The sequence below is a fragment of the Protomyctophum parallelum genome (genome assembly GCF_964188405.1).
Source record: "Protomyctophum parallelum genome assembly, chromosome: 5".
Lineage (NCBI taxonomy): Eukaryota > Metazoa > Chordata > Actinopteri > Myctophiformes > Myctophidae > Protomyctophum > Protomyctophum parallelum.
Window position 1 is genome coordinate 52,683,295 of NC_139702.1, and position 72,089 is coordinate 52,755,383.

The window sequence follows — 72,089 nt, forward strand, 5'->3', positions numbered from 1 at the left end:
GTGGTCAGGTAGATGCAGGCAGTGTGAGGGGAGGGAGGGGTGTAGGCGTGTGACGTCAGACTGGCCTCACGGCCGTGGGAGGGATTACATATTAGCACTGAGCAGCTGAGTGCTGCACACAGATGACACAGGCTCACTGTAGAATGTGATCAGAGAACGGCAGACTCTGCCTCCTCTCAGCAGCCAAGACGCACCTCTGCACCTAGAGGAGAGGGGCGAGGGATTTACCCTTATGGACGGAGGAGGGATGGAGGACACCACGGAGGTGTGGAGCTCCTTCGTGTCAGACGATGAGGACGAGGAAGAGGAGAAGAGCAGCTCCAGCCTTGGGGAAGAGGTGGAGGTGGCACATAAGAGGAGGCACTACGGCAACAGCAACAATAATAACAACGTCCACAACGGAAATCTGTGCGGGGAAGTGACGCAAGGTGAGGGAAGCAAAGGGACAGTTAGTGGAGGACAGATGCTCTTGAGTCAGTGGGTGCAGAGGAGAGAAACTGGTTCCATGCATGCAGGTCAGGAGTCAGTGATATGCAATCGGAATCATCTCGACCCGGTTTCTTTACACAATTGGGGAGTGTGTTATGGAAGATCGGCATGGATATGCATCGCTTGTTATGCGGCACACTGCAGTGAAACGCGTCAGGGTGACCGTGTGCTTGTCTTTGAATGTAGGATTGTTTTTTTTATCCGAGTGCGACCTTTAGTGCTTTATGATGCACTGCAGCATGCACTCACTGTATAATCCAGTGATGTCATGTACAGCACACACACACACACACACACACGCGCGGTTACTGACTGGGATGCTGCAGCTGCATCCATTGAGCACTGCAAGCCGGCCTGTATTAGTGTACGTCCTCTCTGCAGATCTTCCACGCTGTGTAGTCCCACTGAGCTGCAGTACCTGGACATAATGTCTAAATATAGTGAGCTGACATATCTTTGCCTAGTGCAATATGTGAAGGTCAATGGTTGTAAGTGTGTACCAGAAGCTAATCTGGTTGTAAGTGTGTCACACTGCAGCAGTAGCAGCATTTCAGTACAGCATGTCGTTGGTTGTCATTGAACGGTGTGTGGATTGGACGCAAGCAGCTCATCAGCTCTAATCTGTTCTGTGAAGGTTAAAGTCTTTACATTGGTGTGATTTGTTTTCCCCACCATGGTATTCCATCCTAAGTCTATTAATTATTAGAAAGATCTTATTTTTATTCTGTGCCATGACCATGATCTGAACATGAGCTGATATGATTTAACAGGTTAACCCATTCTGACCGGGCACCCATTTTGGTGTCGGCATCATGTTGTGCTTTAGCTATTGAAAAATAGCAGATCTACAAGCTCATATCGCGCCACCGAGTGGCGCGATACGAGCTTGTAGGTCTGCTATTTTTGAAAAAAAATCGAAGAACGACTGACATTTTTAGAATCTGATCTCAGGTCAGAATGGGTTAATCAGACCAGTGTGTGTCCAGTGGAAACCTCGTGTGAATCTGATCTCAGGTCAGAATGGGTTAAACAACCTCAAACATCCCCTCGGTCTCATCCTTGGTTTAAAGGGATGCGTGTCCCGACTCCCTAGTGGACATTTAACATGTTGCCCTAGTTTCAAGTCTAGACTTGAATGCTGCATGACCACCCCTTCCCCTAATACCGTGGAATAGATTAACCTTGCTAAAAGATGATTTTTCCAATTCATTTGGTTTGAAAGACACATTTTCACCTGTCGTTTTATTGAGTCCTGAGAAAGCATCCGTTTTATTCCTCCACACGTTTTGACTAACCCAATTCTGCGACCCTGGCATCCTTCCAGAGGACAGGGTACTCTATGACTGACCCTGGCATCCTTCCAGAGGACAGGGTACTCTATGCGGGAAAATTCTGTCCATTCATTCCCTTACACAACAGGATAAAGTATGCTTGGATTGGATGCTTTGTTTTCATCAGAGATAAAATTACAGCCCTACGTGTTGTACGAGGATCTGGCTCCGATGCTGGAATGTAATCTGAGAATGTATGGCACAGGCTGGAGGATGATGCATCGACTAGACATGATGGCACTAAGCTAGAAAGGTGTATTTTAAATCCGTATTTTAGGCATTTAGCTTGTTACACATAAATTCAGTAGATGTAATACTATTCAATCCATTAAGACCTGAGGCCGATTCTACAAATGTCTTCTAAATCAGTAGTTCTCAAACTTTTTCGTGTCAAGGACCCTCAAATTGTTCTAACAGAACATCTCCCAGCGGATTCCTCGTGACCACCGGCCGCAACTGGCGACTTGCGTCAGTGCAACCCCACTTGCAATTTCCCCAGAATTGCTTGAACCTTTCTAGTTGTACTTTAAAGCCTAATTTATTGTACTTGTTTGCACATCATGTGTCACACTGAAAATGGCAGATCTACAACATAACATGTTTCACTGCAATTAGTTTTGAGCTTGTAGATCTGCTATCTTCAGTGCTACATCACAACATGTTGCACTGCAACTAGTTCTGAGCTTGTAGATTAGCTATCTTCGGTGCAAGACACCAACTTGCAACTAAGTATAAATCAGTAGGCGTAAATCCATCCGGATAACAGCATCTGCTAAATGTCTGAATTGTAATGATATATACCCTGGTGCCAATTGACTAAAGTGTAATCCTGGGTGCTACTCCCTCTACTACCCTCTGCCAACTTGGGGAGAGAGACGGCGTCCACGGTGGGAATCGAACCCAGGACCTTCTAGCTGTGAAGTGACAGCGCTACTTATTGTGCCACTGTGCCCCTATTATTATTATCATCATTATATATATATATATATATATTTGTATTATTATTATTATTTTTAATGACATTCACATTCATTCATCTTTATAGACACATAGGAGGACATACGTATAAGGGAACATACCAGGCCTTTTGCATAAGCCTTTTAAGTGTCCCAGCCTTTTTTGCTTAATTTACATGTCAAATTATTTTATGCAAAAAATCGAAACGGTTTATATTATCAGTAAAGTTTTCTGTTGCGTCATAGGTAAAGGTTTCTTGACTGCTCATACTGTACATCAGGGGTGCCCACACTTTTTTGACTTGAGAGCTACTTTCAAAATGACCGGCTCAACAAGATCTACTGTATAGCCACCTAAAGAATTATTAAACCATTGCTGAAAATAGTTTAAATATGTACCCGAGGTGGCTGTGGAATAGCAGAGCTGGTGTTAAATAATTATAGACCATTGTACTTGGAATGGGAAATAGACCTACCGGCGGCGGTAGGTAGGGTTTTTTGTATTCAATTTGTAATGCTACCGACCTTTGTGCACAGCAACACTCTTGAAAACAAAAGATTGCATTGTGGGTTTGAGCTGAAAGGCCCTTTTTGATATCAATCAAGTCACCTTAATTCAAGTGGTACATGCCAAAAATATCTATATCTATTATTTATATTTCAATTAAATATTCTTTAGGGGCATGTCATGTGATCTACCTGCACTTCTACTGGTAGATCGCGATCTACCTTTTGGGCACCCCTGCTGTACATGCTCATTTGGCCTGGTCAATGCAATGCAATGTAGCAGTTAGTATTTGTTTGATCGATAATGCTTTAGAAACATCTTAAACAGGACATGTTCAATAAGTATAACCATATAAGATTACTATATAAAAGACGCTGACCAAAAAGTGAACTGCATTAGATGCAAATACCCAAACAAGCTGCATTGAACGGTTTGTTTATGCCACAATAATTTACTTATTTAGAATTTTAACAGTTTAATATCATTCATAGTGAACCGTATATATTTTCTTAAGTGTGTGTGCGCTAGGTAATGCTTATTACAGCTAAGTTGTTAACAGTTTGGAAGTGACAACTTACTGTATCCTTTTTAAGCATTAGGTAGCTGGGTTATGAGTATGACATTGTGGCTCTGTTCCTGCTGTATGTTTTGTGGGCAGATCATTTCTAGCAGTAATAAAGACAGGTTTACAATGTGCTTTGTGATGATGATTATACATTTATTTATTTAACTATAATCTATGAGCAAAATCTGTGATTTGAGTATGACACAACTTGTCACAGTGATGCTGTGATTTCAACTATTTTGGTTAATTAAATTATTCATCATTCATTCAAAAAATATCCTGGACAGCCTTCCATTAAAAAAAATTAAACCGCATTTTAAAACATGCATGCTTTTTTCATTGGTTAACTGAAATAATAACCAACATTGTAGGCAATGAAACATGTCAAATGATTGTTTCTTATAAACCTCATGGCTTTTGAATGATGTTGCAGCGGTGTCAGTATCCTAGCCTGGCTTCTTGGCCAGAGCCGCCAGACTCGTATCACACTGTCGTGGGTGCCGAAGGCAATTTTAGTTTTGCTACCGGCAGATTCGCGTCTGGCCACTGCGAGGCTATCGATAGGCTGCCTACATCCCATCCCATCTGTTTTACACAGAGCAGAACATCATTGTAGCACAGTCTCAGAGTATGCTGCATTTCAGTGGGAGTCTCTACGAGCTCTGGGTATCTACTGTATCTTCTCTCACTGAATCTATTTAATTAATTTGGCCACATCTAAAGCTGTACCTTAAATCACCATTTAAACCAAGTACACATTATATCATGGTACATCATTTATGCACAGTAGAGATATTTATTGTTCAGGCCCGAAGGCAGGCTCAGTCCATTAGGCTGATTAGAAACTGATACGGCCACTCGGTCATGGTGTTTTAGGCCAAATTCCAAGCACCTCAATATAATTACTTTACTCTAGAGTCTAGTCTATCTATTCTTGCTGCCAAAGTTAGATTGGAGAGGTGACTTAAGGGAATGGTATGATATACTTTTATGCAAGTGGTGGTGATTTGTGTATTTGTCTTTAGGGACGCCAGCCCCTCCAACATTGCGTCATGTGGTAGGCAAGTCTATGGACTTTAAATGTTTGTTTACAGCCTAATTAAAAATAACCGGTCGCCAGCCAAGTCTATGGACTTTAAAGTTTGTCTAGGGCAGTAAAAGATCACGTAAGACATCATCTGGCTGATATTAAAAGCCTACTCCGCTGCTCCCCTCACTTCACACGAGTGTGATTGTTTTGATTTATTTTAGGACTTTTTGGTTACTCCATTGTCTTTCACACTTTAAATATTTTCAAAAACAACAAAAACAAGCAATATTTAGTCGTAAATGACATTGCGTGTTTGTTTACATGGCTGTCATGTCAGATACAGCATAAAATCAAGTATCGCAGCAGGTGTCTTTGATTATATGGCAGTCTGTTCGAGCTCATTGGTCATTATCCAGAAATGACACACCGCTGAATTCAGTGATTGACTTAATAGACAGCATTAGCTTAAAGGGGCACATTTTCATTAATATACCTTAGAGCTGTTGAAATAATAAAAAAGTTCCCCCATTCTGTGTTTCTTAGAACTGGAGGTTCCACCATTAACATGGTATCACATCTTGATGATGTCATCATAGTAAAATGTTGAAAATGAGTGGTATTCCCCTTAAGGCCTAATGATCATCTTCTTCACCCCTGTCAGCTCTCATGGTACATAAACGAACCCATCATCAGGATGTAAACAAAGTTTCAGGTCAGATACTAATCTCCCTACACTACCTTTCAACGCTCTCAAACAAGATACAACAATAGCAGCAACCTAGTGTCCCTCTGCTGAGCTCAGGGGTCTTCTCAGATGTTTTATTTGCACAGACTCCTTTAACTGAGAGTGTACGAACTATTTGGTTCCATTTGAACACACTCAGAGTTACAGACATGGTCATTCAGGTCTTTATGTGTTTCTGGTAATATTATTGTCCACTCATTTGTTTTTGTGTCCGTGGCAAAACAAAAATGACAAAAATGTCTGCCACAAGCTAGCATGGCGATGAGGGGTCATCACCATGCTGGCTTGTGGTAGACATTTATTTCAAAATTAAATAGCTGAGCTATATTGGTAGATAGATAGGCAAATAGACAGAGAGAAGCTCTTAATTGAGTCTCATCTGGCATAATGGGGATCATGGTAAGAGGATCAGTATTGGCAGAACACATGGAGATGTTGTGGTCTGACCTGGCTGGGACACTTAAATGAGGCAGGTAATGAGTTCATTCACACAGTAAACAAATCCTGTTTTTGAAGTGGCTCTACTTTTGTTCTTAATAAAAAGCTCAGAGCAAATAACGTAGGCTATACAATGTCAGCTTAATAATTAATGCAGGCATCCTTTTTATTTCCATGTGGTAACTTTATTATATGCAATGTCAAGCTGTTAAAGACTACAAATGACAAATGGTAGCAGAGCCTGAAAATAAATATGAGCTGTTTTCAGATTTTCCCTTTTTAAAATGAATTGAATACATTGATATTTCTTTACTCCCTGCAGTGCTGTGCTCGGAGAGAGTGGGCCAGATCACTAAGACGTACCATGACATTAAGGCTGTCACCCACCTGCTGGAAGAGGTAAGCTCTAAATTCTAAATAGTTCTGAAACCTTTACATAATTCAAAACTATTCAAAACAGAAAAGGGCTCCCACTCCCAGGCAGATAGCTGCTCTTACTGATTATTGGTGGTGGTGACAATACTACCATACCATACCACCTTTATTTGTATAGCACATTTAAAAACAACAACGTTGTACCAAAGTGCTTTACAGTAAAACATTAAAAAACATAACTTCATTAAAAAACAACTAACAACATGCAGCACAGTGTCACATTAAACATCAGAAAACATCTCATCTCATCATCATCTCATCTCATCTCATCAAAACATCTGCTTGGAAATGCCAAGGAATATAGTAATTTGAGTCTGGATTTATAAACAAAGTAATACAATCATTCATTAAGAAGTTTGATTATTACACACACATGCGCACAGCCTCTCCCTGTGTCTGTACGTCTCTCTCTCTCTCACACACACACACGCACACACACACACGTCACGGACGCAATCACACACGCTAGCCGCGGGAGTCGTGGGACCGACACAAACGCGTGCACGCACACAATAGTTTTCCGTCCAATTTGCCGTGCCAGGGGAGGAGGTGGACTGCCGGTGGATGAGTCTGTGTATGCAGTCTTAGTTAGTCACACAACTTACATTGAAACGTTATTTTCTTTGTGCTCGACAAAGGTGAAGTAGTGAGAATATATCCATTTGGAGAAGCACAATGTGGGCTCCGCCGCCACCATGACAGTCTTGTTAGCAAACACATACACAGCGCGTGCAGCCACACACACTCGGTGTCTCCCTCCTCCTCCCTCTTCTTCCATTTCTCCTCCCTCTCTCCCAGAAGTCTGTCTCTTTAGCCGAGACTACATGAAAATAATTACGAACTAACGGAGTAATGCACCATGTAGTAACGGTAACTGAGTTGCTGGTATCGGCCAAGAATTTCCATATCGGTGCATCCCTACTAAATATGCATAACTGCCAAAAGTCATTTCTCAAAAAGCATGCCTTTTTTTAGAAGCAAAACTAATTTGTCACCCGATGCTGCATGTGGAAAAGGGGTTCTTCTTATAATTGTGACTCTACCCTTTTAGAAAGAACGTGACCTGGAGTTGGCAGCCCGTATTGGCCAGTCTCTACTGAAGCAGAACAGAGAGCTAACGGCCACTAATGAAGTGCTGGACGAACAGCTGGACATTGCCAAGGAAGAGGTAAAAACCTATCACATCATATACTGTAGAATATATATTTACCACTGAACTAACAATGACTTGTTACTTGGCTATCGTCTCTTCTGCTGTATGTTATTTGTATTTACTATTTATACACAGTGCTTGGAGGTGGTCTCTACTGTAATTCTATAGTGTTTCAGTGCGTCTGACAGTGATCTCACCCGTAATCACAACCTCATCAGGTTATCCTCTCAGGTATGACGGCTACAGTAATTGAGCTGGACTTTCATTCTGCAGATTGCCCAGCTTCGTCATGAGCTGTCCATGAGAGATGACCTGCTGCAGTTCTACACCAGCAGCGAGGAGGTGGAAGCATCCGAGTCCCGCTCACCGTGAGTGTACACCATCACATACACTTCTGTGTTTATTCCAACTAACAACAACACTACATGATTAGCCCATTCTGACCTGAGATCAGATTCATACGAGGCTTCCGCCGGACACACACTGGTCTGATTAACCCATTCTGACCTGAGATCAGATTCTAAAAATGTCAGTCGTTCTTCGATTTTTTTCAAAAATAGCAGACCTACAAGCTCGTATCGCGCCACTCGGTGGCGCGATACGAGCTTGTAGATCTGCTATTTTTCAATAGCTAAAGCACGACATGATGCCAACACCAAAATGGGTGCCCGGTCAGAATGGGTTAGGGCAGTGATGCAGATTCTGCAAGACATTCTCTCGAGGCAGATTCTGCGGAATCTGTCTTAAGTGATTACTCAGAAATATTACTATTACGGTACATACATCTCCGAAGGAGGTTGTATTTTCTCTTTCTGCATATTTCTAAAAAAGATCGCACGATAAAAAAAAATCACACCCGTGTGAACTGAGTGTTGCAACTCCCCTCTCCTCTCTCTCTCTCTCTCTCTCTCTCTCTCTCTCTCTCTCATTAGCAGCCAAAGTGCAGCACTATCTCTCTCTCTCTCTGTTTCTGACACAACAGCGCCCCTACTGGTACTAATTGTCATACTGGTGCTCACAGTCACATAGGTGCATGGGTGGGTGTGTTAACGTCACATAGGCGGGTGAACACAGACATTGCTGTTCCTTGGAGTTGTTGCACCACTCAAATATCGCCGTTAATCTATTCTTAAGAAAAAATATAAAGCACAAAAGGAAATATTACCAAACAACATCCAGAGGTGGTTCCAGAAGAGAGAGAGAGTCATTATGATCTGAGAGGGGTATGTATGTTTAATCAGCCGTTAGTGAAGCCAGTGCAAAATACCACTGTGTTTCAGTGAAAGGGGTTAGGCCTATCCTGTGGAACAAATGCAAAGACGAATTGAAACTATGTGAAACATGGAATAAGTTTAAAAAAATGTTTAAAACAGATAATAAATATATATATAGGATGGAATAGCTGGGTACAGTGTGTACGCATACGTTTTTGTGTGTATAAATGTATGTCCTCAAGGGTCAACCTTGACCCTTGACTGTCTTGTACAGTATATGCTTGACTATTTTTTTTTTTTTTTTTTTTTTTATACACAAAGAAGGGGTAGGACCCGATACGTTTTAACTAAACTTCTTCCTATACCTTTTTCCAACATAAACTATAAAGATATTAGATATCCCTTGTTTTATTTAATTTGTTTTATTATTATTTATGGTTCCTTGTAAACGCCCGGGGTCCGAAACGATTTAGCATATTAACAGCCCGGGCTACTATTTGGTAATATACGGTATCCATAATTAGAGCTCCTGGTCTAATGGGCCACCTGGCCTGAGAAACCCCTTCTCAAGGACTTACTCCTGGTCATTATTTAGGTAGCGCACACGTATTTTGAATGCCTTCGGCAGAGTTCAAATAAACCATTTTAATCTATATTAACTCCAGGATTGCAGTGAGATTAATCTAGATTTAAAAAAAATGATCTATGCCCACCACTAATATATGAATAGAAATAAGGGATGACCAACCCATGACTTTCTCTGTTGGTCCCCCTAGAATAAGACGGAACGAGTCGGCCAACTCTCTCAACTCTCTCACCAACCTTGTCCACTATGACTTCCTGCATCAGAAACTCAAAGGTCTGGAGGATGAGAACCGCAAGCTGCGCTGCGAGGTGAGATGCAGCCTGAAGTGTTTGATGCAAGCTGAAGGTTTCTATGAATAGCAGCGTTAATTAAGCTATATACTGTATACGTAGGCCATTGTATATATCCAGTAATATTGCTCAATCACTGTATGAATCAAATTGAATTACTCACTTTCTAGTATTTTTATTATAAATGCTATCTTGCAATCAAATGGATCTTGTCAAATGTTAAAGATTTTAATTAAATTGGAAATGGATCTTGTGAAATGTTAAAGATTTTAATTAAATTGGAATCGACTGAATTCAAATTAATAATAACACGTTGACATGAATACCTTTTCCAGGCCAGTGAGCTGGAGTCAGAGACCACCAGCTATGAGGAGCAGGAACAAGAACTGGTGATGGTGTGTGTGGAGGAGCTCAGTAAGTACCACATAATGAATTTCATGCCGTGTTTATGAGATGTCCAAAAATAAGTGCTCTTTTTAACCATTTAACCCCTATACTGTATACTTTGCTATAAGTGTTGAAAATTTTTGTCCAGTTCCTTTTATTTACAGTCAGATATCAACCTTTTGAAATTTAATTACGTGGCTTTATTTCCACATAATATTCCCATTCTGTGAGACTGCATAAAGGGCCTTTCAAATGTGAAGCGATATAACGCACCTATAGTTCATTTTCAATGAGACCTGCGTTTTTTCGCAGAGCTATCGAGGTGCGACAACGTGTGTATTTACGTGAGCGCAGTCCCGTGAATGTGTTGCGCGTGTGCTCGTTTCGTGCACACGCCCGCGACTCACCAGACCTGGACTCTGTTTATTTAATTTCTTACGCTTGCGTTGTCACGCCCCTCTTGAGCAGACCTGTAGCAGACCTCTCGTTGATCCAGGCAACGACGTGTGCGTTTCCTCGCTTCCCGTTTGAAAGGCCCTTTACACACACAACAGTTGGAGAAAATATATATTTTGGTACGAATTAATCACGGGGAAAAAACGCCCCCAGTGTGTAAGATCCTTTTACACTTAAAGACAGGAATCCATTTTTCGGGTAGTTGTTGCTATGTACAGTATATAGCAACATACATTTTTTGTAATTTTTTAATAAACATTTGAAGTTTTTTAGAAAACTTTGGTCAGGATTTACAAGGCCTTTTTAGAATTGGCCTCAGTCCTAATGAAATGGTTGAATGTAACATGACTGTGTGGCTGTGTGCTGCAGCCACGGTGAACAAGCAGGTGGTGGACCTGTCAGAGGAGCTGGCCAGGAAGGTGGAGGACTCTTACAGACAGCAGGAGGAGATCAGTTCACTGCTCGCTCAGATAGTTGACCTGCAAGCACGCTGCAAGGGGGTGAGGGAGACGCACGCACACAGAAACACACACAGAAACACATACACGCACACAGTACACACACACACACACACACACACGCACACTCGCTAATTAATGTGGACATTGATCCTTATAATAACATTTATGGGCATTTCACCTACCGACCGACCGTCCCAGGACCAACGGAGAACTGAAGTCAAGACACGCAACACACGGTACCCAATGCTTATTATAGCCACGGCACACCCTTTCTGTGTGGAGTTTGCATGTTCTCCCCGTGTGCCCTAGGGTAGGTACCCTCACAAAAACATGCAGTAATCCTGGTCACTAAACTGCCTCCCCCTGGCCAGCCGGGGCGCCTGATGGAGGGGAAAGGAACTGGGTGGAATAACGTGTTCCTTCCACGCGCTACGTCCAACCAGGGAAACTCCCCCCCTGTCAGGTGTAAAGGAGCAACTTGGACACTCAGGCATGAAGGAAGCATGAGTTCAAGTCCGTTGCTCTCCCCTTGTCCCCCATATATGGGGACTAGGTTGGTGGAGGGTGTGTAGAGCCCAGGATCACATTAGATGATTGACACAGGGGTTTAAAATGGGTTACAAAATCGTGGGATAAAACATATATTAAGAATAAATGTAAATATAATAGCCCCTGTACATCACCGTTCTACTCCCAATAAATCGCTTCTACTCATAAGAATAATAACTAAATTATACTCCAATGTTCAAACATTACGGTCGGGAATAACTGTATTCTTAATAATAAAAGCTTATAGTGATAGCTGCTGCAAGATATCGATAGATGATGCTAGTGATGTGATGCTCTCCAACTACCTCTAGGGTGCATCACCGCTTTACACACAGGTCAAATGCTGTCAGCTTAAATATAAAAAAATGTTTGTCACAGGTAAACACCACAATATATAGTACAGTATATTGTACTATACATATTACTATACAGTACATACTACATACACATATATACTATACCATACATATATATTCAGGTTTTCTTAGACTAAATACCCTAAATTCTACTTCACTTTCTGTAAAAACGTGCTTTATCTTATCCATGCATGCCCGGAGCTTCCATTAATGTACAGACATAACGTGCTCTTGAGCACACGCCTAAGTGCCCTCAAGGACGTTACTGTACATAAATCAAACACGCCCTTCCTGAACTCTTGCATAACAGAACCCATTAAATATTTATCCTTGTTTCTAAGCTGTTGCTTAGTTCCTTCCTCTCTACAAAGGCCCTTACAGCTGCAACGATAACACCAATCTGTCTTCCATTCTGTGCGTCTAGCTGGCCAATGAGAACGATGAGGTGAACCAACACCTGACTGGGACCAGGGAGTGTCAACTACAGCTCAAATCAGAGGTGAAGTCAGTTCCCAGATTACCATCTAAAAGTACACAAGTGTGATTTGCAGCCTTGTAATCCATGTCCAGAAAAAGACAAATCTAATGTAGTCACAAGTTCTTGTTAACGTTTCATTGGTGTAATATTTGTAAAACGCACATACACACTTTCACTTAATTTTACTCTGCAACAATATCAGATCTCCAAGCTCACAATGCACTGTGATGTGGCACATTGTGAGCTTGTAGATGTGCAATTTGTTCTACTTTTGTCTGACTCTGTAGTATGACAAAGTGCAAAAAAAAAAAAAAATATATATATATGAAAACTTGAAATATGGAGATTCAAGGTATCCACCCGACAGCAACAACATGTACTTCTATGATTCCTGTAATCTTTGCTGAGTGTCTTTGTTCATAATACAGTTTGACTGCTCTCTGTCTCCCTCTACCTGCAGCTAAAAGACTTGCAGGACAAGTACTCTCAGTGTGGGGACATGCTACGTGAGGCCAGAGAGGACATAAAGAACCTGAGGAATAAAAGCCTGCCTAACAGTACAGTGCAGCGCTACAGTGCTCTAGCTGCAGTGTTCCCCATGGACTCCCTGGCAGCAGAGATTGAAGGCACCTTCCGCAAGGGACTGGACAGCCCCGCCCCCATCGAGTACAAGTCAGTGTGTTAACTTGAACACCATTGTATATAAAAAAGGATACATACTATGTAAGGGATAATATCCTGTCGGTCAATTATTTACCGACATTGACCACCTAGCCAGATATTATCCCGCTTATTACATGGCTACCTAACATGAATTCATAAATTGCCCAAAACACTGTCGGAAAACAAGGAAGTGAGTTGATGAAATGGAATCCATTTCCGGGTACTGCTTTGTCTATTTCTCGCTCAGACGTTTTCAAAAACATTTTTGAGAGCAATGTAAATGACTGTGTGTGTGTGTGTGTGTGTGTGTGTGTGTGTGTGTGTGTGTGTGTGTGTGTGTGTGTGTGTGTGTGTGTGTGTGTGTGTGTGTGTGTGTGTGTGTGTGTGTGTGTGTGTGTGTGTGTGTGTGTGTGTGTGTGTGTGTGTGTGTGTGTGTGTGTGTGTGTGTGTGTGTGTACATGGCTGTCATGTTGGAAACAGCAGTAAATCAAGTGGGGCGCAGCTGGTGCTCAGAGTGTTTGATTAGGCAGCGGTCTGTTATAGAGCGGAGCGTCTTTTTAAGAGATAACTCACCGCTGAATTCAGCGATTGACCAATCAGAATGAAGCATTCAACCAAGAAATGATATAGAATATATTCTATCTACTGTAGCTATCATATTTAACGGAAAACATATTACATATATTAAAACGAATATGACATTATAATATCACCATAAGGCCATTTGTTGTTTTTAACTGTATAACTAATAACAATGGGCAGCCCTCGTCCATCGGTATGCAACTCACTTTGTTATATTTAACACCAAACATATAGATAAATAAAAACGACATAATAACACATCTTGCTTTAACCCTTTGGATACTATGATGCGAGAGCTTTGAGGAATATTGTGGATTTTCTTTTGTCCAACTTCAACATGTAACATTGAACTCATTAGACAGTATTGCTCACTTAATATGTACACTGTTCTTTGAGGTGTGAAAATGTGGTTGGGTTGCATCGTACAATCTGACCATCAAAGGTTGATGTCGTCATAGACTCATTTGCGGTCCCGTCCCTCCTGACAGGAACCACCCGTGGCGCGTGTTCGAGACAGTCAAGGTGGCGAACAGGCTGCGCTCTCATTGCCACTCTCCGGCGCTGCCGGGGTCCAGTCCAGTGTCGACTCGTTCCAGTCGAAACAGCACCCCCCGCACCAGCTTGTACGGTTCGGATAACGCCAGCATTAACCTGGAGGACCGCCTCTACTCCCAACAGAGCCACAGAGAAGACTGCAATGAGTAAGTCTGCACATGCACAGACCCAGTCTCAACTTTCTAGGTTAAAATCCTGTCCCATATCTTTCTTGTAAGACGCCTCTCCCTCTATCCGGGATTGTTATTAAAAAAATAAAGTAATGAAGAGATCACGAGGCAAGAAGTAAACATACTGTACTTTTTTGAAAAACAATCAAAAAAAGTACAGTATGTTAATGTTTACCTCTTGTTTAAAGATTTGTTTTAGGCTTTTCTGCCTTTATTGATAGTATCAAGTGAATACTGACAGGAAAGAGGGAGAGAGTAGGGGAGAGACACGCAAAAAGGTCGTCATGAACGGGACTCGAACGTGCAAAAGCCTGGACCACTTGGCCAAGTGATCTCTTCATTATTAACTTGTCCTTGTCTTCATCTCTTTCTCACTTTTCTCTCTCAGTATTAGCGGTCCGAAGCGTCTGGGTCAGCCCGGTACGCCGGGAGGTCGCGATCTGGAGGCCGCTCTGCAGTGCCTGTCGGCGCGGCAGGAGAAGCACTCCTCCGAGAGGCCCTTCTTCGACGTGGAGCGCGAGCGGAAGCTCTGGGCTCTGGCCAAGCACTGCGAGGACGAGGAGGGAGGGCAGAGAGATGGCAGCGGGGGCAGGGAGGGGGAGGGAGAAGGCTCCAGCGGTTTCCTGACGCCCGGTAACGACAGCGGGGGCTCGGCGGCCTCCTCGTCCACGGGAACCAACTACTCTGGAACCAACTACTCAAACGGCAGCAGCTCGTACGGCGGCTCCACGACCTCTCGCTCCTACCTGCCTGACCGTCTACAGATCGTCAAACCCTTGGAAGGTGAGCTACTGTACTTGTACGCTCAGGGATGTCACTGCTGGCAATACAGCTACTAGCAACAATGCATGAACAGTGTGGATATCAAAATAAGGTACAAAATAAGAAAATAATAGTTATAGGGATAAAAATTTGAAATATAACTGGAATAAGTTGTTTTATGTTATGTGACTGATTGATTTTGTGGATAGCATAAAGATAAAGAACATACTGTATTCTATGGTTACAAAATTAAATTACAAATCATTTGTGTGCAAAACATAAGCGAAAATGATGACACAGTTGAGGTTGTATAGGGACATGGTCAGTGAAGCAGCTCAGACCTTCTTCACTGGCAGATTTAAGAGACCATCTTTGGCATTTTGGAGATCTTACAAATACTTTATAGAATGATAGATGCAAGGATACCATTGGATCCAAAACGACTTATACCAAGGAATAAACAAATTCTTATAGATATGTCGCTACTCCAAGGAAAGCGCACAATTGCTCTGACATGGAAAAACACTCGAGCCAATGGCTGAGGGAAATGAGCAGCTGTTGTGCTATGGAAAGGATAGCTTATATTTTGAAGAAAAAAGTGAAATGCATGATGAAGTCTGGGGACCTTTCACCCAACTCTTAACGAATGTTGATGTGTTGGATATGCTTCGTAATGATAATGGAAATGCCTCATAAACTGTAGTGATCTCATGGACACTGATACATCTCACCTGTGAGGGCCTACAGTATACTCTCATTTATCTGCTTATATATTGTCTGCTAAATGTTTCGTTTATCGTCGTCGTTGTTGTCGTTTCTTTCCTCTTCACTTGGTCTGCTTTAATTGATCCTCTCCGCTCCTGTGAAAAATGTCAGCATTACCATGTTATGTATAGGCCTATGTATGAATAAAACTAACGGAAACCAATCGATATATTGTTTAACCCATTCTGACCGGACACCCATTTTGGTGTCAGCATCATGTTATGCTTTAGCTATTTAAAAATAGCAGATCTACAAGCTCGTATCGCGCCACTCGGTGGCGCGATACGAGCTTGTAGGTCTGCTATTTTTGAAAAACTTTTAGAATCTGATCTCAGGTCAGAATGGGTTAGTAATGAAACTGTCAGGATGTAATAGACATTTTTTGAATCTGATCTCAGGTCAGAATGGGTTGAAAAAAAGAAAGAAAAGAGAGATCACATCTCATCATCTGTCTCTCTGTAGGCTCAGTAACTCTGCACCAGTGGCAGAAGCTTGCTAAGCCCGACCTTGGGGGGATCCTGCAGCCCCGGCCAGGGGTCCTCACCAAAGACTTCAGGGAGTTGGAGACAGACGTGCAGCATGTCTACAGCCTCAATGACCTGGAGGAGGACGAACCTGACCTCGTGCAGCTCCCTGCAGCGCACAAACGCAGCATGGGTAAGACCTCCAGGAAATTGATTTTTTAATTGGGACACGCGCATAATGTATACATGCACGCACACATCCAACACCACACATGCACGCTCACGCACGCACACACACACGCACGCACACGCAGTACATACAGTACATGCATATACACAATGTTAACAGCTGTAACTAGTACACACCACTGGGAAAACCTCACCACCTGTGTCAATTTCCCCAGCATTACCATTTTACATTGTAATCCTCATTATCTCATCCGTCTTGTTTTTTATCATCGGTAGCTAAGTGTGTGCGTGTGACTGTGTGACTGTATGACTGTGTGTCTGTGTGTCCATCAGTCAGTCCATCTGGTCCCAACCTCCCCCAGACCTCTCACACACACACTGTCACCACCTGCCAAGTCCTCCAACCATCCATCCTCATCCCCTCTCTCTCCTCCAGGTAAGGACAAATAAACACACACACACACACACACACTGAGGATTTTATTTTGCAGAGATGATATTCTTCGTCATCTCGTTTTTATTGCATGTAGTTTGATGTACACAAGTGTGTGTCGATGTTACATACACTGTATGTATGTACAGTGCTGTATGTCTATGATTATAACCCTGAGCATTTGTTTTGCAATGTTATTTTCATATTTTCATATAGTACACTGCAGTATTGGCTGGGTAGTCCTCTCCTCTAGGTCGCTCTTCCGCTCTTCTTACCAGCCTCTCTTATCTCTTTGGTAGGAAGCGATGGTCGAAGCTCTTCCACCAGCTCTGACAGAAGCCTTCTAGGCCAAGTAAGAGCTGTGGATACTAGTCTTCTAAAGCAGGGGTTTTCAACTAGTATGAACCAGGGACCACCACCCTGACTGAGAATTAACCTGGGGACCACCACCCTGACTGAGAATCAACCTGGGGACCACCACCCTGACTGAGAATCAACCTGGGGACCACCACCCTGACTGAGAATTAACCTGGGGACCACCACCCTGACTGAGAATCAACCTGGGGACCACCACCCTGACTGAGAATCAACCTGGGGACCACCACCCTGACTGAGAATCAACCTGGAGACCACCACCCTGACTGAGAATTAACCTGGAGACCACCACCCTGACTGAGAATCAACCTGGGGACCACCACCCTGACTGAGAATCAACCTGGGGACCACCACCCTGACTGAGAATCAACCTGGAGACCACCACCCTGACTGAGAATCAACCTGGAGACCACCACCCTGACTGAGAATCAACCTGGGGACCACCACCCTGACTGAGAATCAACCTGGGGACCACCACCCTGACTGAGAATCAACCTGGGGACCACCACCCTGACTGAGAATTAACCTGGGGACCATTGTTGTGTTGGGAGGGGGGGATATGGTCATGGTGAGGAGGAAAGAAATTAACCTTCCATTTTAAACTCATGTTGCTGTTCATTGTAACTTATTCTATTAGTAAGCAGACACTTGCGATTGATTATGGGCACAGTTCCTTGTAATGGTGACTCAACCAGGCAATCCGGTACAGTTTCCCTTGAGATTCTAACTCACTTTTCTGTGGAAGTTCTTGACATCCGACTTCCCAGTAAATGACAACATCGATGCGTCATAATTTGTCACCTGATCATTTACTCCATTGTTTCTCAACTTTCTCTAACCCTAACCCAATACAATAAATTCCAATACGAATCTTCACTTTCCTACATTACTAAATGCATGGTCAGACCGTCAGGGACCACATGCAACACCTTCACGGACCACCAGTGGTCCACGGACCACCTGTTGAAAACCCATGTTCTAAAGGGTCGAGGCATGCAAGTAGATGTATTGAATTACAAAGTATGAGCTGTGGATACAAGTCTTCTAAAGGGTCGAGGCATGCAAGTAGATGTATTGAATGTCAGAAGCACCAATGTTGCAATGCTGAAAATGTGATTGGAGTGTTTGCATAAGGTCAGAGCCTTATGTTAAAAAGACTAAATCCCTCCGTGTGGATCCACCCTTACCTTCCTTTACTTAAACCACATCCCACCTAACGCTATCATCCACGCCACTCCAGTCTCTGCGACAGTACTAAACTTTTCTTTTGCCGGCCATTGTTGAGCTCATATACTGTACCTCCCTTCTTGGATTAGAAACATTAACACATCTTGTTCTAACATCTTTGCCTTTTCTAGGTATGCAGCATGACCAACGCCCCACTAACATGATGTTTATCCTCGCATGCAGCCACCATACTGAGACCATCGGTGAACTGAACTAACCACAATGACTTCATTCTTTGTGCTCATTTTCAACTCCCTTTAAGCAGTTCTTCATTCTTTTTATTGCCTTTCCTCATTCAGCAGCCTTCCCGCTGTCAGCCTATCAGCTTGTGGGAACACTGAGCATGTGACCGCCGCCTCTGGCTCCCAGCAGCACTTTGGTCTGCCCTTTGACCCCCATCCAGGACGGCCCACCTCCACCTCCACCACATCCTCACTGGGACTCCTGGAGCTTCTGCGGGAACAGGGCATCTCCGCTTCCACCTGCCACCAGCAGCAGCAGCAGCAGCCACTACACCCTTCCACCTTCCACCACACAAAGCTGGCCCACCCTATGGTGACGGGAAAAGGCATATGGTCGATGGAAGACCAAAAGAGGACAACGAGCGTTTTCAGCTTCAATCTGGTGGAGAAGCTACAGCGCCTGGGCCTCCACCAAGTGGTGGCCTGGGGGACAGTGGGCACCAGTGGGGGGGAGAGAGAGGTGGTCAGCACCCACCCACCCCCATGACACACAGCCCTCCCTCCCCAGTTTCCATGACTCACCGCAGTGACTTTGCGTCAAACCGTTAACCTAGCTAAGCTAGCAGCCATGTGTAATCCCCATTTTGAGCATTTACATTGAGAGGGTCCAAACCCTGTGGCATCGTCAAGGGAACGGAAGAGATCATACCTAGAGCCATACTTTTCATTTTGTGTGTGTGGTGATATGTGGTGTACAGTTCTTTTCTATGGAGTTGTTGTACACTAGATGGATTGCCATGGTTGTGTGCGACTGTGCGTGCGTGTGTGTGTGTGTGTGTGTGTGTGTGTGTGTGTGTGTGTGTGTGTGTGTGTAACCCCTCCATCTCAGGACTGTCACCTCACCCACAAGTACCAGAAAGTCAGCAAAACGTTATTATCTACTTTTTATAAGCGCAAAAGAAACATTGTGAGGCGTAAAAATGTTTTTTTACACTGTATAAATTGGAAAAGTGTTCCTCTGTAAGTTTGTAAAAAAAAAAAAAGAACTCAACTCTAATCCCAGTATCATTGCTTTGTGTGTAACAAAGTTGTAATTTGAAGCTAAATCTATTAGACTACTGTAGTTGTGCTAAATTATTGTCATTTTACACACCAAAACAACTGCTGATGCTGTCACACTGAAAACATGCTTTGAAATGCACTGAAATTCAACCTGTTTTCTGCTTATGAGCTGCTACAGTGAATGAAGTACATTGTACATACTACTTAGTACATACTGTAAATCTGTGTCCATTCACATTTTGAATTTAGCCAAGGCTCTTATTATAATGAGTGAGCCAGTAGCAAGTCTGTGTTTTTGCTTAAGGACACTTTTTATGTACACATATACTGTATTGCACATAATTTTATGGTCCCACCAAGCACTTACACATACACCTTGCCCAATGTGGCAGAGATCACACGACATTGAATACAGCAATACTGCCCTGCAAAGCCAAAGAACAGAAACCGTGTTACCATGAAACCAATAGTTAACCTGAGTAGAATGTCTAGCAACATCAATACTCTGTCCCACTAATAGTACACAGTAAAATCCAGTGTTATTTGAACTCTTTAGTGTATGCATTTAACCAAATGGACCTGGAAGGGTACGTAAATAAGGATTTTACTGTGCACAGTAATTTCGTCTCGAAAGTGGGCGCTAGATGCCATTTAGCAGCTTTTCTTTCTCAGACATTTAAAACCCTTGTCATGTTTGTCTGTTTGATATTTAAAACAAACGAGCACGTATGCTGCTGCTGTTTGACTTTGTAGGGCTGCATGATTTGACTGAGTAACCTTGAGGACACTGCACCCTGGAAGCCGTTGCACTACTACAGTACATGTCATGTATACCCAGTACAGTACATCTACTGTATAGGCTACTGTATTTTTCAGTCCTCGCAAACACGAACCTCACCAGAACAATTCAGGTAGTTATCTGGTACTTGCTGTATCAACAATATAGACTTGGATTTGCGATGGCAAACAATTATATACACACTTTTCCTCACTGAAATTAAATCACAATTGGGACGGGCATTCAAGGTCGATTCTCCCAGTTTATGAGTGGGATCGTCATGTAAATATGAGCAAATTGTTATTAAGAAATGAGAGGTCCTAATTATTTAAAACTGCATGCTTTGACACTAGGTGCTTTCTGGACAATCAACAGTAGGGCAAAAAAGGCATAGGATACTACGGAATAAAAAGGGAAAAGAGGTCATGAATGCGGATTCTTATGATTTGTATCGAGATGATAATCAACCAAACTGCTGTTTCTCAGATGACAAAATGGACTCCTGTGTGCTGAATAGTAGAGTCACAGTTGTATATTTGTGTGTGAATGTGTATATAAATTGTGTCTGTGAATTAAAACTGTACCATGCATCTCCATCCAGTACACATTTTTATATTTAACATACTGTAGTGAACTATTACGTGTGTGTGTGTGTGTGTGTGGGGGGGGGGGGGGGGTGCATGTGTGCGCGTGTGGAGCACACACCGTATCTATACATCGAAATGAGACTAGACTGTGTTGTTAAAATGTGCAATGTTTATTTGGCAGTAAAACAACAAGAGTTTGACAGACAGCATTCCATCTGAGATGTTGATCTCTTATCAGCTGTCACTCAGCGCTTCGCCGTCCAAAGTCCACCCAGCCCCTGTAGTCCTGATCAGCCATGCAGTCGGAGTTCATTATCTCTGCGAACACAACATGCCTACATAAACCAAACAGAAGAATTCAAAACACATTGAAAAGTGGCTCAAATGTCATTTTTATATCACAATGCACTGTTGACTTCATGTGGAATCTGTGTGACTGCATACCTGAAATGCCGTTCATAATCTGTTTGGTCATGACGTCGCGCTCGTCCTCCGATAGCTGTGCCAGCCGGTGTGCGACAGGTGAGCGGACCTGGCGCGCCTCGGCGGCCCCGGGCCCCTCCCGTCTGAACGGCTGCTGTCTGGAGAGGTGTTGTGGTGGCAAAGGCCTGCTTTCTTCAACGCCTCCATTTAAAGAGGACGATGCTGGAAGTGCCTCTCCGGATTGAAGCAGTGCAGCCACAAGCGCCAGAAGAAGAATTACTTTCATTGCCATTATCTGTATAAGAGGGAAAGTAAAATTATACTGTACCAATATGCCTTCAGTGTTAAAATTGTTGGCTGCTAATTATAATATTTTACAATTGAAAAAATGTGTAACCAAGCAAAGTAGCAAACAACTGAATTTTACAACCAAAACATGAATGTTCCACCAAAATGTTCTTAAATAACAAAAATAACAGACTTACTGTAGTGCCCTTTAGAAGGAAGTGTTCAATCTCTACAAGGTTGAGTCAGAGAAGTGAGATGGTTCTGGTGCATTTTGAGAGCATCGTCTCTTTTATACTTCCAACCTTGGCGTGAGTAATGCTTCCTAAAAGCAACAACTGATAACACTTTTCACTATACAGGCTTTGATTGATTTGGAAGTGTTTAGATGGAGAGGATGTGCGTAAAAGGAATGACGCAATACTCAATCTTTCCTCTGGATACATCAATATAGTCCTCACTCACCTGTAAATTTGTCATTTATTCTGCACTGCATGACAATGAAAAAGAGTCAATGCATTTACTGTAGAAATACAATAATGTTTTAGTGCCGTTTAGACATTGATTAGGTTTTCTTGTCAGCTTTCCAAACCCTTCTCTGTTTTAAGGAGACAGATGCTTCTCTATGGCTCATTGTGTCAGTAAGATTATAGGTTTGTAGGAACCATTCTTCCCTAATTTTCTTGAAAGTAGCACTATACCTAATCTGGGTAAAGGGTTGGAGAGCAAACTGCACCATAAACTAATTGTAGCATGAATATATATTGTCATTGTAGCCGTTATTTTCAGATTTGACTAAACAGTGGCACATGGTTAAAATACCAGAGGGCCCATGCAAGCAACTTCTTCATACCTTGAAGAAGGCAGTTGTCTGCCGAAACATTGGTTTCCTTTATTCTCTGCTTCCTATAATAAAAAATCAGCACTTTAGCTATTAGAGTGTGCGGCCACTTCTTTGTCTTTTTAAGACTAGACCTTTTAGATTATTCTGCCGTGGACTGGCACCACTACAAGTACTGGTGTGTGTAGTAGCATATCCTTCTGCACAGTGTGTGTGAAGAACACACATTTACAGTTCCATTAATCTGTACTCTGTTTAATGTGAATACGTTTCATTAGATATAGACATGTGGGGATTATAGGATGCATGCACGCGTGCGCGCGCACACACACACACACACACACACACACACACACACAGTACACACACACACACACACACACACACACACACACACACAAACCCTCACAGACAGACATGCTCGAAGTAGGGAAGAAAAAAAACCATTAGCGTGCATAACATAATCCTGTCTGTTCCTGAGAAAACATTTCTTAAGCTTCTCCAAAGAAAACACAAAGTGACTGAAAGGGCAGGAACATACTGTACGTGCTAACACTACCAGTGTGAAACTATGAGAACGCAAAAGTGAGTCACACACATCGCATAGAAATCCTAGCTTATGTTTTCACAGCCTGCTGGATGAGATCAATGTTTCTTTAAGTTCTTTTCTTTTGCATGTTACAACATGTTTGGCTGAATTTAGCTGCTAACCATCACTTTGAAAATAACTTATGGAAAGTCATGATGTTTGAGTACAGTACAGTAGCCTAGCATGCAAAGCTTAGAACATCTCACCTGTCTCGATTGTGTGTGTAGGCTATACACTAATGACAGACACACAGGGGAACAGATTAGGCTCCAGGTAAAACAGGCTGCATACTTTATATAATCTGTGTCGGACATCTGTCAATGATGTATCCAGAATTCCAGATATCTTTCAAACTGTATTTTGTGTGTGTGTGTGTGTGTGTGTGTGTGTGTGTGTGTGTGTGTGTGTGTGTGTGTGTGTGTGTGTGTGTGTGTGTGTGTGTGTGTGTGTGTGTGTGTGTGTGTGCGTCACGTGAGAGAGAGAGAGAGAGAGAGAGAGAGAGAGAGAGAGAGAGAGAGACATTATTTAAAGTGGCAACAAGTGGCAAGTGGTAGGAAGAAAGGAGAGATGCAGCCATGCAGGAGTGAGGTACATGTATGAGCGACATTCATAATCATACATGTGCTCTATCTCAAAAAATATATCTCATCTTTTACCTTTTATTTTGCAACACACTGTACAGTGTCCCCACTATCCCTCTTCCTTTTGAAACAACATAAATATTGTATAGGGATTTCATGTACAGTATGGTCACTAGTGTTAATTGCATTCAAGTCTATTTTTGATAACAGCCACAGGTAAATATGCTTAGTTGTAAATAAATAAATACAATAAAAACTGAAGAAAATGGCACACTCAACAACAGTAACCACCTATAGGCTAGTTGTGATAATAGCAGTATAGGCAAATTAATACATTTTAAACATTTTAAAAGCAACACTGAAACATAAAACAAAAACCAAGGACAAATGAAAATGAGAAGTGTAATAAGTGAAGTAGGCCTATACATACTAGATAATCTGATGCAAAACATTGAAATCTACATGAAATTGAATTTATAAATGACTGTGCAGGTTGATTTTTCCTCATGTGGGAGAAATATAGGTTACACATGTGATTGTGAATGTCCCTGACTGTGAAGGGTTGATTGATTTGGTAAAGCCAGCTAGTATTAAGTAATTATGTAGTTATACTTAACCTTTACTTAATACTTTAATCCTGTCAGATAGTTCTGAAGTCTTTCTAGTCACCGCGCGACGATAACTGACAAAGCAAAAATATGTTTGGTATGAAGATAATGGTTTCTCCGGAGTTTCTCCGGAGTCATACCAAACATATTTTTGGTGCGTGACGCTGACTGACGCGGCTGACGCCTTGCCCAACCGTTTTTTACTCTCTATAAAACGTCCGTTGACACACAGCTCGAGTAACCTGTCAACTCTCATCATATCGTCTCCAAGTGTTTACACTCTAGCACAGACACAGCCATGGTCGTCTTCTCCATCACTCGTAGCTACTACAGCGCTCGCAGCTGGAGCAGCAGCAGTTTACCCGGTGGAGGTGGAGGAGGTGCCATGATGTCCCGTGCGCCCGGCAGCGTCTACGGGGGCGCGGTGGGACACATGCCCATGTTCTCCAGGGATCCATTCAACGATGTCGCCCTGCTGTGTGGTGATGAGAAATCACACATGCAGAATCTCAACGACCGCCTGGCCTCGTACCTGGAGAAGGTAGGCTAACAACAATTCGTTTAAAAACTTTGTTTTGATTTAAGGCAATCAATCAATCAATCAATCAATCAATCAATCAATCAATCAATCAATCAATCAATCAATCAATCAAAGCTTCACACGTGTGATAGTAACTACTGTTGGAGTGCATACAATTTTATAACCTCCATGTTGGTCAATTGTAAACTTTTGAATCAGAATAACAAAAAGGCCGAAGTGATTTGTTTCAAATAGGCAGAATTGATAATCTTAATGGCTTAATCTTAAAGGTTATGAGATAGTGATAATAATATTTTGATGAATTGAGTACATGATGACACCAATGGAAACAAGCCAAAAGGCTTTTCTGCATTTCATCCTTTTATATTGTAGCCTACCCTCTGCCTGTCCTTACAAACTGTTAATAAAGTATTCAATCGATCAATAAACAAAGGTAACCTGTTGAAATGTATAGCACACCCAACCACCCCATGAGCCACTGTCTGTGGTTAATCACCCCATGAGCCACTGTCTGTGGTTAATCACCCCATGAGCCACTGTCTGTGGTTAATCGCTTGCCTTTGGGATTTAACTTGTCACTTTGGGATTTAACTTGTCACTCTGTCTTTGTGCACGCAGGTGCGCAATTTGGAGGCAGCCAATAGGAAACTGGAGCAGCAGATCAAAGACCACTATGAGAAGAAAGCACCCATCCAAGGCAAGGACATGACTGTCTTCTTCAGCACCATCTCAGATCTGCATGCACAGGTAGCCTATAGTCAGTCAGTCAGCCAGTCAGTCAGTCTGTCTGTCTGTCTGTGTGTCTGTCTGTCTGTCTGTCTGTCTGTCTGTCTGTCTGTCTGTCTGTCTGTCTGTCTGTCTGTCTGTCTGTCTGTCTGTCTGTCTGTCTGTCTGTCTGTCAGTCTGTCTGTCTGTCTGTCTGTCTGTCTGTCTGTCTGTCTGTCTGTTTGATCAATTAGATAGATTGATTTGTTATACAGTATTTTGAATAAAGGATAGGCCTACCAAAACATTTGTCATGTCACGTGGCATATGGAGAAAACAAATCACACCTGTGTGAAGTGAGGGGCGCTCTTATCATCGTACATCATCATATGTTGATTTGCTCAGACACATATGATGTAAATCCTCCATTCATTGTCAATGGGAATTTAACAAAAATACTTATTTTCTCATACGACGTAAATTCTCCATTCATTGTCAATGGGAATTTAACAAAAATACTGATTTACTCATACGACGTAAATTAATTTAATGTTTGTGTTAGGACAAAAATCGACACTAAAGCTGAATATAGGAGGGACTAACGCCCCTCAATAAAATAAAATGAAATCTTGTCATTCTGAACTTGCGATATAATGGTTAATCGCATATATCCTAGTCCGGGGCAAACATTCTGCAAAAGATACAACTCACAATGTGGCACAGCACGTTAAAGCACGTTACAGCACGCTGCGAGCTTGTAAATCACCTTTTTCAGACAAAGAGATGGCTGTATTTTTGTATTTTATAAAATTGTAACAGTTTGTAGAAAGAAAGTACAGGTCTATACAAAATCTGCTGAGGATAAAAGCAGCAAAAGCATTAAGTCTTCATTATCAGTACATCAGGGTCCTCCATTGTGTCCACCTGTGTGTGTGTGCGCGTGTGCGTGCGTGCGTGCGTGCGCGCGTGCGTGCGTGCGTGCGTGCGTGCGTGCGTGCGTGCGTGCATGCATGCATGCATGCATGCATGCGCGTGTGTGTGTGTGTGTTAATTGTTAAATGACCTGGTGGTGTATGATAACACACCAATGTTGTAGTTTACGCCTATACTGGGAAGTTGGTTGTCAAGAACTTCCACAGAAAAAGGGAGTTATAATTTCCAATGGAAAGTATACCGGATTGACTGGTCGAGTCACCATTATCAGGACATGTGCCCATAGAATCAATCGGGGCACGGTGGCACAGTCAGTATAGTGCTGGGACGCTGTGTCTGCTTGCTCATACATCAGTAAGTTGCAATGAATCATATACTGAGTCTAATATGGAATGTTAAGAGAGGGGCAAATTTGTAAACGCGAAAGGAATAGATCAGTGGTTCTCAATCAGTGGTTCTCAAAAATCACTAGCATAATTATTTCAGTTAAAGGACAACTTTAGTTTTTTTCAACCAAGGTTCATGTTTTAGGTTGTTATTAGTGAAAGTAAAAGATGAGTGTTAAAACATTTTCGTTTGCTGCTTTCTTTAGTTTTAGGGATTTTAGCCGTTTTTGACAGGGGGCATTCGAGCATGGGGCTAAATATGTATTATTTTACAAAACTTTATAGCGATTTATTATTTTATTATTTACTATAGTCCTAGACCGCAAGAAATTACATTTGGCCACAAAAGATCACAGGATCTACTGAATGTGAAGGTAGCCTACTATAGTAAATAATAAAAAAAAGGAATACATATTTAGCCCCATGCTCGAATGCCCCCGCCCCCTGTTTTTTTTTCATTTGCTGCTTTCTTTCGTTTTAGGGATTTTAGCAGTTTTTGACAAGGGGGCGGGGGCAATATTATGGCGATTTATTTCTTTATTATTTACTATAGTCCTAATAAACCCCAAGAAATTACATCTGGCCACAAAAGATCACAGGATCTATTGAATGTGACAAACTGACATATTGAGCCTATACACACAGTATAAGCCTTCCCCCAGTAGCTACCTTCACATTCAGTAGATCCTGTGATCTGCTGTGGCCAGATGTAATTTCCTGGGGTTTATTAGGACTATAGTAAATAATAAATAAATAAATCACCATCAAATTTGGTAAAAAAATACATATTTAGCCCCATGCTCGAATGCCCCCGCCCCCCTGTCAAAAACTGCTAAAATCCCCAAAACGAAAGAAAGTAGCAAATGAAAGAAATTTAACACTCACCTTTTAGTTTCTCTAATAACAACCTAAAACATGAACCTTGGTTGAAAAAAACTAAAGTTGTCCTTTAAGGGCTTGATTTAATTCACCTCAAATTAACTAATTAAATGAAGCTGTCAATATTTAATTTCAAGCTTTTTCCCCCACACCACGCCTACAGTGTCCCAGTCCCGCCTCCTTTCATGATGACGACAGGCCCATGAAATAAATTAGAAAATTTGCAAATAATTAGAAAGAAGAAAAAAGGGTATAGGGTAAAACACTTTTTTTTGTTGTTTTTCTTCTTTGCTAATTATTTGTTCGGCCCAAAATATTGTGTTCGTTGTCCGAGGCTTTAAAGGTCTTTAAATAAATACTTTTTGAAATGTCAATGGGAAAAATGCATGGGGAATTATTTCCTGGGCCTGTCCATCATCATGAAAGGGGGCGGGACTGTGACGCTACCCAACACAACAGTGGTCCCCAGGTTGATTCTTAGTCAGAGTGGTGGTCCCTCATTCATAATCAGTTGAAGCCCCCTGCTGTAGGAGGGACTAATAGACACCCCTGGGGGACTCAGTCAACAGATTATAGCCTGCTCCTCCAACATCCCACGTTGGGCAATGTGACAGGCTACATACAGTATAATGACATGACAGTAATCCACTGATGGATGCTCATATAATTACTGTGGCTTCAGACCCTACAGGCTTAACACCCAGACAGAGACCACGGGCATCTATAGATAATTATATGAATTCATCTCATTCCACGTATTCCGTATACGTGGAATGAGATGAATTCATATAATTATCTATAGATGCCCGTGGTCTCTGGGTGTTAAGCCTGTAGCGTATGAAGCCTATATGTACCTCCCCACTGAGCTTTGTTCTGGCTATTTGTCTAAAATACGCTAAAATTTGGTTATAACCCGGTCTTAAAGGCTTAGCCTAGACGTTGAAACAACGTCATTTCAACGTAGACCCTTAAAAAACAGAATGAACACAGGTCTCCACCAGGTTATCCACAGATCCGTGCAGTTAGAGGTAAAAACACTTTTCGGCCAGTTATAGCGCCACCTTGAGGCTGAGTTGAAATTGTTCATGTGGCATTTCGTCCTCGGCCTAGTGGGAATGTGGGTGCACAATTTCACGGAAATCACGCGATGTGTTCATGATTTGCAGCATTTTGTTTGAAACTGAGCACTCCTGTGAACTTTGGAAGCCAATCTTAACCAATCAGGATGGAGTCTGATAAATCTGAAAGACCTGTTTCGTTGAATGGCTCTAGAGAGACTGTGTACCAATCTCCTGGTGGCGCTATAACTGGAAAGTTTGGGGCAGAGGTTCATGGTTGGCATCCAGGGAGTGTGTGTGCAAAATATGGCATTGAAAAACTTGTTTTGCACAAAGCGGCCTCCTGGTGGCGCTATAACAGGCCGTTCTGGAAAGTTTGGGGCAGAGGTTCATGGTTGGCATCCAGGGAGTGTGTGTGCAAAATATGGCATCGACCGGGTTAACGGTGGCCGAGATTAGCTGTTCACGGACACACACACGGACACACACACGGACGGACGGAGTGCAAAACATACTCTCCCCACATGCCTTCGGCCTGGTGGAGACAATAATAATAATAATAATAATAATAATAAAACAACATTTGTGAATACAGTCTGCAATGTATTTATTTTTACATTTTGAAAAGCTGTTCATGTGGAGTATTTCTCTTCCCTTGCCCAGATCCTGAGGAGGGTTTGGGAGCAGCACTCCATCAGCCTGCAGGTGGACAATGCCAGACTGGCTGCTGGTGACTTCAAGAATAAGTAGGGGGATGTTTTTTGCTCCATACCGCAGTAATTATAGTATAGCGGTATGTTTTAATTGTTTTTTCACATTTTTCCATATGAGATAAATCATACGCATACAGAGGAAGCAGTCAGGAAGTCAGCACAGTAGGAAAAGACAGGTGGAAACTGAAAAGGGCGTCAAAAAGAACAATTGTGGATGTACGCTCATAATCAGAAAGGTTGTGTAGAAATGAGTATTAATGGAATGATCATTATGAGTCTTCTTTATTGGGATACTTTAGTGGAAAATTGTAAAATAAGATCACGAGTGTTTCTTGTCTGTATAATTTGTATTAATTTGTTGATGTCAAGAATACCTTAATTACTTTTTTATTCGTTTTAAATTCATGTTGATCAAACATGAATCTAAACAGGTTTAAAATTTTAATTTGTTCCAATCGGTCAATCCATTCGGTAAAAGGGGCGCATTTGTTTGCTTTTGTACGCATGCACGCACGCACACGCACACGCACAAGCGCACATACTGAGAGAAGCACTCACTCACAGCACAACAGCATGATTTTACTAGTGCTAACAGCAGTCCCTCTCTCTCTAATGTAGGTGTGAGATGGAGCTGAACATGCGTATGGCAGTGGAGGCAGACATTACCCACCTGCAGAGTGCCCGGGACAGTATGACTCTGACCAGCAGTGGCCTGGAGGCCCAGATCGAGGATCTCAAAGTGGAGCTGATTGATATCAAGAGAAACCATGAACAGGTGAATCAATCAATCTGTCTGTCTGTCTGTCTGTCTGTCTGTCTGTCTGTCTGTCTGTCTGTCTGTCTGTCTGTCTGTCTGCACCAATGCAAAATGTCCAGAACGGCCTGTTATAGCGCCACCAGGAGGCCGACTTTTGAAAAACATTTTTTTTTTTATATTACTTCTCCCAGATTCTGTTCAAAAATCCCGCAAATCGTTACACACTGTCTCTATAGTCATGTGTTCAAGATGGCTCTGTCCGATATTTCATATAATTCCATCCTATTTGGCATAACAAGTTTGCATGATTGGCCCTTTTGAAACCAAAAGCCTCAAATCATGAACGCAGCATGCAATTTATGTGAAATCTTTTACAGACTTTCCTACTAGGCTGAGGAATATATCCCACCCTTTTCACATTGGCCTGCTATAGCGCCACCAACAGGTGGATTTTTGGAACAACAATCGTGTAAGAACAAATGGCACCCTTTTCACATTGGCCTATTATACCGCCACAGGAGGCCACAACCTGACCTGGCCTGGTGGAGACCTGTGCCCAGAGGGGCACTTTTTCTAGTTAGTAATTATAATAATTTGCTTCAACAGTATCAGACTGGTCCATCTACGCAAGAACCCTTAAGTCCCAGTTCAACTCCTGCTTTGTCAAACAGTGTGGCGCCATCTCTTGGTGTGGGTGGTTTATTTCACCTATAAGACATGTATTGAATAAGCGTTCTAATCACTTGTGATTACTATGTCACTATGTGACCCCTAATAGAACTCTATGACATCAAAAGTACACTTCTCTTCCCTTGTTGCAGGAGATGCTTTCTCTGCAGTCAGAACACGGTTCTGTGAATGTGGAAGTGGAGTGTGCTGTGTCTGTTGACCTGGCCCAGGTACTCTCTGAGATGAGACAGAAGTATGATACCATAGTCCAGAAGAACCATAGGGAACTCGAGCAATGGTTTCAGACTCAGGTGAGATGATGCTGGGCATCAATAACGGACCAATGATTCTATGGTATCCATGTTTGTGTGTTTGCACTGTGTTTATGTGGAGGCATACTTGTGTCACTGTCTACTATGAGGAGCTGACGGCTGTACAAGACTAAATTAATTATGACGCTCTCACATGCATACATCCTCCTTTCACATTCATTCAGCTATTTTCGGTGTGTGACCCCCGCATGCAACTAAGTATAAATCCAGCTTCATAGGAGCATGTCCTTGAGGATTGTTCAGAATGGAGAGCCACTGCTTCAACACATTGGTCCACAGAGTCCTTAATATGCATCTCTACATGTCCTCTTGACCCAGTGAGCAGTGGTAATGTCTCTCTATGAAGAGCATGCATTAGGTGAATGATCTGAACAGTAACACAGTGGGTGTGGATGAAAGAAGGCAGCTATGCCATTTTTTTCTTCTGTATTCAGGGCCGTAGGAACCACGGGGGTCCCCGGGGACACGTCCCCGGCGGGCCGCGGAGCGGCCCACTCGGGGCCGCGAACCGTTTTGGGCCGCCGGCCACGGGGAATAAAAAAGCCTCAAATTGGGCAGGCACTTGGACCATGCGGCCGCCGCTGACTCGCTGTCAGTGTTGTGCGAGTGCGTGTGATTCTGCTATAGTGGAGATTTCAATGTATTTCTATGGGGGAACTTGGATAGGATTCAGGAAGTTGTTTATATGTTATGCCCAGTGCTGGTTAAAGCCGTGTATGTCTCGGGCAGGCTCATCAAAAAGGTAAGATTTGCACTAGGCTATTTCTGCTGTGCAGACCCGTTTTTACCCGAAAATAACGACTTTATAACCGCAAATACCCGATTTTTTTCCGCACGGGCGCTTCGCGCCCGTGCGAATCGCCCCACATGCACGGGCGCTTCGCGCCCGTGCATGTGGGCCGGTTCGGATTCGTCCCCCCCATCTGTGAAGTGCCGGATACGGCGCTGTCTGTATTGTTCTCCAGTCCTTATAAATTGTGCATTGAGAGCTACGAGAGTGTGCAGCGACTCTTGTTTTGTTTGAGTGTCTCGGCCATCTGCCACTGGTGTGCATTTTCTCCATGTGAACTTCTCTGTGTGTGTGTGTGTGTGTGTGTGTGTGTGCGTGTGTGTGTGTGTGTGTGTGTGTGTGTGTGTGTGTGTGCGTGTGTGTGTGTGTGTGTGTGTGTGTGTGTGTGTGCGTGTGTGTGTGTGTGTGTGTGTGTGTGTGTGTGTGTGTGTGTGTGTGTGTGTGTGTGTGTGTGTGTGCGTGCGGGAAAGGTGGTGGTGACACAGAGCAGCATCTCCACCTGCAGCACAGAGGTGAAGAGATCTCAGACGCAGCTCTCTGACATGAAGAAAAGCCACCAGAGTCTGCTGATAGAACGACAGGCCATGTTGTCCAAGGTACAGTACTTTACCCTGTGGAACCATTGTGGATGCTACCTGCAATACATACTGTAGCTCCAGCATCTAACTTGTATTATATTGTAGACTGGTTTCTATATGTACTGTATATGTCCCCTTTCAATCACGTTGCATCTACGGCGTATTATGCTTTTCCTCCACTTACACGGTCTCATCCACATTAAGGAAGGTAAAAACACAAAGACAATCAGAGTATACCAACTGTCTTTGTAATTATACATTGTCTAATATATCTCTGCTGTCTGGAAGACGACCTTTATATCGGCTAAATTATTATTGTAATCATCGGTATCGGCCAAGAATTTCCATATTGGTGCATCCCTATTCGATTCGATTCGATTCGATTCGATTCGATTCGATTCGATTCGATTCGATTCGATTCGATTCGATTCGATACACCTTATTTGTTAATCACCTATTACTACACCTTCTGCTACTCCACAACTATTTTCCCTTCTTGCACTACCCACCCTGCAGAAATCGTACTTGGAGCAGAGCTTGGAGGATGTGTGTGGTACTTACAGCTCTCAGCTCAGCCAGCTGCAGCTCTCCATCCACACCCTGGAGGCGGAGCTGCGTGAGCTGACCGTCAGCATCAAGCAGCAGGCCACAGACTACACCGTCCTCCTGGACATCAAGATGAGACTGGAGCAGGAGATCGCAGAGTACCGCAGACTGCTGGATGGAGAGGGGCATACCAAGTGAGAAACAGGGGGAAGGAAGGCACCTGCGGGTCCCTGCATGCGGTTTGAACTAAGTGATGTATTCACTTTTTTGTGTTTCGTATTGATGACACACTGCTGTTGCTTTGTGTGTTTCCACAGAGCTGTGGAGATACAAGTGCAGGTGGTGGTGGTAGAAGGTAAGCATTTGACACTGGGAGAAATTATTCAGTCATGTTATAGAATGACAAATAGATGAATCGAGTGTTTATGTAACTGGCCTGCATGCACCCATCCGTCCATCTGTACGTCTGTCTGACCAGTGTCCATCCATTTATCCATCCATAGTATACTGCACATACACTGACTCGTGACCTGTGTCGGTTGTCTGATTCTAACCCTCTCTCTTATTCATTCAGTTTGCACTATACTTTCCCGTAAGACAGAAATTCCTAACCCTAACCCTCTAAACAAGGATGTACTGTATGTTTGTCTTACTGTGTCTCCAGAGCATAAGCCCCACATTGAGCGGAGAGTGGTGACCATTGTGGAGAACATAGTGGATGGACAGGTTGTGTCCTCCACAGAGGACACGGAGGTGACACAGATTCAGTGAGCATGTATTCCAGTGATGACAGGAGTCATGGACTGCACCTTCTATCTAATCACCTGCAATACAACTTGGATCTATAAATCATGTAACTGTAAAATGCACCTTTGTAACCAATATTAAACCATATTTTATACTTTGGCTATTCTCGAGTTCTCGATTTCAACCACTTAAACCATATTTTATACTTTGGCTATTCAAAAATAGCAGACATGGGGGCACGGTGGAATAGTTGGTAGTGCTGTCGTCTCACAGCTAGAAGGGGACAGTCTGTGTGTGTGTTAGTGTGTACATGTGAGCGTGTAGTGAATGATTCTTCTTCTTTTTAGTCTGGTTGCCCAAACCAGACTCTAGTAACTGTGACACTTTATTATTAGTATTAGTGTGGTTGCCTAGGCAACCATACTATTGCTTTTCTACCCTTTTCTTTATTTTCTTACTAGATAAACTTTATTTTGTCGTGCATCTCCTCCCACAGTTTTTGTCGCACGCACTCGAGCCATTATGTCAAAACGACGGGAATCGTGTGCTTGTATTTTGCTAAGACATGTTGGATAGTTGGATAGTTTAATTGATATGAATTAATTAGTGCATTAAATTTCCCCATAGACATGAATGGGAAAATGCAAAAACTCACTTTCAAGTATTTTTTCCTCTGAGACCGTAATGGCTATACTTACAAGACTTGGAGGAGAGATTCATAATAATTACTAAAATTATTTACCTTGGAAGTATATCGTATAAGTATAAGTATATGGTGGCGCTATAACAGCCAACTTTACCTTTTGGGGTATAACTCTTGAACCATAGGTCGTAAAATCAAAAATATTTTTCCCCTGTTTTCCTTGGGTCATGACGCATCTCCTCATATAGGCCACGCCCATTTGCGTCTAGATAGATTTCCGCCATTTTGAATTTTGCTCAAAACACACTTTTGGATCCTCCACCTACATATTTTGTCCAAATCTCACAAAAATCGGTACACATCTCCGGACCTATCCGATTAAAACAGCACAGTCAGAATTTAGATCTTCTGTGTCGTTCGGCTTAATCAACGCAGAGCCAAAAGCAATTCCATTTTCGACAGGTGCAATGTAGGCAACCACACTTTGCAATTTCCCAGAATTGCCTCTTTCTATAGTTAAAAGTGTTGTTGGTGACAGTTATAATGGGTCACGTGGTGTTGCGTGCTACTAGTCTACGTCACTCATAGTAAAGTCAGCTGTTTGCGAGGCGGCATTTCCAATAGCTCCCAGCTACAGTCTCGCAGACGAGATGTGCTCCGTGAGCGGGCCGTGCTCCGTGAGCGGGCCGTGCTCCGTGAGGGCGGTGATCCGTGAGGGACCGGAAGTGCGTTTTCCCCCCCGCTTGCACGTGCACATGCGCACATGCACACATGCACGCATGCACACGCAACATCATGCGCGTGCACGACACGCACTTGCTGGTGCGCGCTTAAATGCCGGGTGTATAGTACCAGCTGTGCTTAATCATAATTACGTGCTCGGTTTGGAAAAGTTTGATGTAGTTTGTTGTAGGTAATAGTTTCATTGAAAGCTTATAAGTTGGTAAGTGTGCATATTTGAAGAAATGCAAATCTAACAATAATAAAATGATATGCAATAATAGGCTAGGGCTAGGCCTATATGGTCGAATATATATGATCAAGGCATTTAATGCAAAATAATGTAATAAGTTGCTATAACCCCGTACCCCTGTCCCACACAAGTGATATTTTTCCAGACCATAGACCACTGTTTACTATGAAAACCTGCATTTCCCGTCAGTCAGTCAGTAAGTGTGTCATGTCACGCCTCGTGTCATGCCTCCATATATGGTCACGCCTCATGACCTCACGCCGAGTCGTGACACGTCACGCCACCATATATGGCCGTTTCCATATATGATATAAGATCACGACACTGACCTCATCAAACCCTGGATAGCCATACATGGAAAAGACTGGATCATCACCTAGATCATATGGAGCTGAGCCGGCCAGTTACTCTACATCTGACCTCAAACCCTTAGATCTCCATATATGGAGCTGACCTGTTCTGACATTCCATGTTGATCCTCCCCACCCGTCCTTCCTCTTCGATGTTTCCCTTTTGACTGATACCTGTCCATTCAAACTCTAGACGGCCCAAAGTTATTAGTAGAGTTCTCAGGCCCAAAAATGAAGGCCCGGCCCTACCTGGGCCCTCATCAAACCCTGTACACTCAAGACACTGCCCCCACTGCCACCATTAGATCTCCATATATGGAGCTGACCTGTTCTGACATTCCATATGTTGATCTGACCTCATCAAACCCTGTACACTCAAGACACGCTGGCCAGTACAGAATTAATTCCATATGTTGATCTGACCCCCCCATGCCAAAGCACCAGCGCTCACCCAGCAGTCTGCCGTCACCCAGGCAGATGTGTGCACGTGACCTCACTTCTCGCCCTCAGGGCGTCTTACTGGTATAGTCTGATTGGCAAGATGGTCTACTGTTATTTATCTTTCTATTCCCACAACAATATAGTCTACAGAAAAATATGGCATATTTTGGACATCATTGATCATGACTAATACATTTTTAAGAAATGTAATGTAATGTATTTTTTTAATGTAATCGTTTGACAGCCCTAATACTATATATATATATATATATATATATATATACACACACACACACACACACACACACACATATATATATATATATATATATATATATATATATATGTAAAGGTGACTAATCAACGATTAAAATGATGTAAAACACAATACCAATTGGTATTATTAAAGTGGAGAAATAATGGACCAATATTTCAATCAATCAATCAAAGGTTGCTGGGGTCTGGGGACCCCCTGCAGTACCTACCTGTCAGTTGCTGGGGGTCCCATAGATAGAAATGCCACTAAATGGGGGTCCGCAATCTAATGCATGTCAAACTAGCCCTAACCATAACCTCACAAAAACTAGTAGTCCGTGTTGTTGGAAATTTACCAACGGGGTTCGAACACGCAAAGTTACGAAGTTAGGATTCATAGTCAGATGACTAGTCCACTAGACCACCAAGTTCCACGTCATATATTTTCTTTGTCGTGACACTTTACAGTTACGTTAATAAGTTGGAAGCATTAAGACCCATTTTAACCCTCAATGGCTTCCTTTCTGACAAAAAACGTTGACAAAAAAGAAAGAAAAAAAGATTCACGCGTACATATGTAGCTAACAATGAGAAGCGGACGGGACCCGGATGTAACGTAGGAGGACTACAATATGACTACAAGAATCCAAGAATCTCGCGCGTAAAAACTCGCGGGCGTGGCCTCACACCGGAAGGAAGTGACGCCACCCTCAAATACAGCGCAGACGCGATGAGGTGGGTTTGGTCAGTGTTTGTTTGAAAGTGCCACGTCACGCACCGTGTCCGTCGTCTGTCAGCAGGAGGTAAACAATTCAATGTTATTTAATATTTAACGCTGTTGTTGTTTTTGTTCAAACGTCTGTTATCACTTAGTTACTTGTTATGATGTTTATGTATATGATGTTTCTACAAAACTTTAAAATAACCCCAGTAGCTGAATGGTTACTGTCGTCGTTTTATAAACATCAGTGCCCGAGTTACCAAACAAACACAATTGTTTTTGCATCTAGTCGAGGTCCATTATTCATTCAGTATTTGAGCCACGGACCACCATTTTACATTTATAGACTCTCACAATGGTGGTCCGTGGACGGTGGATCAGATACCGAATGGACCTCGACTAGATGCAAAAACTATTTTGTTTGGTAAGAAGGAAACACACTCTCAGTCTCAGGGGAAGAGAACCCGGGAACTGATGTTTATAAACCGTCGACAGTACCGTTACTCAGCTACTGGGACACGGCTTTATGGAGTAGGAGTAGTATTTACATATATAAACATAACAAGTAACTTCATCAGTGACAACATGTTTGAGCCATGGACCACCATTTTACATTAATAGACTCTCACAATGGTGGTCAGTGGCTAGAGGTGAAAAGAGTATTGTTTGGTTGGTTGGTAAAAGGACAAACATTCTGTGAAATTGGCAGGAAGCAACAAACATTCTTTGAAATTGGCGGGAAACGATCCCGGGCACTCATGTTAACAAAGCTCAGTCACTAATATAACCCTATAACCACTCTGCTACAACAATAATACATATGAACATCATCAGCATTATATAATCAAAGGATCAAAAGTAGCAATCTTCTACATTCTCTAATTGTGTAGTTTTTTGGAAATGAAGCAGATGTTTAACAACTATTGAGAGTGTAAAGATCTACTATTTGGTTACCTAACTTAAATTGCTCTGTATTGTGACAGTAATCATTGCTATAGACTAGAGTGTGTTCAGTAACAGTGTTAAATAGCTCTATAGTGTGACAGTAATCATTGCTATAGTGTGTGTTCAGTAACAGTGTTAAATAGCTCTATAGTGTGACAGTAATCATTGCTATAGTGTGTGTTCAGTAACAGTCATAGGCGGAGCTTGAACCAGACGCCAGGGGGTGCGACAGCTTGGCGAGCGACCAGCGATTTTTTAAACCTTTATTTTATTATTTTAGCATTTTTACAATGCCCTAACCCCTAAAAAAAATAGTTATTTAGGTAGTACAGCAGCACACTACTACCTGCTGTACTAATGAAACCCTGTAGTGCTGTGTGTGTGCACACACACACACACACACACACAGCACGGGGTTTCATTTTTTTAGCTGCACGCCTGAAATGTGACCCGACATTACGGAGCCGTCATAACTCTGAGCAACAATTGGGATGTTTTTTAAACCACCGATCTCCAGTCCTGTGTTTATAGCGTCCACTATAGCAGCTGCACCACGAGATGCTGAGCAATCAATAAAACATAGAAAACGCTCCTTGATTTCAAGCTGCTCAACGTATCTTAAACAAATTGACAATTGTTTTCCGTTTTAGAGGACCTGGCCTCGTCTGCCATAATACTGAAGAAACCAGTATCCTGTAATGGGGACCGTACCCATGTTCCCTCAGCCCTATGTTCCCTCAGCCCTATGTTCCCTCAGGCCTATATTCCCTCAGCCCTATGTTCCCTCAGGCCTATGTTCCCTCAGCCCTATATGTTCCCTCAGCCCTATGTTCCCTCATTCCAAAACAGACAGGGGGGGGGGGGGGGGGGGGGGGGCTGTAAGGCATCAATTATACTATAATGCTACCCATACAGTAGTTCACCCTGCAGCAACAGAACACATTACAGATACCAAGTTACAGCAATGACACTACTGCATGGGGTCTAGTCTATCTACTTTGTTATAGCAAATGCTCCACAACAACACAGTGAAACAGTGAACAGTGAAACATTCCTTTTAAATCCTGACATGCATGGCCTTCATGAATCACTCATCATGTACTTAATTATCTGTTTTGAATCTCAGGTATGTTTCCATTGCATAGTTGTCTCATCAACCTAGAGTACACACCTTAATGAACTGACACCAACTATTTAAGCTACGTTGACAAACAAAACTAGTTTAGCCTGTAGAACTTCCTGTCTCCTCATGTCCCCAAGTAACACTGTCCTCTGAAAGGCCATCTGCAATAATTCACCATTCACCTTTGCAGCTAAGGGTCCCTTTCTCGGACTGCAACTGTACTTACTGTATAAGACCCATTTATTGAAATCCCAAACATGGAATATACTTGGACCATGCATTATGCCACATATAATGCCTGTCTCAGGACGGCCACCTGCCAGTATACAGTGGATAACTTCCCAGTCTTGCTGGGTAAGTTAGTTGGGTAACTATATATCTAACTACTTTAACCCTGACATCCTGATTTTGGGCATGTCATTATAGGCTAAGAAGAAAGGACAATTGCTGATCTACAAGGTCACAACATGCTGTAATGTGTTGTAGCTTTTCCCCAAAAATAAGTGACTTATTTTAAAATGTGTAGCGCAGTGGAATAGAGTAGACAATATATGACACGTCAAGAGTCTATTAGTACTGTAGGCTATACATTTGTGTTCTGGTAATATCATTGATCACTTGTTTTGCATGTCCGTGGCAAAAATAAAACATTAATGCAAATGTCGATCACATGCACAAGCTGGCATAGTGATGCCCCCGGGTGCAGATAGCTGCTGTACTATCATGGTTATTGGTGGTGAAGGCAATACTAATAATGTTAGTCTGGATATATCAAATCCTGTGTTGAGGATCACACAAGAATAGCATGCACTTTATGAACAAAATAACACCCAAACCAGACAATTAATTAAAAGGTTTCATAATTACAGTCTGCTTGAGGTGTAATGCAGCTTTAAACAAAATAGCAGACAGTGGCACTGGTACATATCTGAACTCATCTTCTCCTCCTACAGTGCGTGTCAACCACATTACCACATACCAATCGTTGCATAGAAGCAGCATTGTTTTGTTATGCGTACACACCCATGGTACTGTGCCAAGAGAACTCACAAATCAAGATAAACGCACGCACACGCAGTCAAGTTGTCTACTGATGTTAACCATCTCAAACCCTCACCCTAACCTAACCTCCCACGGGACAGCACACCTAAACCTAACCTAACCCTTAACGCACCCCTCACCAACCTTAATCCGGTCGTCTTAAGGCACCCCAACCTTATGTCTAACCAAAGGATGCCTCCCGAGCCACTTCCAATGTGATTGAACTATAGGCTCTGGGGCTGACAAATATTAGCCCCAATGTTGAGTAAATCAACAAAGGTGTTGCAGCACCAGGAGAGTGTGACCCAACTTAATGTGTTTTAAGTCTGTTTAATTATTTAATAATTTCGTTTCATAAAGGTTTACAATTAATACTTTGAATTAATTGCACTAGCAAAGTGTAACATGCAGTGAGGACGGAACGTTTGTTCTAGCCCAGGTTCTCTGGGGTCCCAATATAAGGAGCGCAGCTTCCGGTTCCCCTCAGTTACATTCTGGAAAGAAAAGCAACACTCATTGCTCCGTCTTTATCCCTGTTTATTCAGGTTAAGTTTTATTAATGAGGTACTCAGCAGCCCTGAGACCCGTAACAGAGGCTTGTCATGTCAGCTGTCAATCAATCAACTCAATGAAGGCTAATGGAAGACGATTTATTGGGCTGTAAAACAATATGCCCATTTTGACCTATTTTGTTTTTCTCGCAAATAATTGATGCTGCTGCTTTAGATTCTACCAGCAGAGGTCCACAGTAGAGCATACCCTGCTCTACGCAGGGTATGGCAGCATCCTGGGTCCTAAGGCCTTCAGGAGGCTGAAACCCTGTACTGGCATAAGCCAGCTGGATGGCCTCCTGCACAATACACCGGGAAAGCCATACTTAGTAGTAATATGGGTTTCCTTTAGCTCTGGTACCCCATGTCACAAATACCCATACCGTTCCTGAAGGGAGATGTCTTGGTCATGTACAGTCTGAATATTTCATATCTTTTGTCAGGTGTGCGCAGACAACAAGTCTGACTCAGCCTTTTTACACATTACCACATTTAACCAGACAAGGAAGGTAAAAAATATATATATACAAGGAACAAGGAACAAGGAACTGAAAAATTATACTCTGGCAAATCGAAACAATAAAGTTCCTTTAAGGACAGTTCTGTGAGTGCTGGTATTGTCTTGTTTAACAGGTTCTTCCCAGACCGTGCACCCGATAAAAGACATTAAGATGAATTGCAGTCGTGCCTGCTTCCTTGATGCGTGGTGAGACGAGAAAAAAAATGCGATGAGAAATAAAAGACGAGATGAGAGAAAAAAGACGAGACGAAACGAGAGAAAAAAAGACGAGATGGCAATTTCATTGGAAAAAAAATGCTGTCTGTATTACTCTTATTACACTATTACACTATTATACTTATTACACTATTACACTAATATACTTATTACACTATTACATTTATTACACTTGCACTTATCGGATTGAGGGAACATAGGGCAGAGGGAACATAGGGCTGAGGAACATAGGCATGACCCCCTGTAGGGATTCTGCAATATCTGCATAAACCAAGTTTGCACAGATATCAATTATTTTGTTCTGGAAATTTGGGGATGTTGAATTCAAATTATTTGACTGCATGCTTTCAAATCCAGTATCATATTTAGAGAAGAATCTCAAGAAAATTCCCCTGTGTTTCTGAATCTATCCCCTGCCTGTGTCCACGGAAAGGCAATCCAAGTTTAGAAAATAGCCTAATAATATCAACAACTTTGGACAGATACAACCTGTTCTTCTCTACAGTAGCTTTGTGACTTTCTGAAAGTTTAGCTGCAATAGAGCCTGAAGAGTGAAGATGCACTCTTTTTAAAGTGATCCCATTTAATCATGCAACTCTTATGGGCATCGGATATGGCATGTTTGTCCAGTTTCGAGCCCAGTCTACTCCCCAGCTAACATGTCCATCTTGGCCCAATTGGGTTTTGACATGGGCTATGTGCATGGGTTCCAAGTGGGCCGTGCACCCAGTTTTCACAAAGGGCCCACCCGTGTTAGCCCATATGGGCTTACGTGGGTTTCTAACTGGATCTTAGGTGGTATCCAAATGGGCCAGTGATTTTCTTTCTTTTTTCAAATCCTCGTTTTTCATAGTTTTTGACCATGGATTATAGCCGGTTTAGGGTTAGGTTCCACGGGCTAATAAAGTGTAAATTCGGGGGTCCTTGACAAGAAAAGGTTTGGGAACCACTGTTGTAGAGGGTCTATAGCAGGGGTGTCAAACTCATTTTGGGGCAAGGGCCACATTGCGCGAAAGGTGACTTGATGAGGGCGTTTTTTGGATTTTTTTTTTATCCTGGTTTTTCATCATTTTTGACCATGGGCTATAGCCCATACCGTACGGCATACTATAGCACGCCGTTTTTCACCATTTTTGAGGATTTGGAAGAAGAAAAAAAACGGTGGGTTATAGCCCATCGTTTTTTTAATTTTTGAAAAAAAAAGTATCCTCGTTTTTCATCATTTTTGACCATGCCCAGCTAACATGTCCACCTGGGCCCAATTGGGTTTTGACATGGGCTATGGGCTTGGGTTCCAAGTGGGCCGTGCGCCCAGTATTCACAAAGGGCCCACCCGTGTTAGCCCATATGGGCTTATGTGGGTTTCTAACTGGGTCTTAGGTGGTATCCAAATGGACAATTTTATTTCAGAACCATGTGTGCCACCTGTGTTTGCCTATATGGGTTTGAACTGGGATCTGATTGGGCCTTAAGTGGGTACCAGCTGGGCAAATTAACAGGCCACACTTGTGTCCGCCCTCATTGTCTTCCGTCCTGTTTCTGTTGTCACCTGCTGTCGATTGTTCATTCCTACGGATAGGATGCAGTGCGCCATATTGGCGGTGTTTCCAGTTTTCTGTAGTAGTTTCTTCAAGTGTTCAAACTTTATGACTGGATAGCACTCGATCTGTAGAGTACTACATTACTATCTCCTACGATCAAGGGTTAGGGTTAGGGAACTGTAGCATGCCGTTTTTCATCATTTTTGAGGACGTGAATCACTCCGACACCATGGACTATAGCCCATGCATGGTCTGGAAGTGATTTTGTCTTTTTTTCAAATCCTCGTTTTTCATCGTTTTTGACCATGGATTAGGGTTAGGTTCCACGGGCTAATAAAGTGTAAATTCGGGGGTCCTTGACAAGAAAAGGTTTGGGAACCACTGTTGTAGAGGGTCTATACTAGATGATAAGTTAGTGACTTTGACAGTGTACAAATGGAACCGGTTTTCAGCAGGTCAAATGAGGTACAGAAAACCGTATGACTCCCAGGCTGATCTCACTGGGGGAAAACTGTATGAGTTTGTTTAAGAACTAACAATCAATTGAAAAATATATTCTGGATGTTACACTTACAAGCCAAATTAGCGCAGTTGGTAGAGCATTAGACTGAAGATCTAAAGGTCCCTGGTTCAATCCAGGCTTTTGGCAGTTGAAATGAGGTACAGAAAATCCTATGACTCTTAGGCTGATCTCACTGGGTGAAAAACTTTATGAGTTTTTTTTGTTTAAGAAGTAACAAGTAACAGTCAATGTAAAAATAAATACTGGATGTGTTACTTTCAAGCCGTAATAGCTCAGCTGGGAGAGCGTTAGGCTTTAGATCTGAAGGTTCCTGGTTCAAACCTGAGATTCGGCAGTTGAAATGAGGTACAGACAATCGTATGACTCTCAAACTGATCTCACTGTGGGATGAACTGTATGATTTTATGTTTAAGAACTAACAATACATTGAAAAATACATTCTGGATTTGTCACTTACAAGCAAACAAACAAAAAAGCATTGTGAATTGTCTCGAGCCAGTGGCTCAGTGTGTTAGAACGCTGCCACATGATCGGGAGATGGTGAGTCTGCAGTAGAAATGAGGTACAGACAACCGTATGACTCTCAAGCTGATCTCACTGTGGGATGAACTGTATGAGTTTGTTTAAGAAATAACAATTCATTGAAAAATACATTCTGGATGTGTCACTTACAAGCCGAAATAGCTCAGTTGGAAGAGCATTAGACTGAAGATCTAAACGTCCCTAGTTCAATCCTGGGTTTCGGCAGTTGAAATGAGTTACAGAAAACTGTATATAGTTTCGGAAGACTTACTATAATATGTTGTTTTTCATGATTTTGAAGGATAAAAAAAAACATACAATAGTTCATGGGTTTGGAAGACATACATGTGTACTTCATGATTTGAAGGATTAAAAAATATCAGCCAAAATCCAACTCCAAACTCTAACTCACAGGCAAAGGAAGACTGTTGTTGCAGATAGCAATAGGTAACTGAGTTAGGGTGCTGTCGTGGTTTTTGACGTGCCAATCATTCTGATTGACAGATTCCTTGGCCAATCAGATCGGTCTGCCTTCAGCCAATCCTAGGGCTCCTTACATTGTCTCCTCCAATCAAATGGTCGCAGACCCGGACCACTTCCTTGTTTATAACTGGATGAAATACTCTGACCTGTTTTAGATTTATAGTGATTATTCAACTTCATTTTCTTTTCGTTTTATTCGTTTTATTAATATAATTGATCATTCTAGATCACTGCTAGATCTGTAACAATCTTCTCTTATGGGGTTAGGGTTAGGGTTAGGGTTAGGGTTAGGGTTAGGTTCAGGTTCCACAGGTTAATAAAGTGTAAATGTGGGGGTCCTTGACAAGAAAAGGTTTGGGAACCAATGTTGTAGAGGGACTATAGAATAGATAGATGTTGATAGTATTAAGTTAGTTACTTTGACAGTGTACAAATGGAACCGGTTTTCAGCAGGTCAAATGAGGTACAGAAAACCGTATGACTCCCAGGCTGATCTCACTGGGGGAAAACTGTATGAGTTTATTTGTTTAAGAACTAACAATCAATTGAAAAATATATTCTGGATGTGTCACTTACAAGCCAAATTAGCACAGTTGGTAGAGCATTAGACTGAAGATCTAAAGGCCCCTGGTTCAATCCAGGCTTTTGGCAGTTGAAATGAGGTACAGAAAATCCTATGACTCTTAGGCTAATCTCACTGGGTGAAAAACTTTATGAGTTTTTTTGTTTAAGAAGTAACAAGTAACAGTCAATGTAAAAATAAATACTGGATGTGTTACTTTCAAGCAGTAATAGCTCAGCTGGGAGAGTGTTAGAGTGTTAGGCTTTAGATCTGAAGGTTCCTGGTTCAAACCTGAGATTCGGCAGTTGGAATCAGGTACAGACAATAGTATGACTCTCAAGCTGATCTCACTGTGGGATGAACTGTATGAGTTTATGTTTAAGAACTAACAATACATTGAAAAATACATTCTGGACTTGTCACTTACAAGCAAACAAACAAAAAAGCAGTGTGAATTGTCTGGAGCCAGTGGCTCAGTGTGTTAGAACACTGTCCACATGTTTGGGAGATGGTGAGTTCAAACACCAAATAAGTCTATATTTTCAAGACCGATTTCAGAAGAAAAAAACAAACAAAAAAGCTGTGTGAATTGTCTGGAACCAGTGGCTCAGTGTGTTAGAACGCTGCCACATGATCGGGAGATGGTGAGTTCAAACCCCACTCATTTCTTTACTTTGTCTTTACTGTGACACTTTGCTTTCCACACTTCATCAAATAGCACAAAAAAGCTGTGTAGTAGTATCCAGCAGTTAGCTCAGTGTCATGAGAGGCTGTCCTTGGGAGCCACAGGTCCAGGGTTCAAATCCCACATTAGGCATAACTGTGACACTTTGCTTTGCACACTGATTTCCAGAAGGACAACTTTAAAGCAGCCCAGAAATTCACCATGTTTGTGTGCCTCAGTGGCCCAACGGATAAGTCAGATGATATCCGTAGTATACCTAGTAGAAGTGTGCAGGTTCAAACCCGACATATGACATGCGGTGTTCAAATCACCAACACCTAGAGTAGGCGTGTCCCAGCGGTCTTTCTTTACTGTGACACTTTGCTTTCCACACTTACATCAAATAGCACAAAAAGCTGTGTAGTAGTATCCAGCAGTTAGCTCAGTGTGATGAGAGGCTGTCCTTGGGAGCCACAGGTCCAGGGTTCAAATCCCACATTAGTCATAACTGTGACACTTTGCTTTGCACACTGATTTCCAGAAGGACAACTTTAAAGCAGCCCAGAAATTCACCATGATTGTGTGCCTCAGTGGCCCAGCGGATAAGTAAAATGATATCCGTAGTATACCTAGTAGAAGTGTGCTGGTTCAAACCCGACATACTCCTAGTAGGCGGTGATGGTTCAAATCACTGACACCTAGAGTAGGAGTGGCCCAGTGGATAAATCAGATGATATCCATAGAATACCTAGTACAAGGTGTGGGTTTCAGGTAGGAGGAGAGTAGGGTGGGCTGGTAGGAGGAGATTAGTGGGGTCAGGTAGGAGGAGAGTAAGGTGGTCAGGTAGGAGAGTAGGCGGAGTTCAGTCAGGGGGAGTGTAGGGGGGATGGTCAGGGGGTTTCAGAGTGGTGGGGTCAGGTAGGTGGGGGGTCAGGTAGGAGGAGAGCAGGGTGGTCAGGTAGGAGGAGAGTCGGGTTCAGGTAGGAGGAGAGCAGGGTTGGTCAGGTAGGAGGACAGTAGGCAGAGTTCAGTCAGTAGGAAAGGGTAGGGGCCAGGCAGGGGGAGAGTAGGAAGGGGAGGTGCCAGGCAGGGGGATAGTAGGAAGGCGAGGGGCCAGGCAGGGGGAGAGTAGGGAGGGGCCAGGCAGGAGCATAGTAGGAAGGGGAGGGGCCAGGCAGCGGGAGAGTAGGAAGGGGAGGGGCCAGGCAGGGGGAGAGTAGGAAGGGGAGGGGCCAGGCAGGGGGAGAGTAGGAAGGGGAGGAGCCAGGCAGGAGGAGAGTAGGAAGGGGAGGGGCCAGGCAGGAGGAGAGTAGGGAGGAGAGTAGGAAGGGGAGGGGCCAGGCAGGAGGAGAGTAGTAAGGGGAGGGGCCAGGCAGGGGGAGAGTAGGAAGGGGAGGGGCCAGGCAGGGGGAGAGTAGGGAGGGGAGGGGCCAGGCAGGGGGAGAGTAGGGAGGGGAGGGGCCAGGCAGGGGGAGAGTAGGGAGGGGAGGGGCCAGGCCAGGCCCCTCCCTACTCTCCCCCTGCCTGGCCCCTCCCCTCCCTACTCTCTCTCCCCCTGCCTGGCCCCTCCCCTTCCTACTCTCCCCCTGCCTGGCCCCTCCCCTCTCTACTCTCTCTCCCCCTGCCTGGCCCCTCCCCTTCCTACTCTCCTCATGCCTGGCCCCTCCCCTTCCTACTCTCCCCCTGCCTGGCCCCTCCCCCTCCTACTCTCCTCCTGCTATAGTATGCCGTACGATATGGGCTATAGCCCATGGTCCAAAATGATGAAAAACGAGGATTTTAAAAAAAATCAAAAAACGATGGGCTATAACCCATCGTTTATTTCATTTTTTCATTTTTTTTAAATCCTCAAAAATGATGAAAAACGGCGTGCTATAGTATGCCGTACGATATGGGCTATAGCCCATGGTCCAAAATGATGAAAAACGAGGATTAAAAAAGAAAATCAAAAATTCAAAAAACGATGGGCTATAACCCATCGTTTTATTTTTTTATCTTTGAAATGTTTCATAGTTTTAGAAATATAGTGCTTTCAAATTTGAGACATTTAACATGGGGCTCAATGGCAGCTCTATAGGTACGTCAAAAGTCACTTTCACCTAGAAACTCCATTCACACTTTTTATTATTCAGCTTACTGTGGAGACACATGCTGGAACTTTTTATTTATTTATGGTTTGTAGTTTATGAGTTATTTAACTTAAACGCCCAATGCATTCTCTATGGCAATAGCACAAACTTTGGCATGCTTCTAGTCCTACATACTTACACCTAGCAACCCCATTCTAGCCTACTTAGGTTCATCTTACGGTGGACATGTTTGCCTGAAAAGGAATCTTTGAAATGTTTCATAGTTTTAGAAATATAGTGCTTTCAAATTTGAGACATTTAACATGGGGCTCAATGGCAGCTCTATAGGCACGTCAAAAGTCACTTTCACCTAGAAACTCCATTCACACTTTTTATTATTCAGCTTACTGTGGAGACACATGCTGGAACTTTTTTTTATTTTTATGTTTTGTAGTTTATGAGTTATTTAACTTAAACGCCCAATGCATTCTCTATGGCAATAGCACAAACTTTGGCATGATACTAGTCCTACATACTTACACCTAGCAACTCCATTATAGCCTACTTAGGTTCATCTTACGGTGGACATGTTTGCCTGAAAAGGAATCTTTGAAATGTTTCATAGTTTTAGAAATATAGTGCTTTCAAATTTGAGACATTTAACATGGGGCTCAATGGCAGCTCTATAGGCACGTCAAAAGTCACTTTCACCTAGAAACTCCATTCACACTTTTTATTATTCAGCTTACTGTGGAGACACATGCTGGAACTTTTTTTTATTTTTATGTTTTGTAGTTTATGAGTTATTTAACTTAAACGCCCAATGCATTCTCTATGGCAATAGCACAAACTTTGGCATGCTACTAGTCCTACATACTTACACCTAGCAACCCCATTCTAGCCTACTTAGGTTCATCTTACGGTGGACATGTTTGCCTGAAAAGGAATCTTTGAAATGTTTCATAGTTTTAGAAATATAGTGCTTTCAAATTTGAGACATTTAACATGGGGCTCAATGGCAGCTCTATAGGTACGTCAAAAGTCACTTTCACCTAGAAACTCCATTCACACTTTTTATTATTCAGCTTACTGTGGAGACACATGCTGGAACTTTTTATTTATTTATGGTTTGTAGTTTATGAGTTATTTAACTTAAACGCCCAATGCATTCTCTATGGCAATAGCACAAACTTTGGCATGCTTCTAGTCCTACATACTTACACCTAGCAACCCCATTCTAGCCTACTTAGGTTCATCTTACGGTGGACATGTTTGCCTGAAAAGGAATCTTTGAAATGTTTCATAGTTTTAGAAATATAGTGCTTTCAAATTTGAGACATTTAACATGGGGCTCAATGGCAGCTCTATAGGCACGTCAAAAGTCACTTTCACCTAGAAACTCCATTCACACTTTTTATTATTCAGCTTACTGTGGAGACACATGCTGGAACTTTTTTTTATTTTTATGTTTTGTAGTTTATGAGTTATTTAACTTAAACGCCCAATGCATTCTCTATGGCAATAGCACAAACTTTGGCATGATACTAGTCCTACATACTTACACCTAGCAACTCCATTATAGCCTACTTAGGTTCATCTTACGGTGGACATGTTTGCCTGAAAAGGAATCTTTGAAATGTTTCATAGTTTTAGAAATATAGTGCTTTCAAATTTGAGACATTTAACATGGGGCTCAATGGCAGCTCTATAGGCACGTCAAAAGTCACTTTCACCTAGAAACTCCATTCACACTTTTTATTATTCAGCTTACTGTGGAGACACATGCTGGAACTTTTTTTTATTTTTATGTTTTGTAGTTTATGAGTTATTTAACTTAAACGCCCAATGCATTCTCTATGGCAATAGCACAAACTTTGGCATGCTACTAGTCCTACATACTTACACCTAGCAACCCCATTCTAGCCTACTTAGGTTCATCTTACGGTGGACATGTTTGCCTGAAAAGGAATCTTTGAAATGTTTCATAGTTTTAGAAATATAGTGCTTTCAAATTTGAGACATTTAACATGGGGCTCAATGGCAGCTCTATAGGTACGTCAAAAGTCACTTTCACCTAGAAACTCCATTCACACTTTTTATTATTCAGCTTACTGTGGAGACACATGCTGGAACTTTTTATTTATTTATGGTTTGTAGTTTATGAGTTATTTAACTTAAACGCCCAATGCATTCTCTATGGCAATAGCACAAACTTTGGCATGCTTCTAGTCCTACATACTTACACCTAGCAACCCCATTCTAGCCTACTTAGGTTCATCTTACGGTGGACATGTTTGCCTGAAAAGGAATCTTTGAAATGTTTCATAGTTTTAGAAATATAGTGCTTTCAAATTTGAGACATTTAACATGGGGCTCAATGGCAGCTCTATAGGCACGTCAAAAGTCACTTTCACCTAGAAACTCCATTCACACTTTTTATTATTCAGCTTACTGTGGAGACACATGCTGGAACTTTTTTTTATTTTTATGTTTTGTAGTTTATGAGTTATTTAACTTAAACGCCCAATGCATTCTCTATGGCAATAGCACAAACTTTGGCATGCTACTAGTCCTACATACTTACACCTAGCAACCCCATTCTAGCCTACTTAGGTTCATCTTACGGTGGACATGTTTGCCTGAAAAGGAATCTTTGAAATGTTTCATAGTTTTAGAAATATAGTGCTTTCAAATTTGAGACATTTAACATGGGGCTCAATGGCAGCTCTATAGGCACGTCAAAAGTCACTTTCACCTAGAAACTCCATTCACACTTTTTATTATTCAGCTTACTGTGGAGACACATGCTGGAACTTTTTTTTATTTTTATGTTTTGTAGTTTATGAGTTATTTAACTTAAACGCCCAATGCATTCTCTATGGCAATAGCACAAACTTTGGCATGCTACTAGTCCTACATACTTACACCTAGCAACCCCATTCTAGCCTACTTAGGTTCATCTTACGGTGGACATGTTTGCCTGAAAAGGAATCTTTGAAATGTTTCATAGTTTTAGAAATATAGTGCTTTCAAATTTGAGACATTTAACATGGGGCTCAATGGCAGCTCTATAGGCACGTCAAAAGTCACTTTCACCTAGAAACTCCATTCACACTTTTTATTATTCAGCTTACTGTGGAGACACATGCTGGAACTTATTTTTATTTTTATGTTTTGTAGTTTATGAGTTATTTAACTTAAACGCCCAATGCATTCTCTATGGCAATAGCACAAACTTTGGCATGCTACTAGTCCTACATACTTACACCTAGCAACCCCATTCTAGCCTACTTAGGTTCATCTTACGGTGGACATGTTTGCCTGAAAAGGAATCTTTGAAATGTTTCATAGTTTTAGAAATATAGTGCTTTCAAATTTGAGACATTTAACATGGGGCTCAATGGCAGCTCTATAGGCACGTCAAAAGTCACTTTCACCTAGAAACTCCATTCACACTTTTTATTATTCAGCTTACTGTGGAGACACATGCTGGAACTTTTTTTTATTTTTATGTTTTGTAGTTTATGAGTTATTTAACTTAAACGCCCAATGCATTCTCTATGGCAATAGCACAAACTTTGGCATGCTACTAGTCCTACATACTTATACCTAGCAACCCCATTCTAGCCTACCTAGGTTCATCTTACGGTGGACATGTTTGCCTGAAAAGGAATCTTTGAAATGTTTCATAGTTTTAGAAATATAGTGCTTTCAAATTTGAGACATTTAACATGGGGCTCAATGGCAGCTCTATAGGCACGTCAAAAGTCACTTTCACCTAGAAACTCCATTCACACTTTTTATTATTCAGCTTACTGTGGAGACACATGCTGGAACTTTTTTTTATTTTTATGTTTTGTAGTTTATGAGTTATTTAACTTAAACGCCCAATGCATTCTCTATGGCAATAGCACAAACTTTGGCATGCTACTAGTCCTACATACTTACACCTAGCAACCCCATTCTAGCCTACTTAGGTTCATCTTACGGTGGACATGTTTGCCTGAAAAGGAATCTTTGAAATGTTTCATAGTTTTAGAAATATAGTGCTTTCAAATTTGAGACATTTAACATGGGGCTCAATGGCAGCTCTATAGGTACGTCAAAAGTCACTTTCACCTAGAAACTCCATTCACACTTTTTATTATTCAGCTTACTGTGGAGACACATGCTGGAACTTTTTATTTATTTATGGTTTGTAGTTTATGAGTTATTTAACTTAAACGCCCAATGCATTCTCTATGGCAATAGCACAAACTTTGGCATGCTTCTAGTCCTACATACTTACACCTAGCAACCCCATTCTAGCCTACTTAGGTTCATCTTACGGTGGACATGTTTGCCTGAAAAGGAATCTTTGAAATGTTTCATAGTTTTAGAAATATAGTGCTTTCAAATTTGAGACATTTAACATGGGGCTCAATGGCAGCTCTATAGGCACGTCAAAAGTCACTTTCACCTAGAAACTCCATTCACACTTTTTATTATTCAGCTTACTGTGGAGACACATGCTGGAACTTTTTTTTATTTTTATGTTTTGTAGTTTATGAGTTATTGTGGGCTCGCCACAGCGAGCACACACTAGTTACTCTCAGTTTATATTTATTTATTCCAATTTCCGCCACTTTTTTTGGCACCCTACTACTTCCACATACTTTATGCTAGAAATTTAGTTCAAACTTCAAACTGTTCAGCTCTTTGCAGTTATTATTGCTCCAATTAGAATTTTTACAAAGTTTTATACTTTTTATACTTTTTAACTTTTTAACTTTTTTTTACATTCTTTATAGTGAGAGTCGATGGAAGAAAGGTCCCATTTTTCACAGTTAACTTTTTTGAGCTCTTATTACTCCGTCATACTTTCACTTTGAAACTTCATTCAAACTTTATAATGTTCATCTATCTTTGAACTTTAATTGGTGAAAAAGTTGTTTTGAAAAAGTTTATACTTTTTAAAATATTTAACTTTATTTATAGTTTTTTCCTCCCATTGACAATGTATGGGATTTATCTCTAAATCAACCTCACTTTTGCAGCCTCATTACTCTGGCATACTTTGTCGTAGAAACGTGATTTAAACTTTAGAAAGCTCACACGACTCTGGACTTTTTCGTGGTTCAAACCGTATTCGAATACGTTAAACGTTTTTTCCGAAATCGCAGTTCAATCGCAGGCCGTTTCGCCTAATTAGTGCCAACTTAGAGTGCGGGCTTTTTTCACTAGAGTGCGTAGAACAGAAAATCTTTCCTTGAAAATTTACCAAACAAATTGCCGTCCCGGCCAAGATATTCACTTTACACGCATGTCCTTTGGTCATTTTGTAGCCACACATGTCCTCTTTCACACAATGTGACCACCAAAACACAGAGACATACAGAATGTGAACTACGGCCTTTTAAGTGACACAAATACAGTCAATCTGCTCATTGACATCCATTGTAGAAATCTTACGAGGAAATTATTGCGATGACAATTCTTAACTCGCTCTTATAACCACATTTTCGATCGTACCAACACCACAATCGCACATGGTGTACCTCAATATCTCAGGCCACTCACAGCGAAAGAATTATTTGCATTCGACTTTTACTTTTTGCGATAGAGCAATTTGTTCGGGCATAGTTTCCCCCCATTCAGAACCATTGTAAAATAAGAGATCAAGTTGCGCGCCACTTGTTTGTCTTTTACACTTCCACAGCTGAGACATATAAGGGCTTAATTACAGGGCTGAAATTAAAGTTACAAGATCTCAATGAGTTGCTCTGCGATACCTTGTGGGCTTGTAGGTCTGCTATTTGTGCAATTGGATGGCCTTTACACAGATAGATCAGATAGAGATGAAAAAGTATTTTCAAAAAAGTCTTTTCAAAAGTATTTTCAAAAAAGTATTTTCAAAAAAGTATTTTCAAAAAAGTATTTTCAAAAAAGTATTTTCAAAAAAAAAAATCAAAAAAATTAAAAAAATAAAAAAAAATTAAAAAATTAAAAAAATTAAAAAAATTAAAAAAATTAAAAAAAATTAAAAAAAATGAAAAAAATGAAAAAAATGAAAACTTAAAAAAAAAAAATCTTTTTTACTTAAAAAGAAAAAACTTCAATTTTTTAGATTTTTTTTTTTTTTTTTACATTTAAAGAAAAACTTTAAAAACACTTCTACAACTTCCACATACTTTATTCTGCTTAAACTATAGTTTTTACACATTTTCATACTTTTTTTTAACTTTTACTTCAGCTTTAATGCATTTTCTACTTTTCTTTACAATATGCTACAGTCCCGAAATTGTGATTATAGATTTAGAACACCAATGGTAACACCATTACTCCGGTCCCCGAGTTTCAAACTTGACACGGCAATAACTTTATACAAAGCATTTTACGCGAGCCCACGCAGTTTCTACAGGAACTGCTTTCTAGTTTAACTTAAACGCCCAATGCATTCTCTATGGCAATAGCACAAACTTTGGCATGCTACTAGTCCTACATACTTACACCTAGCAACCCCATTCTAGCCTACTTAGGTTCATCTTACGGTGGACATGTTTGCCTGAAAAGGAATCTTTGAAATGTTTCATAGTTTTAGAAATATAGTGCTTTCAAATTTGAGACATTTAACATGGGGCTCAATGGCAGCTCTATAGGCACGTCAAAAGTCACTTTCACCTAGAAACTCCATTCACACTTTTTATTATTCAGCTTACTGTGGAGACACATGCTGGAACTTTTTTTTATTTTTATGTTTTGTAGTTTATGAGTTATTTAACTTAAACGCCCAATGCATTCTCTATGGCAATAGCACAAACTTTGGCATGCTACTAGTCCTACATACTTACACCTAGCAACCCCATTCTAGCCTACTTAGGTTCATCTTACGGTGGACATGTTTGCCTGAAAAGGAATCTTTGAAATGTTTCATAGTTTTAGAAATATAGTGCTTTCAAATTTGAGACATTTAACATGGGGCTCAATGGCAGCTCTATAGGCACGTCAAAAGTCACTTTCACCTAGAAACTCCATTCACACTTTTTATTATTCAGCTTACTGTGGAGACACATGCTGGAACTTATTTTTATTTTTATGTTTTGTAGTTTATGAGTTATTTAACTTAAACGCCCAATGCATTCTCTATGGCAATAGCACAAACTTTGGCATGCTACTAGTCCTACATACTTACACCTAGCAACCCCATTCTAGCCTACTTAGGTTCATCTTACGGTGGACATGTTTGCCTGAAAAGGAATCTTTGAAATGTTTCATAGTTTTAGAAATATAGTGCTTTCAAATTTGAGACATTTAACATGGGGCTCAATGGCAGCTCTATAGGCACGTCAAAAGTCACTTTCACCTAGAAACTCCATTCACACTTTTTATTATTCAGCTTACTGTGGAGACACATGCTGGAACTTTTTTTTATTTTTATGTTTTGTAGTTTATGAGTTATTTAACTTAAACGCCCAATGCATTCTCTATGGCAATAGCACAAACTTTGGCATGCTACTAGTCCTACATACTTATACCTAGCAACCCCATTCTAGCCTACCTAGGTTCATCTTACGGTGGACATGTTTGCCTGAAAAGGAATCTTTGAAATGTTTCATAGTTTTAGAAATATAGTGCTTTCAAATTTGAGACATTTAACATGGGGCTCAATGGCAGCTCTATAGGCACGTCAAAAGTCACTTTCACCTAGAAACTCCATTCACACTTTTTATTATTCAGCTTACTGTGGAGACACATGCTGGAACTTTTTTTTATTTTTATGTTTTGTAGTTTATGAGTTATTTAACTTAAACGCCCAATGCATTCTCTATGGCAATAGCACAAACTTTGGCATGCTACTAGTCCTACATACTTACACCTAGCAACCCCATTCTAGCCTACTTAGGTTCATCTTACGGTGGACATGTTTGCCTGAAAAGGAATCTTTGAAATGTTTCATAGTTTTAGAAATATAGTGCTTTCAAATTTGAGACATTTAACATGGGGCTCAATGGCAGCTCTATAGGTACGTCAAAAGTTACTTTCACCTAGAAACTCCATTCACACTTTTTATTATTCAGCTTACTGTGGAGACACATGCTGGAACTTTTTATTTATTTATGGTTTGTAGTTTATGAGTTATTTAACTTAAACGCCCAATGCATTCTCTATGGCAATATCACAAACTTTGGCATGCTACTAGTCCTACATACTTACACCTAGCAACCCCATTCTAGCCTACTTAGGTTCATCTTACGGTGGACATGTTTGCCTGAAAAGGAATCTTTGAAATGTTTCATAGTTTTAGAAATATAGTGCTTTCAAATTTGAGACATTTAACATGGGGCTCAATGGCAGCTCTATAGGCACGTCAAAAGTCACTTTCACCTAGAAACTCCATTCACACTTTTTATTATTCAGCTTACTGTGGAGACACATGCTGGAACTTTTTTTTATTTTTATGTTTTGTAGTTTATGAGTTATTTAACTTAAACGCCCAATGCATTCTCTATGGCAATAGCACAAACTTTGGCATGCTACTAGTCCTACATACTTACACCTAGCAACCCCATTCTAGCCTACTTAGGTTCATCTTACGGTGGACATGTTTGCCTGAAAAGGAATCTTTGAAATGTTTCATAGTTTTAGAAATATAGTGCTTTCAAATTTGAGACATTTAACATGGGGCTCAATGGCAGCTCTATAGGCACGTCAAAAGTCACTTTCACCTAGAAACTCCATTCACACTTTTTATTATTCAGCTTACTGTGGAGACACATGCTGGAACTTTTTTTTATTTTTATGTTTTGTAGTTTATGAGTTATTTAACTTAAACGCCCAATGCATTCTCTATGGCAATAGCACAAACTTTGGCATGCTACTAGTCCTACATACTTACACCTAGCAACCCCATTCTAGCCTACTTAGGTTCATCTTACGGTGGACATGTTTGCCTGAAAAGGAATCTTTGAAATGTTTCATAGTTTTAGAAATATAGTGCTTTCAAATTTGAGACATTTAACATGGGGCTCAATGGCAGCTCTATAGGTACGTCAAAAGTCACTTTCACCTAGAAACTCCATTCACACTTTTTATTATTCAGCTTACTGTGGAGACACATGCTGGAACTTTTTTTTATTTTTATGTTTTGTAGTTTATGAGTTATTTAACTTAAACGCCCAATGCATTCTCTATGGCAATAGCACAAACTTTGGCATGCTACTAGTCCTACATACTTACACCTAGCAACCCCATTCTAGCCTACTTAGGTTCATCTTACGGTGGACATGTTTGCCTGAAAAGGAATCTTTGAAATGTTTCATAGTTTTAGAAATATAGTGCTTTCAAATTTGAGACATTTAACATGGGGCTCAATGGCAGCTCTATAGGCACGTCAAAAGTCACTTTCACCTAGAAACTCCATTCACACTTTTTATTATTCAGCTTACTGTGGAGACACATGCTGGAACTTTTTTTTATTTTTATGTTTTGTAGTTTATGAGTTATTTAACTTAAACGCCCAATGCATTCTCTATGGCAATAGCACAAACTGTGGCATGCTACTAGTCCTACATACTTACACCTAGCAATCCCATTCTAGCCTACTTAGGTTCATCTTACGGTGGACATGTTTGCCTGAAAAGGAATCTTTGAAATGTTTCATAGTTTTAGAAATATAGTGCTTTCAAATTTGAGACATTTAACATGGGGCTCAATGGCAGCTCTATAGGCACGTCAAAAGTCACTTTCACCTAGAAACTCCTTTCACACTTTTTATTATTCAGCTTACTGTGGAGACACATGCTGGAACTTTTTTTTATTTTTATGTTTTGTAGTTTATGAGTTATTTAACTTAAACGCCCAATGCATTCTCTATGGCAATAGCACAAACTTTGGCATGCTACTAGTCCTACATACTTACACCTAGCAACCCCATTCTAGCCTACCTAGGTTCATCTTACGGTGGACATGTTTGCCTGAAAAGGAATCTTTGAAATGTTTCATAGTTTTAGAAATATATTGCTTTCAAATTTGAGACATTTAACATGGGGCTCAATGGCAGCTCTATAGGCACGTCAAAAGTCACTTTCACCTAGAAACTCCATTCACACTTTTTATTATTCAGCTTACTGTGGAGACACATGCTGGAACTTTTTTTTATTTTTATGTTTTGTAGTTTATGAGTTATTTAACTTAAACGCCCAATGCATTCTCTATGGCAATAGCACAAACTTTGGCATGCTACTAGTCCTACATACTTACACCTAGCAACCCCATTCTAGCCTACTTAGGTTCATCTTACGGTGGACATGTTTGCCTGAAAAGGAATCTTTGAAATGTTTCATAGTTTTAGAAATATAGTGCTTTCAAATTTGAGACATTTAACATGGGGCTCAATGGCAGCTCTATAGGTACGTCAAAAGTCACTTTCACCTAGAAACTCCATTCACACTTTTTATTATTCAGCTTACTGTGGAGACACATGCTGGAACTTTTTATTTATTTATGGTTTGTAGTTTATGAGTTATTTAACTTAAACGCCCAATGCATTCTCTATGGCAATAGCACAAACTTTGGCATGCTTCTAGTCCTACATACTTACACCTAGCAACCCCATTCTAGCCTACTTAGGTTCATCTTACGGTGGACATGTTTGCCTGAAAAGGAATCTTTGAAATGTTTCATAGTTTTAGAAATATAGTGCTTTCAAATTTGAGACATTTAACATGGGGCTCAATGGCAGCTCTATAGGCACGTCAAAAGTCACTTTCACCTAGAAACTCCATTCACACTTTTTATTATTCAGCTTACTGTGGAGACACATGCTGGAACTTTTTTTTATTTTTATGTTTTGTAGTTTATGAGTTATTTAACTTAAACGCCCAATGCATTCTCTATGGCAATAGCACAAACTTTGGCATGCTACTAGTCCTACATACTTACACCTAGCAACCCCATTCTAGCCTACTTAGGTTCATCTTACGGTGGACATGTTTGCCTGAAAAGGAATCTTTGAAATGTTTCATAGTTTTAGAAATATAGTGCTTTCAAATTTGAGACATTTAACATGGGGCTCAATGGCAGCTCTATAGGCACGTCAAAAGTCACTTTCACCTAGAAACTCCATTCACACTTTTTATTATTCAGCTTACTGTGGAGACACATGCTGGAACTTTTTTTTATTTTTATGTTTTGTAGTTTATGAGTTATTTAACTTAAACGCCCAATGCATTCTCTATGGCAATAGCACAAACTTTGGCATGCTACTAGTCCTACATACTTACACCTAGCAACCCCATTCTAGCCTACTTAGGTTCATCTTACGGTGGACATGTTTGCCTGAAAAGGAATCTTTGAAATGTTTCATAGTTTTAGAAATATAGTGCTTTCAAATTTGAGACATTTAACATGGGGCTCAATGGCAGCTCTATAGGCACGTCAAAAGTCACTTTCACCTAGAAACTCCATTCACACTTTTTATTATTCAGCTTACTGTGGAGACACATGCTGGAACTTATTTTTATTTTTATGTTTTGTAGTTTATGAGTTATTTAACTTAAACGCCCAATGCATTCTCTATGGCAATAGCACAAACTTTGGCATGCTACTAGTCCTACATACTTACACCTAGCAACCCCATTCTAGCCTACTTAGGTTCATCTTACGGTGGACATGTTTGCCTGAAAAGGAATCTTTGAAATGTTTCATAGTTTTAGAAATATAGTGCTTTCAAATTTGAGACATTTAACATGGGGCTCAATGGCAGCTCTATAGGCACGTCAAAAGTCACTTTCACCTAGAAACTCCATTCACACTTTTTATTATTCAGCTTACTGTGGAGACACATGCTGGAACTTTTTTTTATTTTTATGTTTTGTAGTTTATGAGTTATTTAACTTAAACGCCCAATGCATTCTCTATGGCAATAGCACAAACTTTGGCATGCTACTAGTCCTACATACTTACACCTAGCAACCCCATTCTAGCCTACTTAGGTTCATCTTACGGTGGACATGTTTGCCTGAAAAGGAATCTTTGAAATGTTTCATAGTTTTAGAAATATAGTGCTTTCAAATTTGAGACATTTAACATGGGGCTCAATGGCAGCTCTATAGGTACGTCAAAAGTCACTTTCACCTAGAAACTCCATTCACACTTTTTATTATTCAGCTTACTGTGGAGACACATGCTGGAACTTTTTATTTATTTATGGTTTGTAGTTTATGAGTTATTTAACTTAAACGCCCAATGCATTCTCTATGGCAATAGCACAAACTTTGGCATGCTTCTAGTCCTACATACTTACACCTAGCAACCCCATTCTAGCCTACTTAGGTTCATCTTACGGTGGACATGTTTGCCTGAAAAGGAATCTTTGAAATGTTTCATAGTTTTAGAAATATAGTGCTTTCAAATTTGAGACATTTAACATGGGGCTCAATGGCAGCTCTATAGGCACGTCAAAAGTCACTTTCACCTAGAAACTCCATTCACACTTTTTATTATTCAGCTTACTGTGGAGACACATGCTGGAACTTTTTTTTATTTTTATGTTTTGTAGTTTATGAGTTATTTAACTTAAACGCCCAATGCATTCTCTATGGCAATAGCACAAACTTTGGCATGCTACTAGTCCTACATACTTACACCTAGCAACCCCATTCTAGCCTACTTAGGTTCATCTTACGGTGGACATGTTTGCCTGAAAAGGAATCTTTGAAATGTTTCATAGTTTTAGAAATATAGTGCTTTCAAATTTGAGACATTTAACATGGGGCTCAATGGCAGCTCTATAGGCACGTCAAAAGTCACTTTCACCTAGAAACTCCATTCACACTTTTTATTATTCAGCTTACTGTGGAGACACATGCTGGAACTTTTTTTTATTTTTATGTTTTGTAGTTTATGAGTTATTTAACTTAAACGCCCAATGCATTCTCTATGGCAATAGCACAAACTTTGGCATGCTACTAGTCCTACATACTTACACCTAGCAACCCCATTCTAGCCTACTTAGGTTCATCTTACGGTGGACATGTTTGCCTGAAAAGGAATCTTTGAAATGTTTCATAGTTTTAGAAATATAGTGCTTTCAAATTTGAGACATTTAACATGGGGCTCAATGGCAGCTCTATAGGCACGTCAAAAGTCACTTTCACCTAGAAACTCCATTCACACTTTTTATTATTCAGCTTACTGTGGAGACACATGCTGGAACTTATTTTTATTTTTATGTTTTGTAGTTTATGAGTTATTTAACTTAAACGCCCAATGCATTCTCTATGGCAATAGCACAAACTTTGGCATGCTACTAGTCCTACATACTTACACCTAGCAACCCCATTCTAGCCTACTTAGGTTCATCTTACGGTGGACATGTTTGCCTGAAAAGGAATCTTTGAAATGTTTCATAGTTTTAGAAATATAGTGCTTTCAAATTTGAGACATTTAACATGGGGCTCAATGGCAGCTCTATAGGCACGTCAAAAGTCACTTTCACCTAGAAACTCCATTCACACTTTTTATTATTCAGCTTACTGTGGAGACACATGCTGGAACTTTTTTTTATTTTTATGTTTTGTAGTTTATGAGTTATTTAACTTAAACGCCCAATGCATTCTCTATGGCAATAGCACAAACTTTGGCATGCTACTAGTCCTACATACTTACACCTAGCAACCCCATTCTAGCCTACCTAGGTTCATCTTACGGTGGACATGTTTGCCTGAAAAGGAATCTTTGAAATGTTTCATAGTTTTAGAAATATAGTGCTTTCAAATTTGAGACATTTAACATGGGGCTCAATGGCAGCTCTATAGGCACGTCAAAAGTCACTTTCACCTAGAAACTCCATTCACACTTTTTATTATTCAGCTTACTGTGGAGACACATGCTGGAACTTTTTTTTATTTTTATGTTTTGTAGTTTATGAGTTATTTAACTTAAACGCCCAATGCATTCTCTATGGCAATAGCACAAACTTTGGCATGCTACTAGTCCTACATACTTACACCTAGCAACCCCATTCTAGCCTACTTAGGTTCATCTTACGGTGGACATGTTTGCCTGAAAAGGAATCTTTGAAATGTTTCATAGTTTTAGAAATATAGTGCTTTCAAATTTGAGACATTTAACATGGGGCTCAATGGCAGCTCTATAGGTACGTCAAAAGTTACTTTCACCTAGAAACTCCATTCACACTTTTTATTATTCAGCTTACTGTGGAGACACATGCTGGAACTTTTTATTTATTTATGGTTTGTAGTTTATGAGTTATTTAACTTAAACGCCCAATGCATTCTCTATGGCAATATCACAAACTTTGGCATGCTACTAGTCCTACATACTTACACCTAGCAACCCCATTCTAGCCTACTTAGGTTCATCTTACGGTGGACATGTTTGCCTGAAAAGGAATCTTTGAAATGTTTCATAGTTTTAGAAATATAGTGCTTTCAAATTTGAGACATTTAACATGGGGCTCAATGGCAGCTCTATAGGCACGTCAAAAGTCACTTTCACCTAGAAACTCCATTCACACTTTTTATTATTCAGCTTACTGTGGAGACACATGCTGGAACTTTTTTTTATTTTTATGTTTTGTAGTTTATGAGTTATTTAACTTAAACGCCCAATGCATTCTCTATGGCAATAGCACAAACTTTGGCATGCTACTAGTCCTACATACTTACACCTAGCAACCCCATTCTAGCCTACTTGGGTTCATCTTACGGTGGACATGTTTGCCTGAAAAGGAATCTTTGAAATGTTTCATAGTTTTAGAAATATAGTGCTTTCAAATTTGAGACATTTAACATGGGGCTCAATGGCAGCTCTATAGGTACGTCAAAAGTCACTTTCACCTAGAAACTCCATTCACACTTTTTATTATTCAGCTTACTGTGGAGACACATGCTGGAACTTTTTTTTATTTTTATGTTTTGTAGTTTATGAGTTATTTAACTTAAACGCCCAATGCATTCTCTATGGCAATAGCACAAACTTTGGCATGCTACTAGTCCTACATACTTACACCTAGCAACCCCATTCTAGCCTACTTAGGTTCATCTTACGGTGGACATGTTTGCCTGAAAAGGAATCTTTGAAATGTTTCATAGTTTTAGAAATATAGTGCTTTCAAATTTGAGACATTTAACATGGGGCTCAATGGCAGCTCTATAGGCACGTCAAAAGTCACTTTCACCTAGAAACTCCATTCACACTTTTTATTATTCAGCTTACTGTGGAGACACATGCTGGAACTTTTTTTTATTTTTATGTTTTGTAGTTTATGAGTTATTTAACTTAAACGCCCAATGCATTCTCTATGGCAATAGCACAAACTTTGGCATGCTACTAGTCCTACATACTTACACCTAGCAACCCCATTCTAGCCTACTTAGGTTCATCTTACGGTGGACATGTTTGCCTGAAAAGGAATCTTTGAAATGTTTCATAGTTTTAGAAATATAGTGCTTTCAAATTTGAGACATTTAACATGGGGCTCAATGGCAGCTCTATAGGTACGTCAAAAGTCACTTTCACCTAGAAACTCCATTCACACTTTTTATTATTCAGCTTACTGTGGAGACACATGCTGGAACTTTTTTTTATTTTTATGTTTTGTAGTTTATGAGTTATTTAACTTAAACGCCCAATGCATTCTCTATGGCAATAGCACAAACTTTGGCATGCTACTAGTCCTACATACTTACACCTAGCAACCCCATTCTAGCCTACTTAGGTTCATCTTACGGTGGACATGTTTGCCTGAAAAGGAATCTTTGAAATGTTTCATAGTTTTAGAAATATAGTGCTTTCAAATTTGAGACATTTAACATGGGGCTCAATGGCAGCTCTATAGGCACGTCAAAAGTCACTTTCACCTAGAAACTCCATTCACACTTTTTATTATTCAGCTTACTGTGGAGACACATGCTGGAACTTTTTTTTATTTTTATGTTTTGTAGTTTATGAGTTATTTAACTTAAACGCCCAATGCATTCTCTATGGCAATAGCACAAACTGTGGCATGCTACTAGTCCTACATACTTACACCTAGCAATCCCATTCTAGCCTACTTAGGTTCATCTTACGGTGGACATGTTTGCCTGAAAAGGAATCTTTGAAATGTTTCATAGTTTTAGAAATATAGTGCTTTCAAATTTGAGACATTTAACATGGGGCTCAATGGCAGCTCTATAGGCACGTCAAAAGTCACTTTCACCTAGAAACTCCTTTCACACTTTTTATTATTCAGCTTACTGTGGAGACACATGCTGGAACTTTTTTTTATTTTTATGTTTTGTAGTTTATGAGTTATTTAACTTAAACGCCCAATGCATTCTCTATGGCAATAGCACAAACTTTGGCATGCTACTAGTCCTACATACTTACACCTAGCAACCCCATTCTAGCCTACCTAGGTTCATCTTACGGTGGACATGTTTGCCTGAAAAGGAATCTTTGAAATGTTTCATAGTTTTAGAAATATATTGCTTTCAAATTTGAGACATTTAACATGGGGCTCAATGGCAGCTCTATAGGCACGTCAAAAGTCACTTTCACCTAGAAACTCCATTCACACTTTTTATTATTCAGCTTACTGTGGAGACACATGCTGGAACTTTTTTTTATTTTTATGTTTTGTAGTTTATGAGTTATTTAACTTAAACGCCCAATGCATTCTCTATGGCAATAGCACAAACTTTGGCATGCTACTAGTCCTACATACTTACACCTAGCAACCCCATTCTAGCCTACTTAGGTTCATCTTACGGTGGACATGTTTGCCTGAAAAGGAATCTTTGAAATGTTTCATAGTTTTAGAAATATAGTGCTTTCAAATTTGAGACATTTAACATGGGGCTCAATGGCAGCTCTATAGGTACGTCAAAAGTTACTTTCACCTAGAAACTCCATTCACACTTTTTATTATTCAGCTTACTGTGGAGACACATGCTGGAACTTTTTTTTATTTTTATGTTTTGTAGTTTATGAGTTATTTAACTTAAACGCCCAATGCATTCTCTATGGCAATAGCACAAACTGTGGCATGCTACTAGTCCTACATACTTACACCTAGCAATCCCATTCTAGCCTACTTAGGTTCATCTTACGGTGGACATGTTTGCCTGAAAAGGAATCTTTGAAATGTTTCATAGTTTTAGAAATATAGTGCTTTCAAATTTGAGACATTTAACATGGGGCTCAATGGCAGCTCTATAGGCACGTCAAAAGTCACTTTCACCTAGAAACTCCTTTCACACTTTTTATTATTCAGCTTACTGTGGAGACACATGCTGGAACTTTTTTTTATTTTTATGTTTTGTAGTTTATGAGTTATTTAACTTAAACGCCCAATGCATTCTCTATGGCAATAGCACAAACTTTGGCATGCTACTAGTCCTACATACTTACATCTAGCAACCCCATTCTAGCCTACTTAGGTTCATCTTACGGTGGACATGTTTGCCTGAAAAGGAATCTTTGAAATGTTTCATAGTTTTAGAAATATAGTGCTTTCAAATTTGAGACATTTAACATGGGGCTCAATGGCAGCTCTATAGGTACGTCAAAAGTCACTTTCACCTAGAAACTCCATTCACACTTTTTATTATTCAGCTTACTGTGGAGACACATGCTGGAACTTTTTTTTATTTTTATGTTTTGTAGTTTATGAGTTATTTAACTTAAACGCCCAATGCATTCTCTATGGCAATAGCACAAACTTTGGCATGCTACTAGTCCTACATACTTACACCTAGCAATCCCATTCTAGCCTACTTAGGTTCATCTTACGGTGGACATGTTTGCCTGAAAAGGAATCTTTGAAATGTTTCATAGTTTTAGAAATATAGTGCTTTCAAATTTGAGACATTTAACATGGGGCTCAATGGCAGCTCTATAGGCACGTCAAAAGTCACTTTCACCTAGAAACTCCTTTCACACTTTTTATTATTCAGCTTACTGTGGAGACACATGCTGGAACTTTTTTTTATTTTTATGTTTTGTAGTTTATGAGTTATTTAACTTAAACGCCCAATGCATTCTCTATGGCAATAGCACAAACTTTGGCATGCTACTAGTCCTACATACTTACACCTAGCAACCCCATTCTAGCCTACTTGGGTTCATCTTACGGTGGACATGTTTGCCTGAAAAGGAATCTTTGAAATGTTTCATAGTTTTAGAAATATAGTGCTTTCAAATTTGAGACATTTAACATGGGGCTCAATGGCAGCTCTATAGGTACGTCAAAAGTCACTTTCACCTAGAAACTCCATTCACACTTTTTATTATTCAGCTTACTGTGGAGACACATGCTGGAACTTTATTTTATTTTTATGTTTTGTAGTTTATGAGTTATTTAACTTAAACGCCCAATGCATTCTCTATGGCAATAGCACAAACTTTGGCATGCTACTAGTCCTACATACTTACACCTAGCAACCCCATTCTAGCCTACTTAGGTTCATCTTACGGTGGACATGTTTGCCTGAAAAGGAATCTTTGAAATGTTTCATAGTTTTAGAAATATAGTGCTTTCAAATTTGAGACATTTAACATGGGGCTCAATGGCAGCTCTATAGGCACGTCAAAAGTCACTTTCACCTAGAAACTCCATTCACACTTTTTATTATTCAGCTTACTGTGGAGACACATGCTGGAACTTTTTTTTATTTTTATGTTTTGTAGTTTATGAGTTATTTAACTTAAACGCCCAATGCATTCTCTATGGCAATAGCACAAACTTTGGCATGCTACTAGTCCTACATACTTACACCTAGCAACCCCATTCTAGCCTACTTAGGTTCATCTTACGGTGGACATGTTTGCCTGAAAAGGAATCTTTGAAATGTTTCATAGTTTTAGAAATATAGTGCTTTCAAATTTGAGACATTTAACATGGGGCTCAATGGCAGCTCTATAGGTACGTCAAAAGTCACTTTCACCTAGAAACTCCATTCACACTTTTTATTATTCAGCTTACTGTGGAGACACATGCTGGAACTTTTTTTTATTTTTATGTTTTGTAGTTTATGAGTTATTTAACTTAAACGCCCAATGCATTCTCTATGGCAATAGCACAAACTTTGGCATGCTACTAGTCCTACATACTTACACCTAGCAACCCCATTCTAGCCTACTTAGGTTCATCTTACGGTGGACATGTTTGCCTGAAAAGGAATCTTTGAAATGTTTCATAGTTTTAGAAATATAGTGCTTTCAAATTTGAGACATTTAACATGGGGCTCAATGGCAGCTCTATAGGCACGTCAAAAGTCACTTTCACCTAGAAACTCCATTCACACTTTTTATTATTCAGCTTACTGTGGAGACACATGCTGGAACTTTTTTTTATTTTTATGTTTTGTAGTTTATGAGTTATTTAACTTAAACGCCCAATGCATTCTCTATGGCAATAGCACAAACTGTGGCATGCTACTAGTCCTACATACTTACACCTAGCAATCCCATTCTAGCCTACTTAGGTTCATCTTACGGTGGACATGTTTGCCTGAAAAGGAATCTTTGAAATGTTTCATAGTTTTAGAAATATAGTGCTTTCAAATTTGAGACATTTAACATGGGGCTCAATGGCAGCTCTATAGGCACGTCAAAAGTCACTTTCACCTAGAAACTCCTTTCACACTTTTTATTATTCAGCTTACTGTGGAGAAACATGCTGGAACTTTTTTTTATTTTTATGTTTTGTAGTTTATGAGTTATTTAACTTAAACGCCCAATGCATTCTCTATGGCAATAGCACAAACTTTGGCATGCTACTAGTCCTACATACTTACATCTAGCAACCCCATTCTAGCCTACTTAGGTTCATCTTACGGTGGACATGTTTGCCTGAAAAGGAATCTTTGAAATGTTTCATAGTTTTAGAAATATAGTGCTTTCAAATTTGAGACATTTAACATGGGGCTCAATGGCAGCTCTATAGGTACGTCAAAAGTCACTTTCACCTAGAAACTCCATTCACACTTTTTATTATTCAGCTTACTGTGGAGACACATGCTGGAACTTTTTTTTATTTTTATGTTTTGTAGTTTATGAGTTATTTAACTTAAACGCCCAATGCATTCTCTATGGCAATAGCACAAACTTTGGCATGCTACTAGTCCTACATACTTACACCTAGCAATCCCATTCTAGCCTACTTAGGTTCATCTTACGGTGGACATGTTTGCCTGAAAAGGAATCTTTGAAATGTTTCATAGTTTTAGAAATATAGTGCTTTCAAATTTGAGACATTTAACATGGGGCTCAATGGCAGCTCTATAGGCACGTCAAAAGTCACTTTCACCTAGAAACTCCTTTCACACTTTTTATTATTCAGCTTACTGTGGAGACACATGCTGGAACTTTTTTTTATTTTTATGTTTTGTAGTTTATGAGTTATTTAACTTAAACGCCCAATGCATTCTCTATGGCAATAGCACAAACTTTGGCATGCTACTAGTCCTACATACTTACATCTAGCAACCCCATTCTAGCCTACTTAGGTTCATCTTACGGTGGACATGTTTGCCTGAAAAGGAATCTTTGAAATGTTTCATAGTTTTAGAAATATAGTGCTTTCAAATTTACAATGGGGCTCAATGGTGGCCCAGGCCGTAGCGTAACGGTCTGGGCACCGGACTGGTGATCCAGTCGCGGTGTGCCGCGGGTTCGACTCCCGGACCCGACACGGCCTTTACCGCATGTCATCCCCCCATCTCTCTCCCGTTTCCTGTCAGCCTACTTTCTATCCCTTAAAAAATCAATAAAAGGCGTAAGCCGCAAAAAAATATCTTAAAAAAAAAAAAAAAAAAATGGGGCTCAATGGCAAAAATGATGAAAAATGGCGTGCTCTATAGTATGCCGTACGATATGGTCCAAAATGATGAAAAACGAGGATTTAAAATAATTCAAAAATTCAAAAAACGATGGGCTATAACCCATCGTTTTTTTCATTTTTTCATTCAAAAATGATGAAAAACGGCGTGCTATAGTATGCCGTACGATATGGGCTATAGCCCATGGTCCAAAATTATGAAAAACAAGGATTAAAAAAAAAATCAAAAATTCAAAAAACGATGGGCTATAACCCATCGTTTTTTTTTTTTTTTTTTTTTTTTTCAAATCCTCAAAAATTATGAAAAATGGCGTGCTATAGTATGCCGTACGATATGGGCTATAGCCCATGGTCCAAAATGATGAAAAACGAGGATTTAAAAAAAAATCTAAAATTCTAAAAACGATGGGTTATAACCCATCTCTTTTTACATTTTAATTTCTACTCTCCCCTGCCTGGCCCCTCCCCTTCCTACTCTCCCCCTGCCTGGCCCATTCCCTTCCTACTCTCCCCCTGCCTGGCCCCTCCCCTTCCTACTCTCCCCCTGCCTGGCCCCTCCCCGGCCAATCCCCTGCCTGGCCCCTCCCCTGCTCTTCCTACTCTCCCCCTGCCTGGCCCCTCCCCTTCCTACTCTCCCCCTGCCTGGCCCCTCCCCTTCCTACTCTCCCCCTGCCTGGCCCCTCCCCTTCCTACTCTCCCCCTGCCTGGCCCCTCCCCTTCCTACTCTCCCCCTGCCTGGCCCCTCCACTAACTACTCTCCCCCTGCCTGGCCCCTCCCCTTCCTACTCTCCCCCTGCCTGGCCCCTCCCCTACCTACTCCCCTCCTGCCTGGCCCCTCCCCTACCTACTCTCCCCCTGCCTGGCCCCTCCCCTTCCTACTCTCCCCCTGCCTGGCCCCTCCCCTTCCTACTCTCCTCCTGCCTGGCCCCTCCCCTTCCTACTCTCCTCCTGCCTGGCCCCTCCCCTTCCTACTCTCCTCCTGCCTGGCCCCTCCCCTTCCTACTCTCACCCTGCCTGGCCCCTCCCCTTCCTACTCTCCCCCTGCCTAGAACCCTCCCCTTCCTACTATCCCCCTGCCTGGGCGCTACCCTTCCTACTATCCCCCTGCCTGGCTGCTCCCCTTTCTACTATCTCACTGCCTGGCCTCTCCCCTTCCTACTCTCCCCCTGCCTGCCCACCCTACTCTCCTCCTACACAGCCCGGACTGAACTCCTCCTACTCTCCTCCTACTCTCCTCCTACCTGAACCCACTACTCTCCTCCTACCTGACCCCGCCACTCTCCTCCTACCTGACCGACTACTCTCCTCCTACCAGACCACACTAATTTCCTCCTACCTGAGCCACTACTCACATCATACCTGACCCCACTAATCTCCTCCTACCTGACCAGACTAATCTCCTCCTACCTGATTTGAAACAGCACCATCCTATGGATATTATCTGATTTATCTGCCGGGTCACGCCTACTCTAGGTGTTGGTGATTTGAACCAACACCGCATGTCGGGTTTGAACCGGCACTCTTCTACTAGGTATACTACGGATATCATCTGACTTATCCGTTGGGCCACTGAGGCACACAAACATGGTGAATTTCTGGGCTGCTTTAAAGTTGTCCTTCTGGAAATCAGTGTGCAAAGCAAAGTGTCACAGTTATGACTAATGTGGGATTTGAACCCTGGACCTGTGGCTCCCAAGGACAGCCTCTCATCACACTGAGCTAACTGCTGGATACTACTACACAGCTTTTTTGTGCTATTTGATGTAAGTGTGGAAAGCAAAGTGTCACAGTAAAGAATGACCACTGGGACACGCCTAGTCTAGGTGTTGGTGATTTGAACACCGCATGTCGGGTTTGAACCGGCACACTTCTACTAGGTATACTACAGATATCATCTGACTTATCCGTTGGGCCACTGAGGCACACAAACATGGTGAATTTCTGGGCTGCTTTAAAGTTGTCCTTCTGGAAATCAGTGTGCAAAGCAAAGTGTCACAGTTATGACTAATGTGGGATTTGAACCCTGGACCTGTGGCTCACAAGGACAGACTCTCATGACACTGAGCTAACTGCTGGATACTACTACACAGCTTTTTTGTGCTATTTGATGTAAGTGTGGAAAGCAAAGTGTCACAGTAAAGAAAGACCTCTGGGACACGCCTACTCTAGGTGTTGGTGTTTCGAACACCACATGTCGTATGTCGGGTTTGAACCTGCACACTTCTACTAGGTATACGACGGATATCATCTGACTTATCCGTTGGGCCACTGAGGCACACAAACATGGTGAATTTCTGGGCTGCTTTAAAGTTGTCCTTCTGGAAATCAGTGTGCAAAGCAAAGTGTCACAGTTATGACTAATGTGGGATTTGAACCCTGGACCTGTGGCTCCCAAGGACAGCCTCTCATCACACTGAGCTAACTGCTGGATACTACTACACAGCTTTTTTGTGCTATTTGATGTAAGTGTGGAAAGCAAAGTGTCACAGTAAAGAAAGACCACTGGGACACGCCTAGTCTAGGTGTTGGTGATTTGAACACTGCATGTCGGGTTTGAACCGGCACAATTCTACTAGGTATACTACTGATATCATATGACTTATCCGTTGGGCCACTGAGGCACACAAACATGGTGAATTTCTGGGCTGCTTTAAAGTTGTCCTTCTGGAAATCAGTGTGCAAAGCAAAGTGTCACAGTTATGACTAATGTGGGATTTGAACCCTGGACCTGTGGCTCCCAAGGACAGCCTCTCATCACACTGAGCTAACTGCTGGATACTACTACACAGCTTTTTTGTGCTATTTGATGTAAGTGTGGAAAGCAAAGTGCTTTTTTGTTTGTTTGCTTGTAAGTGACAAATCCAGAATGTATTTTTCAATGTATTGTTAGTTCTTAAACATAAACTCATACAGTTCATCCCACAGTGAGATCAGCTT

At 41.1% G+C, this 72,089-nt stretch overlaps 2 protein-coding genes across 5 annotated transcripts; both read left to right on the forward strand.

Moving 5' to 3' along the window:
* Positions 1-217: 217 nt before the first annotated feature.
* On the forward strand, positions 218-21,230 carry hap1 (huntingtin associated protein 1). 4 transcript variants are annotated; one of them, XM_083764911.1, is made up of 15 exons: positions 218-428; positions 6,385-6,461; positions 7,549-7,665; positions 7,924-8,018; positions 9,641-9,758; positions 10,076-10,154; positions 10,953-11,083; positions 12,374-12,448; positions 12,888-13,099; positions 14,161-14,373; positions 14,786-15,180; positions 16,387-16,581; positions 16,911-17,013; positions 17,310-17,362; positions 18,912-19,045. In XM_083764911.1, exons 1-14 carry the CDS (start codon positions 233-235, stop codon positions 17,341-17,343), a joined length of 2,040 nt encoding a protein of 679 aa, XP_083621037.1. In that variant the 5' UTR covers positions 218-232; the 3' UTR covers positions 17,344-17,362; positions 18,912-19,045. The 4 variants fall into 4 exon arrangements, with proteins under 4 accessions (XP_083621037.1, XP_083621038.1, XP_083621039.1 ...); XM_083764912.1 differs by lacking the exon at positions 18,912-19,045 and adding an exon at positions 18,875-18,907; XM_083764913.1 differs by lacking the exon at positions 18,912-19,045 and adding an exon at positions 18,744-18,768.
* A 3,544-nt stretch (positions 21,231-24,774) lies between these two features.
* LOC310858426 (keratin, type I cytoskeletal 19-like) lies at positions 24,775-35,540 on the forward strand (the record flags this gene model as incomplete). Its single annotated transcript, XM_083764533.1, has 9 exons — positions 24,775-25,089; positions 25,708-25,836; positions 29,714-29,796; positions 30,382-30,538; positions 31,342-31,500; positions 32,782-32,907; positions 33,406-33,629; positions 33,753-33,826; positions 35,398-35,540. Exons 1-9 carry the CDS (start codon positions 24,847-24,849, stop codon positions 35,538-35,540), a joined length of 1,338 nt encoding a protein of 445 aa, XP_083620659.1. The 5' UTR covers positions 24,775-24,846.
* Between the last annotated feature and the right edge of the window lie 36,549 nt (positions 35,541-72,089).

What these genes read in the sequence shown, in the direction of transcription:
- hap1 (XM_083764910.1), top strand. Translation starts at nt 233, where the DNA reads ATGGACGGAGGAGGGATGGAGGACACCACGGAGGTGTGGAGCTCCTTC. An exon ending in TGGACATTGCCAAGGAAGAG is followed by an intron (nt 7,666 to 7,923) that starts GTAAAAACCTAT and finishes TTCATTCTGCAG; the next exon opens with ATTGCCCAGCTTCGTCATGA. An exon ending in AACTACAGCTCAAATCAGAG is followed by an intron (nt 12,449 to 12,887) that starts GTGAAGTCAGTT and finishes CTCTACCTGCAG; the next exon opens with CTAAAAGACTTGCAGGACAA.